Source organism: Hemicordylus capensis, chromosome 4, assembly GCF_027244095.1.
Source record: "Hemicordylus capensis ecotype Gifberg chromosome 4, rHemCap1.1.pri, whole genome shotgun sequence".
Taxonomy (NCBI): Eukaryota; Metazoa; Chordata; class Lepidosauria; order Squamata; family Cordylidae; genus Hemicordylus; species Hemicordylus capensis.
In genome coordinates, this window is record NC_069660.1 from 279,778,634 (window position 1) to 279,848,675 (window position 70,042).

The 70,042-nt window shown below is 44.9% G+C and overlaps 1 protein-coding gene across 1 annotated transcript; it reads left to right on the forward strand.

Annotated features, from left to right (window-relative positions):
* The first annotated feature begins 15,062 nt into the window (after positions 1–15,062).
* RIPK2 (receptor interacting serine/threonine kinase 2) lies at positions 15,063–59,443 on the forward strand. The gene is made up of 11 exons (XM_053246879.1): positions 15,063–15,733; positions 30,671–30,824; positions 33,997–34,152; positions 35,124–35,281; positions 36,939–36,988; positions 37,958–38,119; positions 48,875–48,960; positions 49,126–49,221; positions 51,087–51,177; positions 56,623–56,787; positions 58,829–59,443. The coding sequence occupies exons 1-11, from the start codon at positions 15,519–15,521 to the stop codon at positions 59,155–59,157; spliced, it is 1,662 nt and encodes a 553-aa protein (XP_053102854.1). The 5' UTR covers positions 15,063–15,518; the 3' UTR covers positions 59,158–59,443.
* The last annotated feature ends 10,599 nt before the right edge of the window (positions 59,444–70,042 follow it).

Here is a 70,042-nt window from a genome sequence, read left to right on the forward strand (position 1 = left end):
TATTTATTTACTTACTTACTGTATTTCTATACCATCCCAAACTTGCATCTCTGGGTGGTTTACAATAAATACAACATAATAAACACAGCATAATAAAACAGTAATACAATTTTAAAATCACAACTAAAATCTACTTAAAAACTTGAGTGTATTAATAGGTTTGAAGTAACTCCTTAAAAACTCCAAAAGATGGGGAAGCTTCTTCTTATTTTATTAGTTCCCCAGTTGGGCTTAGGAGGGCCTTAGGGGCACTGGCAGTCTATTGTAAGACTGAACGGCTGAGTATCAACTACCAGAAAACAAAGGTGCTCTCCTTTGCTAGGAGACCCAAGAGACGGGTCTGGAAAATTGATGGACAAAGGATAGAGCAGGTCCCAAACTTTGTATATTTGGGGGTAGCTGTTCACTCATCTGGTTCAAGACGAGCCCATGCCTTGCACATGGCCCAGGCCGCTCAAAACAGCGCCCGAGCTATTCTGCAGTTCTATAGATCTAGGGGTGGGCATCTTATCCCCGCGGCCATAAAACTTTTTCAGGCGAAACCATTGGCACAGTTATTATACGGTGCCCAACTGGGTCCCTATAGAGATCTGTTCCCCTTAGAAGTGGTGCAGTCCAAGTTTCTGAGAGCATTATTTCAAACCCCCAAATGCACCTCCAATGCGAGGCTCAGACTGGAGGCGGGCCTCGTTAGAGTTGAGGCCAGATGTTGGCAAATGGCGCTGTTTTATTGGCTGAGAGTCCTTTCCTCAGATAGGGCTGAGCCGCCTAGTATTAGCGGACTCATACCAGTCGACTTGGAAGCGTTCACTGAACCAAAAGATGACTTCTCTGGGCCTCGATCAGTCCGCCCTGCTCATGCAAAGTTTGGAGACAGCTAGGAAGTCCATCAAACAGAGAATTGAGGATATTGAGAGACAGACAGACATGGCAAGGGTACCTGATTTTCAGTGCCAGGAATCAGTTAGGTATTGCTTGGCCCCAGCACCCTATCTTACTGCCCTGGAGGTGCCCCCTCTTAGAAAAGCTTTCACCTTGGCAAGATGTAATGCCCTGCCTTCAGCCCTTTTAGAGGGAAGATATAGAGGGATCCCCTATGGGGAGAGGCTTTGCCCATGCGGCGAGGGTGAAGTTGAAACAGTTACCCATGTACTATTGGAATGCCTGTTCTACAGAGACCTGTGCCGGGATTTCATTCACCCTCTGACAGTCAAATGCCCAGGTCTCGATCTACCTCAGATGACTGCCAGGCTCCTGGAAGGAAGTAATTCCTTTTCCACTAGACAGGTAGCCAAATTTTGCAGTGCAGCCCTTCACTTTCGGAAGAGCCTAAAAACGGACAAATAAACGACACAATGCCAGAGCGGTTTGTACTTATATCTCGGCCAGTTGCAGCTGGGCATGTGGGGATAGGTATTGCCAGCTTAAAAGTAGCTAATTCAATACTAACACTTTATAGAGCCCCTGAATTGTATATCTCCTCCCAGATTGGGAGTTGAGCTGTGTTTGGAGTTGTAATTGTTCAATAAGCAGGAATAAGCTGCCCTTTGTTTTAATCTATTTCACTAGTATTTTACTAGCATTTTCAGTGACTCTGTGTTGAGCAGGACCCCATAGAATGCTGATTATCCTCTCTTTTAAATTTGTTCTGACTTTATACTGCTTTTTGACTGAAACAAAGTGTTTGGCTGAGTCCTTTTTAGCTTACATGCATTTTACCTATTCTGTTTGTGCTTTATATCATGTTTTAAAATTTTGTATTTTTAGATTCCCTCCCCCTCAGTCTTATTGCTATATCAATTTTAATCTCCGTAATACTGCAACACTTTCTTTATATTGCATTTATTGTATAGTATTACTGTTTTACAACTTGTGCTGGTCAACGACCGTAATAAAGATTATATTATTATTATTATTTTATTAGTATCTCACTTTGCACTGGTTTTTTGTTTGTTTGTTTGTTTGTTTTTTAGCAGCAGCAGCATTGCCACCATACTTTTTTTTTTTAAGCAGATGTGGGAGGATTACTACTTTTTGGGTGGGGGGACCTTACCGACATCCTTCTCCTGGGCTGCCGCTGCTGCTTCTGCCACCACCCCTTCCATTGAGCTCATCAGCTGTGTTGCTGCGAGGTTCAAGGCCAAAGCCTGCATGGTCCAAAAGAGCCAGCTGCCCCCCACAACCGCCTCTCCCTGATATGGGAAGAAGACATCTTGCTTCATCCCTCCCACTTTCCATTACAAGCACATGGAAGGGGAAGGGAACGATCAGTCAAAGAGGTGATAGTGGTGATGGGGTGTACCTGCTGGGCTAGAACTGTCAAGCCTAGTGAATCTCCCCTCACCATCTATTAGTCAGTGGAGGAGAAGAGAGTTGGAAGAGAGAGGATGAAGCTCAATGATACTTTGATCATGTACTTACCCTAAGAAACACTATATGGTTTCTGAGACACAGTAAGGGCCGAGTGGCTCAAGCAGCCTGAACAACTGCTTCCTGCTTCATCCAAACAGGTTTGGTGGTTGGGGGGTCTGAGGGGGCAGGCAGGCAAGAGATCTGGGGCACCTGGCCAAACATTTGGGGCCTGTGCCCCTTGTGCCCAGTGCTAGCAATACCAATGGTAGGAATAATCAGTGGCAAAAGGTGAAATCAGGCATGGTAGGATAAGCATGCAGCACATGCTCCAGGGGGAGAGGGGTCAGTGATGGGAGGTGGATACACAGGACAGTTCAGAGGCTTAGCAAGGTTGGAGTGGGCCCAGAGACAAGATTTTAAAATGGCGCCCGCCCCCCCACTCACTGAAGCTCAGCTCATGAAGTAAAGAAATCTCCAATGAGGCTGAATAGTGGTAACAAAAAGCATATAACCTATATGCCACAATAGAACATCATCCTATCGTCCTCAATTATTTTTTTAAAGGTTTTGTAAATTGTGGACGATGCAAGTCATTTAAGGGTACTAGAGAAAGACATGCTGTTCTGGTAGCTCCAGGTCTTAACACTCACTTAGGTTTCAGAGGATGAACACAACTGAAGGAAGCCTGGGCGGGTGCGTGGTTGGGGGAGTCAGTCATGTGATTTGCCTCTGCCCCCCCCCAAGGCAATTGGCCCCCAGACAACTGTCTCCCCTTGCTCCATTATAGTTACGCCCCTGGGACAGACAACTGTCTCCCCTTGCCCCATTATAGTTACGCCCCTGGGACAGACAACTGTCTCCCCTTGCCCCATTAAAGTTACGCCCCTGGGACAGACAACTGTCTCCCCTTGCCCCATTATAGTTACGCCCCTGGGACAGGAAAACAGCTCATCACACCTGTCCCATGGGGGGGCACAGGCCAGGCCTGCCCAAAAGGAAATAAAGCAGGCCCAGGCCAGGCTTGTCAAGCTAATCCAAATGTGAATGTTTTGATACTATCTGAAAATTATCAGAAACTAAAAGGCCAAGTAGTAGTGATGCGCAGGTTGACTCATGAGAAATGGAAGCAACTCCAGCCCAATGAAGACATACAAATTGACAGAGGCTCATGTGCAACTCAAGCAACTTAACACAGTATATTATTAATTCTGTGTGGCACTAATAAAATAGTTACCATTGCTCAGCTTGCACATGCATGTCTAACTGGTATTGCCATCATCCTGTTACAACTTCAGTATATAAAGCTCTTTTCAGACATTCTTTGTGTATACAATGAACATCTGTGTGAGGGGTGCAGAACCAAGGTGGCAGCATCTGTCTCACTGTGAGATCTGAAAGGACCCCTGCAGAATCCCCAAATCCTTCATGCATACAGCTGTGCATGCTCTGAAGGTAAAGTGTGCCGTCGAGTCGGTGTCGACTCCTGGTGCCCACAGAGCCCTGTGGTTGTCTTTGGTAGAATACAGAAGGGGTTTACCATTGCCATCTCCCATGCAGTATGAGATGATGCCTTTCAGCATCTTTCTATATCGCTGCTGCCCAATATCAGTGTTTCCCACCAGCAGGGATTCGAACCGGCAACCTCTGGCTTGCTAGTCAAGTCATTTCCCCGCTGCGTCATTAGGTGGCTTTCAGACCTTAAAATGAATGTACGTAGGCGAAGGATGGCATTACTGCTACAATGCCACACATTCACACATGCACATGCACATGACAACTTTATATACAAGAAACATATGAAAAGATATCCCAACCATTACAAAAAGTGTTTAGGTCACATCACAAAAAGTGGTTAGGTCACATATTGCAAAATATTTGCAATACATATTTGTTATATGATGCTACGTCTAGATGACATTAATGCCCTATGGAAATCAGAGGGCTGTTTATGTAGGTGGGGCAGGGAGATTTCAGTTTCAGTTTTCACATCCTTTCACTATGGAGATATAAAAACATTGCATCATTTTAAAAAGTGGAGTTTATATCTGACTACTTAAAATAGAGTCAATAACAGGGAAGTTGCCTTTCTAGTTACTTGTTAGAATGCCAAATAAAATACCAGCCATGACTTGGACTTTCCCATATCAGCTGTGGGAATCATTCAAAGTTTCCCTGCAAAGGATATCCGCTGGTTGCTAGTGCCTTTGGGAATTCCCACTTTTGTCCTAAATCTTTTACCATTTCACCAACTTTTTTCTCTATGTGTACCCAGCTGCATAAATTAAAGAATTTGCAGACCATGACTGTTGCCAGAGAATTGTGACTGAATTGAGAAGTCACTTCTCTTTTGATCTTATTCTGAATGTTTGATACATTTTAAGGGCTTTTTCACATGTTACATGGCAACAAAGCCAGGATTTTCACTAAGTGGACACTCAACAAGAAACTGCAGTCAATTCCGATGAGCACACCTGTGAAGTACTCCCCATATTCATGGATGTAGCTATAGACTAGTAGTGCCTGGTAATGCACATGCACTACCAACCTCAGACTTTTCGTTACTGTGTGCACTGCCCTCTCTTCTTTTTTATTTAGGGTCTATATAGGCGAGGAACAAAGTCAAGAAAGAAAATAAATTGCTTCAAAAGAGCAGAAACGTGTAGATGTCTTTTTCAGAAATAAGAGGAGGAAAATAATTCCTATCATGATAATGATACAACATCAGACCATCAGAGTTCTCTAGCTGAAGAAAAGGAAAGAATTGCAGGTTCCAAGTGTGTAAAGCATTTCAGAATTATTATTTTTGAGCCACATGGCAGAAAATGTTCTTGTGCACCAGCAACAACCTGTCGCCCTATGCTCTTGACCACATCCCTGAGAAGTTCAAAAGGCAGTTGTTTGGTTTACTTTGATGAAAGAGCACTGGAGACTATTCTAGTGCTTTTAAAAATATTTGCTTTCTTTCTGAATATATAGATAGAGCACAGTGGAAGCAAATGTGCTCTTTCAGTATGTATCACAGCACACTACTGTATGTATCACCAACTGCACCACACTCCCAGAGAACAATGTGTACAGTTCCCAGTTTCAACTGACTCAGACTAAAAATTCCCAGCTCTCTAGCCTTATTCAGGCTTCATGTACCCAGGGTGCCGTGCTCTGGGGTACAGGGCTAAAGAGAGTGTGGTGGCCGGAGGTGTGGAACTAGTTGCCTCTGTTAGCCCACAGGTTTGGCAGCCTATCTCATTACCTGCACAATTAGCAAATGGGCAGTGGGGGCAGTATCCAGCTCTCCTACTACAGAGAGGAGAAGTGACTCCCCAGCTATACAGAGGAGGACAGAAACAGTTTGGGGGGTAGTTCTGCAATTTAAATTGGAGAAAGAAAAAAGTCTGAGCCTAAGTTAGGTACCTGGGCACAGCAGGACTCACATGATGAACAGACCAACTAGCCCTGCTCTACCCAATCTTCCATCTTGGTGTATTCAGATATCACGCCCTCATGCTCTCCAAGGGCGGTTTTTGTCTGTAACTGCAAATGCTGGACCAGGGAACTGGCTGTGCTTTCTCCACATAATTTAGAATGGTGGGCTCCAGACTCTTAAGTACAGCAGCTGAAAACAACTGCAGTATGTCAGGACTCCACCTGGGGCCACCCCCAATTCCAGGATATGTTTTATTTTATGTTATGTTTTATACCAGTTGAGTCACCACATTCATGGTGATCATTAGGTTTTTACTTCCTTAGCTACCACCATATGATAATGTTCATTACACTGCTCTCAGTGAATATCTCTCGTTGGTTATGTAGCTTTGCAAGTGCAGGATAGGGGTAAATGTTCAGTGCATAAAAAGAAACAAAGCTTAAAGTGTAAAAACTAATAACAAGAAGTGTATTATTTACATAAGATGACATAAGAAACAGAGGGGCTCTTCACACGATCAGTGTGAAGAGCCGTAGGGGGGTCTGCGGGGAGAGCGGGCTTTTACCACTCTCCCCACAGGCGATCAAACGTCAAGCCAGATCGGCCATCCACATGACTGCCGGCTCCGTCACGGAATCGGTGGAGGTTGTTGGGATTGGGATCAGGGGTTACAGGGACTGGGGTGAGCACGTGGGGCATCCTGGAGAAACCCTGAGCCCAGGAGGCTGCTTGCAGCCTCCCAATGGGGGATCTACTAATGTGTCGCCGTGCGCCGCAGCAACACACGGTCGAAAAGAGGAGGTTAATGGGGTGCTCGCTCCGTTAGCCTTGTCTAAGGGGAGGGGTACTTTGGGAGGTTTGCTGCCGGGAGCCACACAGCTCCCGTTGTAGCACACGATTGCCCAAAAGCAGGCTAGGCTCCCTTAGCCCGCTTTTGGCCGATCGTGAGAATAGCCTCAGAATCTCTACTAGGCAGGGCACATAGACTTCATTACAATGTTGCTGTTTCAGCCAGCTGTTCAGTACAGCACAGAGAGTTTTATCCTTCTGTTTATATGTATGCCAAATAACTTGGGTGTGTTTTACTTTGTTTGTGGAACTTGGTGTAACGACCCAGACTTCATATCCATTTAAACGTGGAGTTTTGCCCCCAGACACCTTTCTCTCAAATGAATCCCACTTAGGCTTTAAATTGTACATTCAGAGAACTGCTCCAGTTCACTACCGGCCTCTTACAGTCTCTGAAGAATAAACTACTAAGATTTCTCACAAAAACACCCTGAACCAACTCCCTTGTTCAGTCTCACACAGGAGCTCTTGCTCTCAGATCCTTCTTCTGTCTCATCCAGTCCTGCCTCTCTAACTCCTAACTGCCCCAACTGTTAACACCTGTCATTATTTGAATCACTGCCCTGAACATTCCATACATGGTTTCCATGGTTTCTCTGCTCTCTCACTCTCCTAAGCACTCTGCTTGCATATATCTCCTTACACTGTGCTTGGAAAGAGTGGGGATGTGGTTACTGAATGCACCAAGATGGAAGATGGGGTGGGGCAATGCTAGATGGCATGAGCATGTTAGTCCTGTACTCAGTACATAACTCAGGTTCTGTTTCTCCCTCCGCCCCCCCCCTCTCCAATTTAAATTGCAGAATCAGTTCCAAAGTGTTTCTGTCCTCCTCTCTGTGGTTGGAGAGTCACTCTCCCAAACTCTGATGAATATTACTGCATTCCAGAAGCTGGAGTCAGGTTCCAGCTATCATCTCCTGTCATTGGCTCCTGCTGATGAAGCATGAGTCAGTCATCCTGATTTGCAAGCCATTAGCCTTGAAGAAGATGATCTGCTCACATTTGTCAGGATCTGTTTGTTTTCAGATATGGCATTGCTGCGCAGAGCAGCCTGCTGTCCCACTGACATGCCATGTGTTGGAAGTGAAGGACTATGGGCTGTCTCTTGTCTCAAAGACAGTGGAGGACAGACTAGTGAGTCAGAGGGCTAGAGGGTCAAGACATTGGTCATCTCTTCTCTACTGCTCTGACACTATCCCTTTGGAATATAGATTGCTACTCTCAGGGTACTTCCTTCCTTCCTCTCTTCTCTTCCTGGTCCTTCTGCCTTGCAACATGCAAGCTCCTCTCCCCTGCACCGTAAGTGCAGAGATGCAGCATCCATCTGCATCCAGCTAGCTAGCTAGATTAGAGTTCCTAACTCCTCACTTTCCTATCTAGAATGGAGTTCTCTAATAAATATCATTTATATTGATTTGAAACTATGAACTGGCTCCAAGTTACTTTACTCTCAGCATACGCGCATGCCAAACTAAATTCCGCTTTTTTGTGCCTCTGTGCACTCTGCTATAATGAGAAAGGGTTTCTCTACTAGAGAGAATTCCCAACACCATGCTTGCTTGCAAATCTCCCCACCCCATCTGGACCCCACCTCATGTTTGCTTGGCAGCAGCTGCTGCTCTTTCCCCATCCCCATCCCCCCCACTCTCCCTGTCTTTTCAAAAGGCAGGAGGGAGGACATGGAGCGGAAGAAACGTTGTGGAGGACCACACTTTTTCTCCTGCTCTGCTCCCCACCACTTGCCTTCCAGGGAGAAGGGCAGGATGGGTGGAGATCAGGAGAGCTGATCTTGTGGTAGCAGGCATGGATTTCCCCCTCCGCTAAGCAGGGTCCACCCTGGTTTGTACCTGAATGGGAGATTATATGTGAGCACTGTAAGATGTTTCCTGCCAACTGAGCAGAGGCACCTTTCTGAAGTGGTGATTTCCTTTCTTTAGCAGGGGAAAAGAAATTGGCCCTATCTATCCCTAGCACACAGCATCCCTTGAGTGGCTGTTGCTGGTGTCTGTCTTACGTTTCTTTCTTGGACTGTGAGCCCTTTGGGGACAGGGAGTCATTTTATTTATATATGCATGTATTTATCATATAGATAGATAGATAGATAGATAGATAGATAGATAGATAGATAGATAGATCCACTTTGGGAGCATTTGTTGAAAAGTGGTATATAAATGTTCTTCATATTCGTACATGTGAGCAATATAAGATATTTCCCTTAGGGGTTGGGGCTGCTCTAGGAAGAGCATCTGCATGCAGGGCCATCCCTTAGGGGGTGCGGAGCTGGGGGCAAATCAGCATGTGTGGGGCCTCGCTGCCTCGGCCACCACTCGCTGCTTGCCCCCCACCGTGGATGGCCACCACCACTGCCCCCAGCACGTATGACAGCGGGCCGGCTGCCATGCCACTGGGAGCCGAGGCGGGCACGTGGGCAGCCTCACCAAGTGGAGCAGGCTGCTTGCCGCTCGACGCCTTGTCCGCTGCTCACCCCATGGATGGCCCCCACTGCTTCCCCCCCAGCACACATGGTGGCCGGGCCAGCTAGCACACCGCCAGGAGCCTGGGATGGGGGTGCACTATATACAGTGCAGTATAAGTGCGGGGGAGCCAGAATGGTTAGAGCAGGCAGCTTGCCACTCGTTGCCTTGGCTACTGCTTGCTCCCCCCCATAGATGGCACAGCCGGAGAGAGGCTGGAGAGTTGAGGGAGTAGAGATGCAGGCTGCTCCTCGCTCACTCTCGGCCACTGCTGGTGATATCACTGATGTGCACTGGTGTGCCTCCCCCCCCGCCCCTGCCCAGCCCCTTGCACACATCATGGGGGCTGGTTCCGAGGTGTGAGCGAGGCTGCTGAGTGAGCAGCTACTCACTGCTTCCGCCAGCACCACTTCGGCACCGTCACTGTGGGATCCCTCCAAACGTGGGGCACACTGGTCACCCCGCCCTAAGGACAGGCCTGTCTGCATGCTTGCATGCAGAAGGTTCCAACTTCCTTCCATGGCATCTCCAGATAGGGGTGGGAGAGACTCCTGCCTGCCTGTAACCTTGGAGAAGCGGCTGCCAGTCTGTGTAAAGAATACTGAGCTTGATGGACCAATGGTCTGACTTTGTACAAGGTGGCTTCCAATGTTTGTTCTTAGGAGGAGGAAGAGCAGCACGGCGGCAGCAGGGGCACTGCCACTGCTACCACTGTCCACTTGCTAAGGGGGCAGCCTGTGTGGTAGGCTGACAGAGATTGCAGGCCAGCAGAGACTCAGGCAGCCAATTCACCACTTCTGCCAATCTGTCATCTGAGGCAGCTGCCTCACCAGGCCTCATTAGAAAGCCAGCCCTCGGAGGGGTAGAAGAGAGGAGGTGAAAGAAGACACTGCATAACCCGCAAACATGTTTGTCATGTCTGAAGTTTCTATTGTTTAGGTATACTTCTAAAAAATAGACTTCACATATTATGTATATTACATATATAATAAAAATTATAAAGTGTAATGTGTATATACAGTGTGAAGTGTCCCTATATTCTCAAATTATATTGCAAAGAATTGTCAAGTACAGAACTTAGAAATGTTCACTTGGGCATTTAATAGTCAAGCCTTCTTTTTCAGTGCAGTATAAAATCTACGTATATAGGCCAGAATGGTAGAATGAAAAGAATTCTTCACAAAAGAATTATTGTGGTCTGTGGCTCTCTGACTGAGTCACATTTCATTTTAAGAGATATTACTATAATATGGAAGTGTTTGGGTTTGACCCAAAACCTGCACCACAAAAACCACCATTCGGAATTTTACAGATATTTGCATCCGCTCTGCTGACAAAAGATGGCTTAGGGGGAAAGTAATGGACAGTAAGAAGGAACCCTCTCCTACCAGCTGTGCTTCTCCTTCCGCCTGATACCATCAGAACCGCAGATAAACAGGAGGAAGTGATGAAACATAACACTTCCTCACCCCCTTGTGGAAAGTCGCAGGGCAGTTTAAGCATTTTCATACTAAAGACCATCCTGCTCAGGTGCATATGGATAATGGAGCAGGAGGGGACGACAAATGTCCTGGGCCACCCACAGGGGTCCAGGGGGCTCTACAGCACCCCCTCATCCCCACCACTGCATTACCCCTCCCTCCACCACGCTTCCCACTGCCCCCCTTCTGAGGCCAGGCACGTTATCCCCTGCTGACCACACCCCTCCCTCCCATGTCAGCATGCCGATAGAGGGGGCGTGGTCAGTGCCCTGGGCATGAACACGGGGCCCCTCACCCTCTCCAGCTGGTGGGCACTTTGTTTGCTGGCTGGAGAGGGCAAGGGGCCATGAGCTCATGCCCAATGTCTATCATGCCCCCTGCATCAGTGTGCCTTCATTAGGGGAAGCGGTCTAGCCAGCACAGGGTAGTGGTGAGTTCAGTGGTGGAGGCCTCGGTAGCTTGTTTTGAAGCTGCCAGCAACTTCCCTATGCCTCTCATGATGTCCCTAATTTATTGGAGAGCAGGGTTAAAACAAGAACATATACCAGCGGTTCTTAACCATTTCACACCTATGAACCCCGCCAGATCCTCAATTATTTACCCATGGGCCCTTGCCATATTTTCATAATATATTTTCATAAGGCTTCAGTTAAAACTGGAGAGAGAAAATAAGTACTCAGGATAGTTATTTTCAACAACTTTATTCTGGCTCACCAGGAAGCAAATTAAATTCAGTGCAGCATAGATTTTCCATGGACCACCTGGACTTACCCATTGGACCCCAGGTAGGTCTACAGACCCCAGGTTAAGAACCACTGACATCGAAATTGAGAGTGGGAGGCAACATCTTAGAAGCAATATTTCAAGGCAAATAGCAGTTTGGGGAGGGGGCAGTCCAGATTAGGATAATAAGAGGACCAAAAGGTTTAAACTCCTCCCACCACACCACAGTCCCACCTTTACTCAGGATCCCCACAGCTGCTATTTGCATGCAGGGCCAAATAACACAATTAATGTCTAGTTTGGCTCTAAATCTTTTAATCAAGTTGCAGTTCTAATTTCCTTGTCATTGTCTGTCAACAAGTGTCATGTATGAACAGCTGCACATTTTGACAATGGCAGCAGGAAACATCATGGGTATTCCAAGGATATTGAAGCAGCTCATATATTTCTAAGACGGACAATGACTGTATAGTCTGGAAGATTCCTCATGTTATATGGTAACGGCCAAGATCTGACCTGGAACTGGCAGCATGTAGTGTGGCGGCTACTGGATGGTATTGCACACTTTGTCTTACATAACGGTCATTCTGTTTAGGCTGGAACCTGGGATTTTACTGTCTGCACAAAGCCAAGCTCCCTCCTGCCAATACAATAAGTAATTTGCCATTGTTTATAACGCACAAAACACAATTCCTCCATGACTTCTTCGTTCCCAGGAATTTAAGTGGTAGCCATAGACTTTTAGAGACCTATTCTATATAATACTTAGTTGATAAGCCAGCTTCATGATTCCCTTCAACTGAAACTCATATCTTCTGCATCTCTAATCTTGCCCCATTCTCATTCTGGTACCCCCTTGCTTCTTCAGGCAACACATTTAGCTTTTCAAAAAAGAATAGATTTATATATGATCCATGTCATAAAATAGCTTCAGAGTAGCCTCTGTAATGTTTTCATCCATGACAAATAATAAGGAACTAGATGGCTTGTAGTCAGACATGGCCACTTGCAGAGTCTGGGATAATTCCCATATGGGCAGAGAAGGCCATATAATATCCACCCACTCTTTCAACCCCATGATTTTGCTTTACAGGGAACATTGACATTATTAATAAATAAAATAATAATAATAATAATTCAATTTCTATACTGCCCTTCCAAAAATGGCTCAGGGCGGTTTACAAAGACAAATAACAAACAAATAAGATGGCTCCCTGTCCCCAAAGGGCTCACATTCTAAAAAGAAACATAAGACACATACCAGCAACAGTCACTGGAAGTACTGTGCTGGGGGTGGATAGGGCCAGTTACTCTCCCGCTGCTAAATAAAGAGAATCACCATGGTAAAAAGTGCCTCTTTGTCCAGTCAGCAGGGGCAGACTGACCCCCACACATCATTTCCTTCCACGTATCCTGACAGCTTATTCAAGTCTATCTAGGCTAGGATCAGGAATGTAATGTACTCTCCAGGAGAGCTGCTCAACCATGGAAGGGCAAGTGAGCATTCACATATCATCCAGCATTAATTCGAAGTCACTGTGAGCTATCAGAAAGCTCTCCATACATTATTTGGGTTTTTCATTGTGCGTTGGAGCTTAGCCTAATTTATGTCCAGGGTTTAAAGAAACCCCACTTTTTGCATTGGTTTTTTAAGCAAATTTGAAACATCCGTAACTCATAGTACTTCATTGTATTTTGAAGGGAATAATTCTAATCAAATTTTATTTTTAAAGTGCCTCAACTGCCTCCCCTCAAATGCAGAGTGCAGACAGGAAGTGTACTTGTTTGTGTGTTGAACACAGCATGTGAATAATTGTCTAGATCTGTGTGTGTATTCAGCATAATGGGTGAATAGGGCTAGTCAGTTGGCAGCATTGTTTTTTATAGACCCTTCTCTATGGCTCTGTGGTTGCCAGGAGTCAACACAGACTTGAGGGCACAACTTTTCACTTTCTCCCCTCTACCCCAGTATGTATATCCCACTATCCCTCCAAGGAGCATAGAGGCTCCTGGTTATGTTTGTTCTCACAACAACTCTGTGAGGTAGGTTAGACTGAGAGATATGCAACTGGCCCAGAATGATTTTCATGGCTGAATGGGGATTTGAACTTAGGACTCCCTGGTCCTATTCCACAGAAGTTTGTGCGGCATTGTTTTAAGGGGAAAGTGTTCCATATATATTAAAAAAACTCTCCAGGCAAATGCTTCCTTTACCAGGAAATACTCTGTCCAAAATGATTAACCCCATAATATTGACAGCGGGGGGCCTTATTCAAGACAAACAAAGAGGACTATGGCTTTTTTCTGTCTCTTCTTCCCCTAGAGAACCGAGTCTGAACTGGATGGGTTTCCTGGTAGCCGAGCGGGCCCTCCTGCCTAGTTTGGTATGCGCACGCGATAAAAACCGGTCGCAGCGAGAAACAAAAACGCCATTCACACTTGCAGGTGGCTTTCCCAAAACTTTCCTGTGATCCTTTTGCATTATGGGTAAGAACAGGTATTCATCTCAGTAAGTCTAAGTAGGATTAAAAAATAAAAATAAAAAAGGATTAGGAATAGGATTCGATAAGGATTCGAAAACCAACCTCGAGACAAAGTCCTTTACTACTTTTGCAACCGAATTCTATGCACGTTTACATAGTTCTACTGAATTCAGTGAGGCTTACTCTCAAGTAAGCATACCTAGAATTGCCTCCTTAAACTCGTATCCATCATTACTGTTGCCAGCTCCTCTGACTGAAGCTATTCCTCGAGATTTTTTCTTCTCCAACTATTCTTCACAATGTCAAACCATTAAAATCTCCAGGATTGCTCTGAATAGTTCTCAGAGACTTCCCACCCTCAACCCGGGAGGAAGGGCAGGGCAACCCTGCTCACCGTTCCGGAGAGACCATGCGATCCCTAACCAGTCAGTGTTTAGGAGCAAGTCCCACTGAGTTTCATGTCCTTTGCTTAGGATCGCGGCCTTAGAGAGCAGTAAAAAAGCGGATAGGATTTTCCCCTTTTCCATGTGAGTTCTTCTAATATCCACCAGCGAATCGAAAGAGCACACAGGGGGCTGACTTATCCTGAGTTCAATACGGCGGAGTAGAAGAAGGAGGATCCTCTTGAGGAAACAGCGTGCAACTCGCCATTCAAAACAGCGCAAGGAGATGTTCACCTGCTTCCGCCCACGTGCATCCATGAAACACTTCATTCACTATATCACAGGACGGGCCTGACTTTCCGGATTGAGCTCTTCTGCGTTCCCGGAGCGGGTAGGCGGAGCCCTGGGCTTGAGCCATCGCTGCCACCGCCCGCTCCTCTCACTGGTGGTATCTGGGTGGAGGCGAAGATTCGGAGTTGTTCGCTCCTCGCAATAAGGCGGGGCGCTCCTTCCCTTAAAAGCTCAAGCTTTTAAGTCGCCATTATCGCTTGGAGCGGATATAGAGACGATTGACCGCCTGCGATTACAACGCATCGTTTCCCTTCTCTAAATCTGAAGGATTTCCAAGCGGTGACAAGCAACACATCGCTGGGCCTCTGTTTGTGCCCGTGGATTGTTTGGGGCACCCATGGCGATCTGGGACGGGCTCTCTCCCCAGATGGAAACTTGTCTTGGATTTTAGTGCATCGGAACAGAGAGTATCTGGGGGCGGGGGCTGGCCACTGTTCGGTCTTTCTTGTGAGGGATTTGGCGGGGGAGGTGAAGGGACGCTGGAAGAAACCTTATGCGGACTGGGAGAGGGAGGGGGTGCAGGTAAGAGGTTGATAGGTGGGGGGGGGGGGGCGCTTGAGCAAAAAAGTAGGAGGGCTGGTGGGCTAGGCAGGCGCCGGCGTCAAAGTTGTTGGGTATGACGGCCAGGGCTGCTGGGGAATAAATGGAGAAGATGGAGGTTAGAGCAAAGGGATGGTTGGAAACTGCTCCGCTCAGAAAGGTGACTGAAGGCCCTGAAGCATCCTGGTAGTACCAAGACTCGGAGAGAGACGGGGAATGAGTCCGTGCCTCTTGGAGTCGGAGAGCAGGATGTGATGCACAGAGGGATTTGGGAGGACACCGACGACTGTCCTTGGGGGGCGTTCCTTGCCCTTCTCAGTGGGCATCCGAGCCTCTGTGCAAGACAGACGAGGCCTGCTCAGGGGCGCTGAGTCTGGTGCAAAAGAAGAGACTTCACTCGACGCGCCCAGGGATTAAGCGAGCGCACTTTTGGCGTCTGCTGGAGCTGCCCTGGCTTCATGGCTGCTGGCGCCGGCATGAGGATGAACGGCGGGAGGAACAGCCGCAGTTTGCCCTGCAACATCAGCTACACGCTGCCCACTATCTCCTCCAACAAACTCCCGGACCTGCGCTTCATCAGCCGGGGCGCTTATGGCACGGTGTCCTCTGCGCGGCATGCGGACTGGAGGGTCCAGGTGGCTGTCAAGTGCCTGCAGGGGCCTCTTCTGGACAGGTAACAGTTGGGCTGGGGCGGCGGGGTTTTCTGCTAGGAAACTGCAAGACTGCTTCGTGTTGAGCATGCACTTCAAAATCTGCACTGTCCTAAAATGTATCACAGTTTGTGGTGGTGGTGGTGTTTTGTTCCCTTCTGCAGCTCTGAAACCTAATTTCCTCATTTCTATCCTGCCTTTTCTCAAAGGGTGGTGAGCATGGTTAGACTGAGAGAGAGTGACTAGTCCAAAGTCACCCAGTAAACGTTTGTGGTTGCCCAAGGATGATAAACTGTTATACCACACAAGCTCTCACTATTGTGGGTTGCCTTCTTTCACTATAGTATCCCTGAATCTCAGGGGCGTAACAAGGCTGGAGTGGGCCCAGAGACAAAATTTTAAAATGGGCCCCTCGCTGATACACGCACACTTCACATGTGACTTGCCTCTGGTGGGGGCCTTGAGGCGTGGGGGCCCCCAGGCAGCCGCCTCCCCTTACCTAATAGTAGTCACACCCCTGCTGAATCTTTTCTCTTTTAATGTTTATTCCCCCACCCCACCCCCACTGTAATATTGTGAATATTGTCGATGTCCAAATAGTGTGATCAGGATGAAAAAGATCTTCAGGGTTGCTGTTGGTAATAGGCTGTTTTAAAAAAAATATAATATTGGATTTTTCAGACATTATTTTTAAAACTTGCTCCTCTGCCCCTTCCTAGAACAGCACAATCCTATTTGTGTTTATGCCGAAGTATAAACTTTCAATGCGATTTACTCCTTAGTAAGTGTATGTATAAGCACTACACAGCTTTAAGAGTGTTGTGCCTTGAAGGGTTGCTTCCGGGTAAACATGGGTAGGATCTAACTGCAATCCCAGGGGTGCAGCAAAGTTGAAGTGGGCCCTGAGATGGGCTCCTTCTCCCTTGCCTTTGTTTTCAGAAAGGCATAAGAGGGAGAGCTAAGAACAAGCTGTCACCCAGCCAGTGGGCTCCCCACCTAAGGGGCCCAGGAGCACTGATCTTTTCCCCCACCCCACACCTTGTTCAATTGTAGCTATGTCCCTGCTAAAAATGCTTATCTAAAAGTAAATCACATAATGTTCAGTGGGGCTGATATTTCATCAGGCATGCTTAGGATGAGGATATAATACTTATTAGCAGTGTTCCCTCTAAGGCATGCGTGTGTGTGTGCGCGCGCGCTCACATGTTTTTTAATGTCCGCTCAGTTCATTTTAGATCCCGCTCAGGTTGAATCAGGACGGCCCCATTCTGAAGGCTGGTGCGCGCACACTGCCTTAATACTGCCACTCAGAACAAAACTCGTTCCGCACACAGATGAAAAAAATAGAGAATACTGCTTATTAGTAATTTTTTTAAAAAGTTAAAATGTGTGTTTCTTTCATTGGATGTTGTGTTGCATTCTTGCATTTTTAATCTCTGGCCTATTGAGGATTACATACTGTACATATTGGCAGTCAGGTTGACAAGGAATTTGGTTCTCTGCTGGAACATAAGAACAACTCTGCTGGATCAGGCCCAAGGCCCATCTAGTCCAGCATCCTGTTTCACAGAGTGGCCCACCAGATGCCTCTGGGAAGCCCACAGGCAATTGCTGAGGCATGCCCTCTCTCCTGGGTGCTTTCCAGATTAGCTCCTCGAAAGCAGCAAAATGCTTCCATTCAGGCAAATCGTGTTTGAAATGTAAACAGCAGGGGAAGCAGTCTTGCGGAAACGAACAACCCGAAGAAGGGCAACCTTTTTACGCCAGATACGCAACATCATAGCATTATATTGCAGTGATTAAATTCGAAACAAGGCATCGGAAATGTGAATGGCACCCTGCTGTCAGCGTAGGGACTGTGGTATCACAACACAGGAAGTGTGGAAGCACACTTCAGGGATCCCTCGTGACTCTATTGCAGGGTGTAATCTGGAAAGTGCCCTGCTGTTACTGCCCTGCAACTGTTATTTAGAGGCATCTTGCTTCTAAGGTTGGAGGTGGCCTATAGTCCCCAGAATAATAGAAGAGCTAGACTAGAAGAGAGCTTGCAGCTGACACCACACGTTTGCTGGAACACTCTGCTTCACAAGCCTTTGAATGTGTTCAGATGATAACTGTTGTTCTAACGTTTGATAGGCCTGTTCTCAGAATCTTCCATGAACCGGCTGATCAGTCCAGACAGTTTTTGAGCACACAGCACTCGGACAACAACAGACCATTAAATGAAAGCTGAGAAAAAACAATACAAGGGATATAATCCAGCAAAAGCTAGTTGTGACAGTCCCAGTGAAAACAGTGCAATTGGACTTGAATTTCATTGGCTCCCATGGGGACCTAGTGGCAACTAACTTTTGCTGAATTGTGCCACCGCAGTATAGGAAGCTGCCATCTACTGAGTCAGACCATTGCTCCGTCTCAGCTCTGACTGGCAGTAGCTCTCCAAGGCTTCAGGCAGGAATTTTTCCTGCCGGGGATTGACCCTGGGACCTTTTGCATGTTAAGCAGATGCTCTGCTGCTCCATTCCCATTGCAGCTTGTTGCTAGTTGCTGCCTGAGGTGAGTTGCAGTGCTGCCTGGTCCCACCTTACTGGCCCACCTGCCAAGCCAGAGGCCAGCACTGATGCTCTCCCTTTTAACTTCTTCCTTTCCGGAAGCATGCTGTGTTCTGAGGCCAGCCAGCACATACTATTGCTTGCTTTATCAGGCAGCATCTGTGCATCCAATTTAACCAGCCTCTGTCTCTCCTGACAAATGCACTCTCCCTTCCAGCAACAAGTGTATCAGCTTTTGGTGCTGGAGGGAAGAGACAGTGGGAGAGAGCAAGCCGGTCACTGGTGCTGGTGCAGTGGCCACAGTGGCTGTGCCAGCACTAATGATTACGAATGGCCCACCGTTTCTCTTCTCCAGCACCAAAACTGGGCAACCCCAGCTTGGGGCCGGAAGGGAGATCAGGATGGCGACGGCTGGGAATTATGGGAGTTGTAGTCAACAACATCTGGGGATCCCTGTTAGAGGGAACCAGGTGCATAATCTGTACAAATCTCCCTGGACTATTGGGTCTGTAGCACCTAATGGAACTAGACTCCCAAGCAGTGGCTCTCAATTTATCCTACTGTGAAACTCATGCAACTTATTCCCTTGAATGACATCACTTGAGATGATGAAGGCAAGAATCAGGAAAGTCATGTGAGCATATGGGTGTTGGCACTTTGTTTCTCACCGACACTTTGTAAAGCCCAACGCAGATTAAAATCAAATTTAGAATATGAGTGCACATACCATTTCAGTTCTGCACCAAGTAGTATTTAGTCTGCAACAGCCAAGACATTTCTGTTCTTCAAGATCACTTCTATTCAGAGGGCCCTTTCAGAAACCAGTACTTTCAAGGACTGTTTTGGCACACATTTACAACTGGATATATGCCAAGTCTGGAGGAGAATCACACAGACTAGTGAACTAAAACTCAATACACCCCAGAACCAAACTTAAAACACTGTGTTGTTGAGGTTAAGACCAGAAGTGAACTGAGAGAGGAAGCTAGTAGTTTTCTGTGCAGGGTTTAGGGCTGAACATGTTCATAAGCCAGGCCCTGTAAAGAGTTGCTAAATATTGCAGTGATTTAGCATCAGCACTGTATTTTTCAGTGACAAAGTCCAGGGCCAGGTAAGGGAACAACCTCAAGGTGAGGCAGCAACCTAAGGCGCCATGTGGTGGTGAGTACAGCAACACCCCCCACACACACACACCCCTCATCTCTAGGGATGTGCAAAGAATCATTTCCGCGCACTCCCGGGAAGGGTGTGTGTGTTGCTTTAAGGGACAGGGAAGGTTCTTCCTACCTGTCCCAACACTTTCCCCCCTCCGGCACTTGCTTAAACCACATGGGCGCGGGACTTATTGATACTCTGAATTGCTAGATCCTTCTCCTTTAATTGATTAGTTATCAATATTAACGGAGGAGACCCAAGTTCAAATTCCCATTTAGCTATGAAACCCACTGGGTGACTCTGGGCCAGTCATGTATTTTTCAGCCTAAACAGGATTGTTTTGAGAATAAACCTGCCCATGAGCACTGCTCTGGAAGAATTCTGCAGAAGAGCAGAATATATATATAACATATTCACTTCATTTATGTGGAAATTTTACTCTTCTGATTACTGCCTTGCTAGAGCACATTTTAAATAGTAAACATGTAATTTTATGTATGATTGTCTTTATTTAAATATTTGTACCCTGCTTTTCTCAAGCAGGGTAACTCAAGGAGCTAATAAAAATTAGAAGAATGCAACAATACAAATACCATAAAAGCAAAACTAACAGCAACAGTCATTAAAAAAATAATAAAAAGGAGAAGCATCATTAAACAATATAAAAACAATGTAAAAACCATAGGGGGAAGAAACCTCTAAAAAGAAACCAGCACAGCCAAATCTCGGAAGGCCCACCCAACTGGCACCGTCTTCAGATTATTTTTAAAAGTTGCAACACACACACACACCACAGGCCGAGGCGCCCAAGACTTCTGCAAAAACTCAGTTAAAGTAAAACTTTACTTATAGGAAGTGTAATCTAATTTGGCTGCAGTTGTAAAACTGCTTGTGGCTCATGTGACAAGGTACAAGGGGGAGGGGGCAGAATGCCTGCAAATTTAGTAATCCTGTGAAAGAGGAGCTCTTTTCAGATGTAAGCGTGAGTGCCACTAGTGAGGGGGAAAGCAGGGAGGAAGTCCTGCCTCCCCACTGTCACTCATCCCCACACACACATACACACCACGCCTAACAACCATGCTTATGGTGTTGTTTGTCTGAATGGGGCACTGCCCTAAGCATGATGGCTAGCGATTCCATAACCGGCAACTTTGATCAGTCGAAGATCACTGGCCAACTTTGATCTGTTATGGGATCACTGGTCATCATGCTTACAGAGCTGCCTAGACAAACAGCACTGTAAGTGGGGGTGAGTGACAGTGGGGCGGGACTTCCTCTCTGCTTTCCCCCTTGCAAGCGGCACTTGCACTTTGTTTCATAACATCTGAACGGGGCTTGGGATTTTTGGGTATTCCAGGGAATTCTGTCAAATACAACTTGTCATGCAGGGATGAGAAAAGCTGTGCCTGCTGAAATTTTCTTTTCTCCTCAGCAACAGGAGCTCTCACCACCTATGCACCTGGACACTATACTCATGACCCCAAAGCTATGTACCACTGTGGCCCAGTTCAGATGTAGTGCAGAGCTATGGCACTTTGTTTTCTAAACCAAGGGTTCCCAACCTGGCAGCCTCCGGATGTTGCTGAACTACAACTCCCATCAGCCCCAACTACAATTTATTGTGGCTGGGGGTGATAGAAGCTGTAGTTCAGCAACATCTGGAGGCCCATAGGTTGGGAACCCCTGCTCTAAACTGTAATCTGTATTGCAGATGGTTAGCCATATCTTTGTTTCTGTTTTTGCCCCTCAGTGTTGCTCAATTCCTGGAAGTTTTTGAAGCCCTTTAACTCGCATGCAGGCGCGCTCACTACTTCCAGTCACATTCGGACAATGGCGCAAACAGGGCAGCAGGGAGGTACACTGCCGCCCTGAAGGACTTGTGGAAAACCAAGTGCTGGTGGGGGAAATGTGGTGGGGGGCAGGGTAGTGCACCCTTCCTTGTCCTTAAATTTAGACACCCACCGTCGAACCGGCGGAACTGCTGGTCTGTCGAACCGGTCCGGAGGCCCATAAATTTACTTATTATTATTAATTATTACATATTATATCCCGCTCTTCCTCCAAAGAGCCCAGAGCGGTGTACTACATACTTAAGTTTCTCCTCACAACAACCCTGTGAAGTAGGTTAGGCTGAAAGAGAAGTGACTGGCCCAGAGTCACCCAGCAAGTATCATGGCTGAATGGGGGTTTGAACTCGGGTCTCCCCGGTCCTAGTCCAGCACTCTAACCACTACACCACACTGGCTCTCCGAACTGGTTCTGTGCACATCCCTACCCACTTGCCCTCTCTCTGTGTGTAGCATCATAGCTGGGCGAAATGAAGTTAGCAGGGCTGCCCCATGGTTGGTGTGTGAACCAGAGAAGACAGCAGCCGTTGGCAGCTGCCTCCTTGCTTTGCTCACCCTCTCTCTTGGTGGTATGATAGAGAGGACTAAAATCTCCACAATACGTTTATTCAGTTAATGCACAGAGGAGAGACTGAAAGACGTATGAGCTGCAGTGAGTAAAAACTTTGGCTTGTTAACTACTTTGTGGTTTGGGGTGAGATTGGGCAAGACAGTACAGAAACAGAAATGAAACAGAAAGCAGTGTAAATCTAGTGGTAAATTAACATGTTTTAGTAGTTAGATCAGAACTGCAGAACTTTGGCCCACCAGCTGTTTTTGGACTACAACTCCCATCATCCCTGACTATTGGTCATGGAGGCTGAGGATGATGGGAGTTGTAGTCCAATAACAGCTGGAGGGTTGATGTTGTACAGCCATGAGTTAGATTAACTCATTAAACTTAAAGTGTGCCATCGAATCGGTGTCAGCTCCTGACGACCACAGAGCCCTGTCTTTAATAGAATACAGGAGAGGTTTCTTAAATAATGCAGCATTATTTAGGAAATATGAGGTACTACCAATGGAAAGCTTGATTTAAATCATGGTTTAGATTACCTTAATCTAAATCAGTCCACTCTCAGTAGATAATTTACCCAGGTGACATGTTCATTGTTCAGTCAACACTGCTGTGGCATTTTGCCATCAAGGATGTTTTTGTTTATTGGAATGGAGACGGAGCCAGAATCTACCAAGATGGAGTTGTTAGTGGTTACCGAACAGAAAGCCAGGAAGATTTTCAGGTGTTCTGGTGGGGAGAGGCTGTATGCTATGAGGTATATCCAAACAGAATGGCAAAACTGCATGGAATATAATGTATGTTTGTTTATGGATGGTATTCCTTTCTTTTTAGAATTTAATTGCTGTATTTTTAGAATACTCAAGACATTAAAACAATAAAGGATATTAAAATATCTAATAAAAATAGAGCACAATTTAAAAAAAAACAGCTGTAGAAGTTTTTCGGTTTGAAAATCAATCTTGTCTTATCTTAAAAAGAGAGAGAGCAACATTCAGACTAACACTACCCTCACATCAGAACACATTAGTATTGTGTGCAACCATTTTTCCTGATCTCCTTTTCCCTTTGCTCCCCTTGCTGCCCTCGGGGACATACACTGGGAGCAGCAGAGGGAAGGAGAGGTTGGGGAAACCATTGTGCATGGACAGTGTACTAACATGAGGGCAGCATTAGTCTGGATGTTGTTCATTGTCGTAGTAAAAAGCAAATTTGAGGGACCCCTTCAGAATTTGTGCTGTGCGAGAATATTATCAGTTCAGGATAGACTACGGGAGATAAGTGGCTTGTAAAGTCTAGCACATTTATTGATAGTTATATACCAGCCTTCCTAAAATGGCTCAGGGTGGTTTACACTAGGTTTTATATTTGCATTATAGATAGATTTAAGCATTAGATGTTACACTACCTGTAACAGCATAACGAGGGCTGTGCAACTCCCTGTCCGATATTCTCTGCCACATTATGAGGGATGCACAACCCTCAGGGACATATTTTGGAAGTAAAAAGGGCTTTTGAAGGCAGGGGGGAGAAGTGAAAAATCTCTTTGCCATCCCCTTTCCCACACACTGGCTGCACAGCTAATCTCCGGGCTCTCTGCGAATGTGGAAGTAGTTTGTCCTGCCCTTGTAAGTTTGTGGAGAATGTCGACCCCTGGAAATATAATGGCCTGACTGCATTGGTTTGGGGGGTTCCCTGCAAGTTATAAAGAATGGCAACTCCATGGGCAGTTTCACACGGCTGCCAACAAGTCCCAGAGCTGGGAAGCTGTAGGTAGAATTCTGGAAACCATGAGTACACACTCCTGGTGGGTGTGTCATGCCAACCCATGCAAGTCCAGTTCCCATGCCATCAGTGTTCTCTCTAATTTTTTTCATCTGTGCGTGGAATGTGTTTTGCTCTGGGCGGCAGTATCAAGACTGTGTGTGTGTGCGCGCGCGCATGTGCACTCAGTGTGGGGCCTTCCTGATTCAACCTGAGTGGGATCGAAAATGAACTGAGTGGTCATTTTAAAAAAGTGTGTGTTCACACATGTGTACACCTTAGAGCAGGCCTGCTCAACTTTGGCCCTCCTGCAGATGTTGGCCTACAACTCCCATAATCCCTGGTATTACTATGGTCCACTGTGGCTGGGGATTATGGGTGCTGTAGTCCAAAAACAACGGGGGGGGGCAGAGTTGAGCAGAGGGAACACTGCATACTATTCATCTGACATTATACTGACTTCCTCTGACCAACTTCATATCTTGGTTTCAAGTGGGGCAGAGGAAGGTGTTAGACTGTGAGGCAGATGTTGGGTCCATGTGTGGGTGGGTTCAGACGACATGCACTCCAGGAGCATGTGCTCACGGTCCCATAAGTTCTACTGACATTTTCACAGCTTTGCCAGTGGTTGTGTGAAGCTGCCCTAAGTGTTATTTAGCAGTATCATCTGCTGAACATCTGGTAGTGTGGAAGGAGAGCTGGTCTTGTAGCAGCGAATTGTCCCCTTTGCTAAGCAAGATCTGCCTTGGTTTGCATTTGGATAGGTGACTACATGTGAGCACTGTAAGATATTCCCCTTAAGGGTTGGGGCCATAGCTCAGTGGAGGAGCATCTGCATGCTTGCAAGCAGAAGGTTCCAGGTTCACTCCCTGACATCTCCAGGTAGGGCTGGGAGAGACTCATGCTTGAAGCCTTGGAAAGCTTCTGCCATCCAGTGTAGACCAGGGGTTGCCAATCTGTGCAACTCCAGCTGTTGCTGAACTACAACTTCCCTCATCCCCAGCGACAATATATTGACTGAGCTAGATGGACCAATGGTCTGACTTGGTGTAAGGCAGCCTCCTCCATACCTATGTGACCAGAGCTCAAAAGACATGCTGTGCATGCAGAAAACCCCAGTCTTGGTTCCCTTGCATCCCCAGACAGAACTGGGAAAGATTCTTGTTTGAAACACTGGAGAACCATAGGGACATAGAACGCTGCCCCACTGTAGACAGTGCTGAGCTAGATGAACCAATGGGGTCTGACTTGGTATAAGGCAGCTTCCTATGTTCCTAGATAATAGTTGGCATACCTTACAGGATTATTGTAAGATGCTATTAGGAAGGATGTTATTAATCATGTTAAACTTAAATGTTGTTTTGTTCACAAAGATTTAGGGGATTTTTGCAACCTCCATATAGCTGGACTCTGTGGGCAGGTTTACTCAGTGCTGTGTTTCCTTCCTCTTTGGGCATCACTCTGTGCCGTGACTTTACACTTAGCCCTTGGCTGCCCAAAGTGTGAGTCAAAATGATGACAGGTGATGAAATAAGAGAGTTGCATTCATAACTGTAGTGATGAGTTGCATAAAGCAAGTTGATGGGGCTGTAGCTCAGTGATAGAGTTTATGCTTTGTGTGCTGAAGGTTCCAGGTTCAATCCCTGGCATCTCCAGGTAGGGGTGGGAGAGACCTCTGCCTGAAACATTGGAAAGCCACTGCCAATCAGTGTAGACAATACTGAGCTAGATGGACCAGTGGTCTGACTTAGTATAAGGCAGCGTTCTATGTTCCTAGTGGCCCAACATGAAAATACATATCCTATCAAGACATGTCAAAGGGGCTTAGATGAGGGTTGTGATGCACACCCGTACATCTGCATGCACATTTGAATCCACTTCAGACATGTGTGTGCACGGAAGGCAGCTTCTGCCCTGCAGATCTCCTTAGTGGGTCAGGGCAATGGTATTCAGCTGCTGGATGAGTGCACCCCAGACTGAGCATGTTCAGTTCACATTTGCTGCTTATGGGTTCGCTTTTTGAAAAATCACTGTGGCTCTGGATAAATCCCTCTCTAGAACCTAATTTCTGCTCTACTTGTGCATTTCTTTTTATATTTCATTCATTCTTTGAAGTTGCAAGACCTTTCTATTTTCCAAAACCTTGTTGTGGTATTTTGATTCCCTATCTTGACTGCCTTGTGCCTAAAAACTCTTATTACTCACTGGCACTCCCAAGTTCTCTAGTAAGAACATGTAGTTCTTAGTACAGGTAGGCCTCGGCATCTGCGGGGGTTCTATTCACTACTACTGCAGATACCAAAACCACAGATACTGAGGCGTTAACTCAATGGGAATGGGGGGCTGAAGTTCCAGGAAGCTGGAGAAAAGGGCAAAAAAAAAAAGGAAGGGGAGAAAGTGCTCCACGGGTTTTCAGCTGTCCAGGAATGCGCCCTCCCCCTTCCCCACAAGTTTCAATTCCCCAATTTTTTTGCAAAAAATCACGGGAAAAACATATTTTATTTTTTTTAATGAACCACAAAATAGCTCCTTTTCTTTAAAAGCACCCCCCCACCCAGCAACGCCTGCACCAGCTGCTGCTGGGAGAGCAAACAGGGTAGTTTCCTAAGGCTGCCCTCCCAGTTTCAGCTGACTTCAGCTAACTTTCTCACTTCAGAACTGCCAAGTGCTGTTTCTCAGACACCTCTTCTCTGGAGGAGGAGTATCACTTCCTCCAAACTCTGGTGGGTCTCTCTCTCAAAACTGTAAAGATTTCCAGTTATCAAAAGGCCCCTCTCTTAACCCAAGGTGTCTCAGACTTGGGCCCCCAGACACAGGGACATAGGAAACTGCCATATACTGAGTCAGACCATTGGTCTATCTAGCTCAGTATTGTCTTCACAGACTGGCAGCGGCTTCTCCAAGGTTGCAGGCAGGAATCTCTCTCAGCCTTATCTTGGAGAAGCCAGGGAGGGAACTTGAAACCTGCTCTTCCCAGAGCAGCTTCATCCCCTAAGGGGAATATCTTGCAGTGCTCACACATCAAGTCTCCCATTCATATGCAACCAGGGCAGACCCTGCTTAGCTATGGGGACAAGTCATGCTTGCTACCACAAGACCAGCTCTCCTCTCCTTACGTTGTCTGTAACTCTTATTATCCCCAGCCACAATGGACAAAGCTGGGAATAATGGGAGCTGTAGCCAAACATGTGGGGTTCCAAGTCTGAGAGGGCTACAAAGATGATTAGGGGCCTAGGGCACCTTCCTTATGAGGCAAGGCTACATCACCTGGGGATTTTCATTTAGAAAAAAGACGACCAAGGGGACACATGATAGAAGGCTATTAAATCATGCATGGTGCGGAGAGAGAGGTTTTCCTCCTTCTCTCTTAACTCTAGAACCAGGGGTCATCCCATGAAACTGATTGCCACGAAATTTAGGAGCGACAAAAGGAGGTTCTTTTTCATACAATGCATAATTTCCCTATGGAATTTTCTACCACAAGATGTGGTGACAGCCACCATCCTGGATAGCTTTAAGAGGTGTTTAGATAAATTCATGGAGGACAGGTCTGTCAATGGCGACTAGTCTGAGGGCTATAGGCCAGCCTATGGCCACCTTGCCTAAGGCCTATAGGCCATTTTAGGCAAGGTGGCCTTTAAATACCAGTTGCAGGGGAGCAACAGCAGGAGAGACGGTATGCCCTCACCTCTTTCCTGTTGGCTTCCCAGAAGCATCTGGTGGGGCCACTGTGTGAAACAAGATGCTGGACTAGATAAGTCTTGGGCCTGATCCAGCAGGCTGATCTTATGTTCTTGTGTTCCCCTGGCCTAACTATTCATGAAATCTCCAGCAACTGTCCTGGACTGTTAACCAGCAATCTTTCAAACAAACAAATGAAAAAAGGTTGGCCAGTAGCCCTGTTATATGCTGAATCAACAGTCTGACAGAAGGAAAAGAACTGAGAGTTAAGTACATACACACCCTTCTTCTGGGAGCAACCTCTTTGAGCCCCAAGCCAGAGAATGTTAGTCATGCTATAGAACTTGCATCCCATTCCTTTCAATGCGTGTTGTAATCTATCTATGTATTTTAGTGGCCTGCACAAAAATATGATTAGCGTCACCAATCTTTATATTCTAATATAATTAGTTCAGCATTATCTATCTATCTAACCACTACACCACGCTGGCTCCTTTAGAGTGCTGGACTAGGACCAGGGAGACCCGAGTTCAAAGCCCCATTCAGCCATGATACTAGCTGGGTGACTCTGGGCCAGTCACTTCTCTTTCAGCCTAACCTACTTCACAAGGTTGTTGTGAAAGAAACTCAAGTATGTAGTACACTGCTCTGGGTTCCTTGGAGGAAGAGCGGGATATAAAATGTAAATAAAATAAATACCTATCTATCTATCAATCATATTTTTATACCACCTGATATGCATTTCTCTAGGCAGAGTACAAAATTTAAAATATTTAGAAGTAACAAATTAAAATACATGTCAATAAAAACAATAAAATTATTAAAACAAGTTTTTAAAATTATTAAAATTAATAATTCTAATTAAAAGCCTGAGAGAACAGGAGGGTCTTGAGGTTCTTCCTGAAAACAAACAGAGAAGGAGATGTTCTTATTTCAGCAGGAAACTTATTCCAAAGCCCTGGGGCAGCCGCAGAGAAAGCCCAGTCCCAGGTCGCCACTAAACGAGCCAGTGGCAACCGTAACCAGACCTCTCCAGAAGATCGTAACAGGCGGCAGGGATTATGACAAAGGAGGCGCTCTCTCAGATAGCCTGGACACAAGCCATTAAGGGCTTTATAGGTAATAACCAGCACTTTGTATTTCACCCGGAAACATAGCAGCAACCAATGCAGTTCTTTTAGAACCGGTGTTATGTAGTCCCTTCGTGTTGTCCCATAGACCAATCTGGCTGCCACATTCTGTACCAATTGTAGTTTCCGGACTGCATACAAAGGCAGCCCCACATAGAGCACATTACAGTAAAGCCTGGAGGTTACCAGCAGATGTACCACTGTTTTAAGGTCATTCACCTCTAGAAATGGATGCAGCTGACGTATTGGCTGAAACTGATAAAAAGCGCTCCTGGCTACTGCCTTAACTGAGAAACCAGGGAGAGCTTTGGGTCCAGGAGCACTCCCAAGCTACGTAACTGATCTTTCAGGGGGAGTGTAACCCCATCCAGAACAGGCAGATCTAAACCATCTCTTAATTATAATTATTTCCTTGAATACGAGAGATGCCAATTAAAGCATTCTTAGTAATAAAATACTTCAAATCTTTTTAAAAACCATTTTAACTATTTCCCTATTTAAATCAAAAATATAAACAATGTAGCACATAAAACTAGTGCATGCAAACAAAATTCAGCGCTATTCATATAAAAAGGGCACACAAAATATTCATATCATTTTAAAGTCAAATATTTCACATAATATCTTTTTTTCTCATGAAGAAAATTTCCTGGGGACCAGTACAGAGCATTCTTCATTGTGACCCTATAGCTTTGGAATCTGCTTCCAGGGGAAGCCCATCGAGCCCCATCATTATTAGTATTTAGGAGCAGAATAATCATTCTTAAAATTAATTAATTAATCTTGTTTTGCTTGTTCCTGTTAATTGGGTCTAATTTTTATGTTGCTGACTCTTGTTTTTATACCACTGTTTTATTATATGTTGTTTGGTCTTATTAGTTACAAACCACCCTCAGGTGATTTAAAATATTTTATAAAAAATTGATACTGGGGGGGGATTGCTTTTTGCTTCTATTTTCTAGCTTCACTCACAGTGTATACATCTTGGTTTGCTACTTGGAAGTGCATTTTAAAGTGTTTGATAATTTTCCTATTACACTGCAGCTGACATCTAGACCAACAAAGTATTTGCACAAATATGTTGTGCTATTTTTGTGTGGTTCCCACCCCACTGTATAAATAGCTTTGATAACTTTTTTGTTGAAAAGTGGTATATAGCAATAGTAATCTATATAATTAATTCTCTTAGCTGGTGCGTGTCCAGGATTTGGCGGCAGAACTCTCGCGACACACTGCGAGAGTTCCGGCGGAGTGAGGAGGAGAGGGGCAAGAAAGTGCCAGCTGTCACCATATGCCCGACCAGCGGGTGGAGGAGGTGGGGAGAGAAAAGCGGCGGGCGGTAAAGGGGGAGAGAAAAGCCGTGGCAGGAGGATGGGAGGGAGAAAATGGCAGCGGCAGGGCCCTTCTTCGCCGCCCGTCGAGGCTCTGTGCGGGGGGAGGGCTGGAGAGCGCGGGGCGGAGGGAAGGGGAAGAGAGGAGAGACGGAGCAGGAAGAAGAGGGAGGAGGAAACAGCAGGCCCCAAAGCGCCGCACAGATGCTCTGTGTGGGGTCGGCTACTAATAATTAATAGTGCAAAGCTGTTGTGCAAGCCAGTTGTACTAAGCTTGTGTTCCAGTCTAGTGTTAGGAACACAGGAAGCTGCCTTATACTGAGTCCAACCAATGGTCCATCTAACCCGGTATTGTCTACACAGACTGGCATTGGCTTCTCCACGGTTACAGGCAGGAGCCTCTCTCAGTCCTGTCTTGGAGATGCTAGGGAGGGAACTTGGAACCTTCTGCATGCGAGCTTACACATGTAGTCTCCCATTCAAATGCAAGCCAGGGCAGACTCTGCTTAGCAAAGAGGACAAGTCATGCTTGCTACCAAAAGACCAGCTCTCCTCCCACTCTAAAGTCCTGGTTCCTTCCAAATAACCATGGAATGCATTTAATTTCCGAATAGTTGTTTGGAAAATCCATGCCTTCCTATGGCCCTTTGGAAGGATGTGTTCTTTGCTTGTGCAGAAAAGGTGCACAGCCTCTGGCACGCCTCATGTTTTGCTAGGAACCTTTGCACAAAAGTGCAGTTCTAAATATCCCTGTAACTTTGCACAGTTACACAATCTTCTTGCACTGGCACAACTTTGTTCGTCATACAAGCACTTCATTAATCTGAATATCAGCCCAAGAGTCCTACATTTCTTAGAACTGTGATGGAGTTTAACTTAGCAATTGCATATTTCTAGGTTCTAATGTCGTAAACTAGCTCCTGTTTTCTGTTTTGTTCTTATAGTGATAGAGACAATCTCTTGAAAGAAGCTGAAATCTTACACCAGGCCAGATTCAGTTACATTCTGCCGATTTTGGGAATTTGCATTGAACCTGAATTTCTTGGAATAGTGACAGAGTATATGCCAAATGGGTCGCTGAACCAACTTTTACATGGAGTAAGTAAGAACAGTGTTTGTAGTAGCATGATTATTGAGACTCTGAGCAGTATTATTTTTTTCTTTTAAATGAAGGCTTTTTAAAGGGAGTGAGGGAATTAAAGGAAAGAAAACATTTTTTAAAAATTGGAAGTAAATTGCTTCTGTTACAGTATGCTGCATGTATTAAAATATACCCAAACACATTTCAGCAGTTTTTAGCCATTTGTCATAATATTTTAATTTGGACTCTCTTAGCTTGGGGCCATCTCTGTTGTCTTTAAGGTGTCAGTAAATGTCTGTGCTAGGAAAAGCTACTATGTTTTTGATAGTATTTGAGATCATTTAATGGTTTGTAGCAGCATCTGTTGTTTTTATTTTGTGTTTTTACTGCTATTTGATATTTGCATTTTAATTGCATTACTGTTTTTACTGTTGTAAGCCTCCTTGAAGCTGCTTGTGGCATATAAATTATATAAATAAATGCAGTATGCAACTATAATTCCATATCATCCTCCCTTTTAAATACATTTTATCTAAAATGTTCTACTATTAGGCTAGAATTACTGGTAGTGTGGAAGATGCTATTTATTATTGTCGGACTGTTGCCTCCTGAGGTCATTGTTCTTTGTCCTCCTGAACTCTCATGAGGGTGATTGATAACGTTATAATAAACACATGGTTTGGATGTTATAATAAAGATACTCGACATGATTAGAGTGTTGAAAATGGGTCTGGAAGCCTCACCCAGGTGCATCGCTCACCCCTTCACTGCGCTCTGTGCAGTTACAGTGGCGTTTGTCTGAAGAGTCTAACCATAACAGTGAACGTTTCTGTGATGGGCAGGTTTGGGTGACTGGGCTGCCGATCATAGAAACACATGCTAGCATTGCTATGGTGTTTGCCTCTTCAGATGAACACTGCTGTATCTGTGAAGAGCGTGTGGGCGTGAGGGATGGACTTCTGGACCTTCTTTTGACTCTCTAATTGTGTACAGCATCTTTATCATAATGTCCAAATAGGGCTCAGGACGATTAGGTGCAAATGGGTTTTCTTCCTCCAAGATCCTTAGACTCTACTCAGTTTCAGAATTTCTTAAGTGAGACACTTACTGAACTCGGGCAGCAGCTCATTCTGTGGGAAATAGCAAGTGTGCCAGTTGTCTGCTCTTGAATATTCCTACTTTTCTCAGATGGCCCAGTAACCTGGTGACTGTCATCTGAATAGTGAGGATGCACTGGCTAACATTCAGAATAACATTGTGTGTGCTGAATAACATTTCACACGCACAGTGGGAAAGAGTTATTTTCACCAATCCCTTCCCTTCACAGCCCACTTTGTTTCCTGAAAATATGTCCCTGAGGGTTGCAGAATCCTTGGGGAATATTTGCGGGATGCACAGGGGGCTGCCCCACTTTCCTCCCCCTTTTCACTTTTTCTTCCTCCATTGCACATGTGAAATGTTTTATGGGTACATTCAGTGTTAATCTGGATATCAGCCACTGGCATTGTTCCCTGTAACCGGGACTCCCAGATGTTGCTGAACTATAATTCCCAGCATCCTCTTCTGCAGTGGCCTTTGGCTGGGGATGCTCGGAGTTGTAGTCAACAACATCTGACATTCCCTGTGGCCACTGGGTTGATACAACCCCCCTTTGACCAAATGGTAACTTATCACCAAGTGGGTCACATCTAGAGTACCACTGATGCAACATGCAGTAGCACAAGGCACCTTCCCCACCTCCTTGTAAGGTACAGTGGAGCTCAGGCACCTTACGCCTTGGCCTTGGCCTTCCAGACCTAGGCAGCTACCAGCCTTAGCTCTGGTGCACTGCAGCACTGTCCCCTGTAGTGGCTAAAGCCAGTACTGTGAGCCTTCTGCTCAGTTGACCTGAGGAGCCAATAGGGACCAGGCTAGCTCTATATAACATTTGCTCCAGGCCCACATTCCTCAGTCTGAACGACGTCACTCAGCTGGAGTAGCAACACGGACTACCTCGTCTACTCCATCTGCCCAGTCTTCCCTCTGGTTTGGTACCTCACTCCAGCCTGACTTTCTGCCTCTGGCCCTTCTGGTCTTCATCTATCCAATCCCACACTTGACCCCAGGCTGTCTTGACCATATTTCCTGCTTTCGGCCCCTTGGACTCCCCTGCTAACTGAGCAAAGAGGCACCTTTTAAAAGTGGTGATTCTCTTTATTGAGCAGGGGGAGAGCAACCGGCCCTATCCAACCCCAGCACAGCATCCCTGCAGCAGCTGTTGCTGGTGTCTATTTTATGTTTATTTTCCGATTGTGAGCCCTTTTGGGACAGGGATCCATCTTTTTTTTTTTTTTTTTAAATTTCTCTATGTAAACCACTTTGGGAACTTTTGTTGAAAAGCAGTGTAGTAGTGGTAGTAGTAGTAGTATTTATTTTTTTAATTATTATTATTTTTACATTTTATATCCCGCTCTTCCTCCAAGGAGCCCAGAGTGGTGTACTACATACTTAGGTTTCTCCTCACAACAGCCCTGTGAAGTAGGTTAGGCTGAGAGAGAAGTGACAGGCCCAGAGTCACCCAGCAAGCCTCATGGCTGAATGGGGATTTGAACTCGGGTCTCCCTGGTCCTGTAGTTGGACCTGCTGAGCTATGGCCTGGCAGGAAGGTAGGCCAAAGCCTGTCACTCCTTCTCCCTACTGAAGCTCTCCGAGCCCCCTGAAAAACTATTGCTGAGGGTCATTGCTTCAGAAATGGCATGGGATGGGGTGGAGGGGGAGGGAATAACTGGAAACTGTGATCAGGGCAGTACCTTCACCTCATGGTTCCCATTATGGTTTCCAGGTATCCCTCCCCCACCGCATCTCATATTGTATCTCATGACATTGCTGGAAGTCCCTCAACCCTTGGCACCAGTTTCAAGAAGTTTTTCATTGCTTCTGAAAGTGGCCCTGGAAAATGAATTCCCTGCTTGCTCTTTAATGGAACCATAGCTCAGTGGGAGATCTTTACATCTTAAGAGTAAGCGGGGAGGTCACTTTCCCTGATCACTTTCAGAAGTAATGAAAGACTTCTTATTTATTTAAGCAAGCATTTTGTTGCTGGGGTGACATTTGGAATAGATTTAGCAGCATCGACTTGTATGTTCTTGCCCATACATTCAGATAGATGCATCATATAATTTATGCTTTAATTTTCTTTCACTTGAACAGAAAAATCTATATCCTGAAATTGCTTGGTCACTAAGGTTTCGTATTCTGTATGAAATCGCCTTGGGAGTAAACTATTTGCACAACATGAGTCCTCCACTCTTGCACCATGATTTGAAGACCCAGAATATTTTACTTGACAGTGACTTTCATGTTAAGGTACAGTCCCCCTCTCTCTTTGGTCTCTGCTTCTCTGCAGTGTTTAGATGTTTGCGGAAAGGGGGGCATGTTCCATGGAAGGGAATGAGGCTACTGAAGATTGCACGTGTTGCTGTATAAAGCCGATGCTGTTTATAACATGGGCTCATTTCTAAAATATTGTTCAGGGCAAGCCAATTGCCACTAATATCACTGAGGTGTGATAAGTCAGTCACAATCACTCTGATGATTTCTCTTTGGGCCCACTACTGTGTTAAACAGCAATCTGGCTTTTCCTTAAGCAGATTTCACAACTTCAGGAAAGACTGTTGTAGACTCTATGAAGATTCTTGAGGATAACTTTGTTGGACTACAAACCTTCTTGCAGAACAACTGAAGAATGGTCTAAGAGTTGCACACTATCCTAAATGAGGTTTGGATGAAAAGCAATAGTCTTGAATTAAAAGAAGATAGATTTAGATAACCATTACAAAAAAAACCCCCTTAACTTTAGGAACTGTTCAACAGTGGAATGCTTAGGGAGGTTATGGAATCTTTGTGAAAAACATCTCTTCAATGTCATGTCAATAAAATACCCTGTCTTCGAGCAAGGAATTGACCTAAATGACAAATTGATCTTTCCATATCAGAATTCATGTTCTTTAAATTTGTATTCTTTGTTAGAAAGTCCAGGTAAGATGTAGCATAACTTAATGCAATTTTTTTTTGCACATAAACCTGCAGTGGCAGGTACTGCTTGTGGTTATGGCAGGCAGTGGAGGTCCTCAGCATGGCCACCTCCTGTTGGCTGCCATTTTATTTTTCAGTGGGTGGTGCACTGGATTTTGTTGTTTGGTAACAAAGGGAAGCTCAAATCCATGTCTGTAGCTCCTGGATTTTTTCTACCACATATATTTCTTTCTGCCCTGTTTCTTAATAGGCATTATACACTTCTTATGTTCAGATTGACATGATTTTTCCATCCTTTCCAGATTGCAGATTTTGGTTTGTCAAAATGGCGCATGGTGTCCATGTCACTATCGCGAGGTGAGAAATCAATGCCTGAGGGAGGGACTATTATCTACATGCCACCTGAAGATTATGACTTCTCTCAAAAATCACGGGCTGGTATTAAGCATGATATATACAGGTATTATACTTTATTTTTGTTATGGGTTAATAAAAGAACACACTGGTGTATGGGTGGTGCTAAACAAATTCTTCCCCATTGGGCATTATAAATAATGGCCAAGATGCTCTCTAACCATGCACCTGTGCATTGAGAAGAAATGTCCCCACCACAAAGAGCTTCCAGAGCTCTGTAACACTTGTCATCCAGGGAAGCAGATTTTTGACAATTTCTCTTTCCCCCAGAAGTGCTCTGTACCACCCAAAAATATATTCCTGAAGGCTGCATGACATTCAGGATCATATTTTCAGGTGGCACCGTACACTTCTGGGGGAAAGAAATATCCAGTCCCCCTCCTCTCTGGGTAAAAAGCATTCCCACTCTGGAGGCTCTCTGCAGCAGGGACCCTTCTTTCCAGTGTGCAGGGACATGGTTAGTGGGGATGTTGGCCAACGTGGCTAGTGGGGATGTTGGCCACAGCATTTTAGCAACAGTGGAATCTGAAGTCCTGAGCACTTACCACTTCAGAGAGCCTCAAATATGCACAGAATTCCTTTAGATTCCCACCTGAAGTACAAAGTCATAATATCTGTATATTGGATTTTGCTGTTTTTATTGTACCTTATTATTGTGAGTTGCAGTGCGTATAGGGGTTTTTTTTCCTGTAGAAAAGTTATCGACAAACTCAATAAAAAATAATTTTGCACCTCTTTCTGCTGTATGTATGTTTGGACAGTTTATCTTTGAGTTGCAGTGAAAACAGGTAGAGGGGTGTGTGTGTGTATGATGCTTTGAGAAATTAACTTGTAAGCACATGAACGCCATAGTTACAACTGAATGACTTCTCTGCAGGAATCTGAAGCATTGAAATGTTAGGTGGATTATGTGTTCTTTCCCATATATGTATATTCTTTATACAACCCATAAGCTATCATACCCTTATGCAAACTCTTGCTTTGAAACTGGCCCTGAGAGGCTCTAAGAATATAAGTGCGATTTTTTTAATGTGCCACAGACAGAAAAGCCAACCAGTATTAGAAAGAAATTTACAGGAGTACAGCATTATCCACTTCATTTCCATTCCACAGATTACCGCAGGTAATGAAACAGCATATAATAAGTCATTGAGTCAGTGGGAATGCAGGGGTTAGGTTCCCAGACACTTTTTAAAAAACCCAAAATCACCCCGAAAATGGGCCAAATAAAGTGCCCTACTGTGCTCCATGGGCCATCAGAAGTCCAAGGATTCCCCCCCGCAAGTGCAAACGTCCCTTGAAATCCAGTGGAAAAGTGAAGGTGTGTTTGGTTTTTTCCCCTTTTACAAATGAACCATAAAATGGCTCTCCTTCACAAAATGGTGGCCAGAAATGACCTCCGAGATCATTTCCAGCCACCCGCGGATACATGAAATTTACCCCTTTTTGGCCAGATATTTTTTGCATATGCCAAGGCCAGGTGTCCATTACCTGACTATGGATACATGAAACTGTGGATGAGGATTCAACGGATAGTGAGGTAGCCTGTATACAATATCGTCCTTGATAATTGCACTAACGTGCTCTGTGCTCATTTAGGTAGAGATTCATATAAAATAATGATAGTTCGATTATCTATATGTTGTAAAGGTTATTTATCAGCAAAAAAAATTGTTAATGTACTTTATTTTAACTTTCAACAGTTATGCCATTATTATGTGGGAAGTGATGTCAAGAAAGCAGCCCTTTGAAGGTTAGATTATTTTTCCTCTATATAATTATGGTATAATTTTATTTTGGATGCTTTGTAATTAAACAGAAAAAATTTCCTTGACTCAAAAAGGTTTTACTTACCTGCTTTCCCCAATTGTTCGTGATAGGGTTGTGCACAGAACTGGCTGGTTCAGTTCGAGGCCAAACTGGAACCAGACCAGGCCAGTTGGGTCTAGCACCCCCTTGAACCACCACCCCGTTTGGTTTGGTCTGGGGTGGGGTGAGGGTTTGCTAGCTTTTTCGGTGGGGGGTGTCCATGGAGGTTTCCCCCTCTCCCTGCTGGCCTCCCTTAGGGGTCATGCCAGGCCACGCAGAGGCCCATTGCGTAGGCGCAGCAGCCTCCAAAATGATCTGTCTTGGACAACTCCCCCAGAGGGGGTAAATTGGGGGGGGGTTAATTTTTTTTTAAAGGTTGCAAACCCCTGAACTGGCCAGGGGGGTTCAATCCGGGGTCAGGCCGAATAGGGAGTAGTTAGGTTTGACCCCAAACAGTCAAACCTGTTTGCACATCCCTAGTTGGTGATAGTGGTGGGCTTATTTCTTAAACTTTTTGACACACCTCTCGGGACAGCGGCAGATTCAGGAGCACTTGAAATGACCACGTGGGGTCATTTCCTGGCACATCCTAGAACATGGTTTCTGGAAGCCGCCAATGTCTCCAGAAACGTGGCCAGAAAAAGAAATAAGCCTACCACCGTCATTTGCTTGGACATCATTCTTGGTCTTTCCCTTCTTTTTCATTGTCTTGCTGTTAAATAAATGTTGCCTTGAAAGGTTGGGAAGTAAGAGAGCTGGGTTTTTGTTTTGACATATTATTTATTGCTATTCTTTGGGTAGCAATGTATTTTAATTACAAAATGCCAAGAACTGTCTTTGGGTTCACCTGTGATTTGCTGCTGAATAAGAAATATATGTATTTCTAATAAGTGCATAATATCTATTTTGACAGAAGTTATAAACCCCTTGCAGATTATGTATAGCGTGTCTCAAGGAAAGCGTCCGGACACTAGTGAAGAATGTTTGCCGCTTGACATTCCTCACCGTACACTGATGATATCCTTAATTGAAGGTTGCTGGGCACAAAATCCAGATGAAAGGCCTTCTTTTTCAAGTGAGTTTCATATTTTACATAAGGGGCTAAGTAGCTTGGCAAGCATCCATGAAGCCTGCTGCTGCATAATGCCTGTTCCTTTCATTTGAAGCATTCCTGTTGGCCAAGATAGACCCTCTGTTGAAATGATTGGAAGTTGTGCATTGGCAATGTGCTAAGTGGATTGTTTATCCTGGAAAGCAATTCTGGGAAGGATATGAAGGACTGGTGGGCCACACTTTTTCTGCATATATGTGTCTCCCCAGGGCTCCATACTGTCTTCAGTGCTTTTTAACATGAAACTGCTGGGAGAGATCATCAGAAGACTTGGTGCAGGGTGTTATCAGTATGCTGATGACACCCAAATCTAATTCTCCACGTCAATATCAGGAGAAGGCATGACCTCCCTAAATACCTTCCTGGAGACAGTGTTGGGCTGGATGAGGGATAAGAAACTGAGGTGCTTATTCTGCGGGGTCAGAACTCTCAAGACAACTTTGATCTTCTGGTTATGGATGGGGTCACACTTCCCCAGAAGGAACAGGTATGCAGTCTGGGTATACTTCTGGATCCAAACCTCTCCCTGGTGTCTCAGGTTGAGGCAGTGGCTAGAGGTGCTTTCTATTGGCTTTGTTTGATAGCCAGTTGCATCCAGTTCTTGAGATAAATGACCTCTGAACAGTGGTACATATGCTGGTGTTGCGAGCAGGCTGCAACGCCCTCCCAGCAAGGGGGAGAGGGAGCACACAGCCCCTCCCACCTTAGCCCCTGGTTCGGCTCTGAGGTCATAGAGTAATCGGGGGTGAGGAGGGGAAGAGATGTCACACATAACAGTAGTTTTATAAGTTTAATTAAGGCAAATGGCTACATCTAAGCACTTAAGCACGCAAGAAAAATCAATCAATTGGTTTTCTTCCCAACATAGTGTAATTTTTTCAATTGCAGTTAAAATCATTTTCCCTCACTAGATAGCAGTTGAAATAATTTTTCTCTCACTAGCAATGAACCCTGTGTGTGTGTTCTCACAGCTGTTCTTTAGCTAAGACACAACATTTACAGTTTTGATTTTAAGCAGAGAGAGGGAGAAAAGAGAGCAAAAATCCAAGTGTGAGAAAAAGGAGGGGGGAAATGGGTGAAGAGGAAAGAGCAGAGAAGGGAGGAGGTGCCCATTCTGGTCTCGGGCTGACAGTCCAGAGTGAATGAGATGAGAACAGAGAAAGGGGAGGAGGAACCGGGGAGAGCAGGCTGAAGTGAGTACGTTGACTCGCTGACAGCTGACAAACACAGGCGAAGGAAGAGACAGAGACTTTTCTGGGAAGCAGAAGGGGGAGAAAAAGAGATCCATAGGACAAGGTGCGGGGGGTGGAGAGTTGGGCAGGGATATTAGTTTAGAAGATGCTGAGCTGAAGGCAATGTCTGCAAATATATTTACCGGATCCTGAAGGCCAGCGTCGGCTGTGAGATTCAGGAATGGAGGTCTTGAGTGCTCAGAGAGGCTTCCACCTGTCCAGGTGGCTTGGCAAAGTAATTGAATATGCAGGAATGGAAGTCTCTCCAATCTTAAAGACCAGAGCAACTTCAGCAATCTGTTAGCCATGAGTTGCCTTCACAGGATAGGGGCTACATGCTACTCCTCCCATGGAGTGAGAGCATGCCTTCCCTTGTTCTCCCTTACCGGGTGCTGGCAGGTGGGTTGGGTGGAGAGACCCCCCTACCTTGTCTCTTCATCCCTGACCAACCCCTTCTGTGTGTCCTCTTTTATACCTTTTTCTAGGCCCGTTATCCATATCTCATATCATTTCTCTCTGTGTCTCCAGTCTGGTATCAGCAACTCCGGTTCCCCACAGAACTCTCTTACCATATTTGGTGAAGGAGTCTACCATTCTTGGGGCTTGTATCCGGCACTTGTTTACTGAATCAGATGGAGCTGTTTCCCTTTTGATGTTCTCGAAACATTCCTGTCTCTGTCCAGATTAACAGGTTTGCAGTCATCTCGAAGCAGAGTTGGCGCCTTTTAGTCCCAAGAAGTGTGTTAGGAGATAACATGTGAAGAGTTTCAGCAATTAATTGTGTGAATATATTGTACCCCTAAAATATGTAGGTACTAATATCTATGTGTTGCTTCCTAAGACCTTCTAAATATGATTCACTCAACATTAGCAAATATCAAGCTGGGTCCTATGATTACCCTTGGCATAGCGCAATGCATAAATACGTTTCAGAGCAGGGAGGGGCGAGTCTTTTCCCCTCTTGTCAGGCCTTGACTATAGAATAAACAATTTCATTCAGTTACTTTGGCTCAGCAGGCCTAAGCGTAGCCTTTTGAGCCCTCACTGCTGGTCCCAATTTAACCAGTGTGTTCACCACACTGGTAACCTCCAGGCTTGACTATTGTAATGCGCTCTATGTGGGGCTGTCTTTGTATGTAGTCCAGAAACTGCAGTTGGTACAGAGTGCAGCACCAAGGTTGGTCTCTTGAGACTGAAGAGACCATATTACTCCTATATTAAAAGAACTACACTGGCTACCAATAAGTTTCTGGGCAAAATGCAAGGTGATGATTATTATAACCTATAAAGCCCTAAATAGCTTAGGCCCTGGGTATTTAAGAAAACATCTTCTTTGCCAGGAGCCAGACCACCCACTGAGATCATCTGGAGAGGTTTGTCTGCAGTTGCCACCAGATCGTCTGGTGGCTACACAGTGACAGGTCTTCTCTATTGCTTCCCCGAGACTCTAGAATGTGCTCGCTGCTGAAATAAGAGCCTCTCTATCTCTGGCAACTTTTTAAGTCTTTAAAAACTTATTTTTTCACCCAAGCTTTTTAACCTTTTTTTTTTTTTTTGGTTTTTCATTTTTGTCTTTATGGGTTTTATGTTGTTGCAAACCACCCAGGTTTGGGGCAGTCTACAAATTTGATAGATAGATAAATAAATGTCGCCACTGGAGAAGAAGGAAACCAGCCAGTGCGCTGGCAGATAAGACATTGCTGCCTCTTCGGCGCCTGGCAGGGGAAGAAAAGTGGTGCAGGCAGTTGGTCCTGGGTCAGCATCATGTGGGCCAGTCAGCTGAGCTCAGCGGGCCTGATCCGGCCCACAGGCCAGCAGTTTGACATCTTGGGTTTATACCCTGATGAAATAAGAGCCTTCCCATCTCTGACAACTTTTTAAAAGTCTCTAAAAACACATTTATTCACCCAAGCTTTTTTACTAGATTTGTGGTTTCAAATTGTTTTAAGGTTTTAATTTGTTTATGTTGTTGTAAACCACCCAGAGATGGAAGTTTGGGGTGGTGCACAAATATAATAAATAAATAATAAACTGTATTACAATTAAGCTATATGACTTGACGGCACACTTTACCTTTATATGACTTGCAGAGTTGCATGAATGGCAGGTGGACCTGTTACTTTTTTTGTGATTCCATTCTTGCTGTGGCAGGTAGAATGTTATCAATCAAGGTGATCTATTAATTGAGGCTTCACTAAATGAAGCACCTGATCTCCTAACACTCACCTGGAAAGAGCATTGCTATTCCCATTTTACTAATGGGAAATTGAAACCACTTCTGGGAAGGGTGAAAATCATAGAAACTGAGTAAGATAAAGAACAATAGGAGAGAAACAGGGAAACTCCTGGAAGAAGACCTGTCGGCTTTTTATAAAATTCTTTTTAGCTTTTATTGTTAAGTTAGATCTTCATTCAGTATATTGAGGCAGAATAGAACTATCTCATTGGGCAGACTACGTTAGCTATGACTAAGCCCCACTGAAATTAACAGGACTTGAATGAATCATGACTAACTTGTCCGATGTATTTCAACCATGATTAAGCACTGCTAAGGAAGCCTGGATCCTGCCCACTCTTAATAATAGTAGTACAAATACAACTAATATAATATACCGCTTTTCAACCAAAGTTCCCAAAGCGGTTTACATAGAAATAAATAAATAAAGGAAATGGCTCCCTGTCCCCAAAGGGCTCACAATCTAAAAAAGAAACACAAGACAGACACCAGCAACTGCCACTGGAGGAATGCTTTTCTGGGGATGGATAGGGCCAATGGCTCTCCCCCTGCTAAATAAAGAGATCGCCACTTTAAAAAGATGCCTCTTTGCTCAGTTAGCAGGGGAATATTAGTAGTACAGATATTCACATGTATATAATGCTTTAGTGGTCAACACACTTCATGCAATGTAATAAGGTTGGTTAGTATTATTACCCCCATCTTGCAGCCTCTAATACCCTGGCTTGACTAAGGTCATCTAGTGGCTTCATGGAAGAGGTGAGAATGGAACTAGGGACTTCCTGGTTGACAGCCAGTTTTTTAGATGCTGTGCTACAGTAAATAATTTGCAGTGAAATATTTCTGAAAGCACAGAAGTATCGAATAATATTTTTACTAGAGCCTTTATATTGAAATGTATTTGACATCACAGACCCCATTGTTATCAAGGTCATCTAAAAAGAGTTGACCATGGCTTGGTTGACAGCCACTCGGAATCGGGCCTTTTCAGCAGCCATTCCTGAGCTTGAATGCATTCCCTGCCAGAATGCAGGGTTTGACTTCAATGCTCTCCTAAAGGCAAGCAGGGAAGGTGCATTTGTTTATGTAGGCATTTGGTTGTGTTTAACTGGTTAAATAATTTCAATTTTAAGTATGTTTAACGTTCATTTTAAATTTAAATTCTGTATTGTTTAAATTATTAAATTATTATTATTATTTATAATTTATAGTATATAATTTATATTATAACTACATATATATAATTTAAATTATTATTTAATTTAAATTATTGTATTTGTGCTGCACCTGGAGACCAAGCATTTAAGCGATATGAAAATGTAATACATAATATAATAAATCACATCAGATATTATGTAGAGCTAAGTTCTGTGCGTGTTCACATATGCTGTATTTATTTTCATTATGAAAGTAAAATGTGAGATTGCCCACACACTTGTACTTTTTAAGTCACTGTGGCAAAAAGGAAAAAAACCCTTCAGATCTTGTCTTAGTTCAGCTTAGGTTGGAAGGCGCTCTCATCATGACATGAGAAAGGTCAGTATGGTAAAGGCTGAGAATCTCTGGCTACTCTGCCCATTGTTTGGATTTGCAAGTATCAAAATGCTGCATGACAGGATTTCCTCCACCACCACCACCCCGCCCCCTTTAGTATTGTGCAACATTTTGCAATAGAAAACACTGTGGCAAAGGCCAACATGCCATCTATGGAGTCGCTTTGTCCTGTTTGTAGAGTTCAGCAAGGCACTTGCAATTGCTTGTGTATGTTTAACTTACAATTTGAAACGGTCTCCTTTTTGTGTGGAAGTGGGTGTGTGGTGTATAGTTTTATAATGGAGTAGTAAACGCAAGTTAAATGATGAGCAAAGAAAATAATGTAAGGAAAAACTATATCAAGGAGATAAACAAAAAGCTGTGCAAGTAATCTAAATCTTTTAAATGTCTCTATTTAAGAATACCGGGTCTCCCCCCCACCCCCGCCGCCCCCTTAAAATTCCTAATATGTACTGTCTATTATTATTTTATTTTATTATTTTATGTAATTTATATATCGCCTGACTCCAAAGTCGGCTTACAAAACACAATAAAAACAGAATAAAACCAACTATTAAACAATGAAATTTTAAAACATTCAAAGATTACCACAATTAAAAAATTTAAACAACTTTAAAACATTCATTCTAACTAGGATATGCACCTTTTAAAACTTTCCAGGAATAGTTGCCTTTCCTCCCCTTTCTGTTTTCTTATTGTGTCTTGCTTGCAAACAAAAGTGTTGTCTGCTGTCTGATGTTCAGTGTGGAAATTAACAAACTCCAGGGCACTCTTACTTCCCTTCATTTTGCAATATGCGAAATGCTAGAAAAAATGCTGAAAAGTTTAATTTCCAACAGCTGACATCTTTTCTTTGAGTCATCTGTAGAATGATGACAATGATGAAAACACTTAGGGTTTTTCCCCTCCAGATTTAACAGTAGTGATGTGCACGGACCGGTCCAGAGGCCATTCTACAGGCTTCCGGACCGGTCCGATCATGGGGCGGTTCACGGTTTGAACACCGGGGACGGGGTTTCTTTAAGGGCGGGGGGAGGGTGTACTTATTCCTCCTGCCGCTTTTCCCCCGCCGGCGCGCGTGTTTTTTTGTAAGCATTTGGAGTGGCAGGATACCTCCCCTGCCACCCCTTCCCCCTCTCGGCAGCAAAGGGCTTCAGAAAGCCTTTTGCGTGTGCGCACACCGCGTGCGTCACATCTCTGCGATGTGCGCATGCGACATGTGCACATGCAAAAGGCTTTCTGAAGCCTTTTGCTGCCGAGAGGGGGAAGGGGCGGCAGGGGAGGTATCCTGCCACTCCAAATGCTTACAAAAAAACGCGCAGCGGGAGGGGTAAGTATACCCTCCCCCTGCCCTTAAAGGAACCCCCACCCCAGTGCCGGACCGCAGCTCCGCAGTTCCGTGTGCATCCCTATTTAACAGTACTGTAAAGTTTTAGCATCATGATTCTAGATTAGTTTTGATACTTTTAGAGAGAAACCAATTTTTCTAAAATCATTCGTTTGTGTCCTTGTATCATCCAGCTATCTTTCTTTAGTGGATTAAAGATGTTTCCATTTTTTCTCTTTGGTTGAAGATGTACAACAGATCATCTTTTCATGCTGTTTTTTCCCCTAAGTATTGTACACCCGTCAGTCACCATATATATTTGTCATGGAAATGTTACTACTATATTCTGTTACTAAATCAGAATGCTACTTACACCCTGTCAGGGATGGGGGAGTTTTAACTGGGAACCACCAGGGTCTGAGTCTGGGGCCAAGTCTAATCATGAACTGCGGGCTCTTAGTCCGCAGGGCCCTTCTTAGGTACAGAAAGGACTACATCGTACAACATGGTTCCCGGCTAATGATGGACAGCATGGAGCCTCTGGATTGGTCAGGCCTGGTATAAACACCAGGGCTGGCCTTTTGGCCTTTGCCTGGTCACCAGTGCAGTACTTCTTTGCTGGACCTGAGGCTCTAGCTTCCAGATCAACCCACTGATCTTGTGGACCCTAAATCAGAGAAGCTAGGTTTGGGTGCAGACAGCCCCAGACTATCCCAGACATTCCCATCATGAGGGACTGGGACATGTAACAGTAAATAAGTAAAATATCCAGTTAATATCTGTCTGGTCAGTATTTAGTTTATGGACAAGAACTGTTGGCCCATGGTGCCATTCTTCTCCTCAGTGGATGAGGGATGCGTAGGAAGCTGTTCCAACTTCTGACCAGTTGCAGCAACCCTGGTGGTTGCTGCCCTATGCCCTAGTAGCCGTTGATTTTGGATGTTATTCCTGCTATTTGTGTAGGGCAGGGATGGGCATAAGAATATAAGAACAGCCTTGCTGAATTAGGCCCAAGGCCTGTCTAGTCCAGCATCTTGTTTCCCACAGTAGCCCACCAGTTGCCTCTGGGAAGCTCACAGACAAGAAATGAAGGCACGCCCTCTCTCCTTCTGTTGCTCCCCTGCAACTGGTATTTAGAGGCATCCTGCCTCTGAACCTGATGGGCCTCTATCCATCAAGATTAGTAACCATTGATAGAGCTGTCCTCAGTGAATTTTGTCTAAGCTATCCAAGCTGGTGGCTGTTTCCACATCCTGTGGCAGAGATTAAATTATGTGCTGTGTAAAAAAGTGCTTCTTTTTGTTTGTCCTGAATTTCCTGGCAATTGGTTTCATGGGATGAACCCATGGTTCTAGAGAGAGAGAGAGAGAGAGAGAGAGTGTGTGTGTGTGTGTGTGTGTGTGTGTGTGTGTGTGAGAGAGAGAGAGAGAGAGAGAGAGAGAGAGAGAGAGAGAGAGAGAGTTCTCTCTATCCACTCTTTTCACACTGTGCATAATTGTATAGACCTCTATCATGTCTCCATGTTATGACATTATCCATGACATTTGGTAGCTCCCGGAGGTATCTGAAGTAGCTCTCCAAGCCTTTAAGCTTGCTTCTCCCTCCTTATCTTCAAGCCACTACTGCAAATCTGATAGGTTGACTGAATCGGGCATGACCATTCCATTTTTAATCTATCTATCTTTGGGCACTCAGGGTTGCTTTTATTTTATTGTCCATTAATTTCTCTCCTGTTTTTCCCCTCTCAAAGCAGCCTCTTGACCAGTTCAGATGAACCTTAGCCCACCGCCCCCTCCCCCATTTAAACAGGGTTTTGCAGCACATGTAGAGAGGACATTCATATGATTACCCCTTAAACTTGAGTAAAAGACATTCCAAGAACTTGTCGGCACATCTGTGAGTGACAGAGGGATGGGCACGTTCACAATGAGGCTCCCACCTTACCATGTATAAAAGGGGTGGAAGGCTGAGGTTCATCTGAACTGGCTCCTACTTGCTCCCCTCCTGTCCTGTAGCAAAATTCTCCTTAAATTCAGTAGTTTTTATGTTAGAATCTCTTATTCTGTCAATGTACCTGTAATGAATGGAGACTTGGCGAATGGCAGAGTTAAGCCCAGCCTTTGTCTCAAAGCAAGCCCATGTGGGGGGAAGAAAAATGCTGATTCATTCCCTCAATGTCTGCTCAACAAAGGCTTTAAAACTTAACCGTTTCTTGGTAATCACTGCCACCACGCCCTAATTACAGAGTTTAACTCCTCCCTGGATTTGTGAGAGTGTCCAGGGAGACTCCCTTCCTCTTTACCAAATGGAAAAATACGAAAAATACACTCCACATGTAGCTTATACGTGAGGAGAAAAACTTGGTAAGTTGCTGAACAATTAACCTTGAGGCGTGTGTGCACCAGAGTAAAACCCCTTTTTCCGGAGTTAAAAATCCATTCAGAGGCAGGTGAAATTACAAAGCATAAAAAGAGAAAACTTTATTCAAAAGACTACAGACTGCTTTGGTCAGAGGCTCTAGCAGCTTCAGGTACAGATTTAAAAAACCAAGGAACACTTGGTACTTTCAAGAATAATTCAAAAGGAGCACTCCAGTTGATAGTTGGAGTGGTACACTTTAAAATCTTGATTACCCAGTTGCAAAGATAATTCAAAAAGCACCCCCAATTGTAAGGAACCTTTAGAAGCACCATTAAAGGTTACAGAGACTTTTGCGGTGCCCTGGATGGATAAAAAGGGCACAGGTACAACATTCTTATGTTATAGATAAAACACAATAGACCAGTTGTAAGGATCTGCAAAGCACTAAAACAAAATCTGACACCAGCTACCTAACACACAGTTCCCTGGCTAAACCTTTCTCCGAAGCCAAGCCCTGGCTTCTTCCCTGAACTCACCATAACTATGGTAGAGATTTGAGGCCCCTGCAGAGTTCCTGGTTGCTGCCATGGCTTGGCCAACCAACCTGTTGCTTCCCCTGCTGGCTCCAACTGCGAGAACAAAGAACCCCTAAGTCCGAGTCACCGTGTGCTGAGTGGCTGATCCCTAGAGGTCACTGCCTGACAGACAGGACAGGGTTCCCTTCCGGTTCACTGCTTAGGGTAATGGTGAGGCCGATTGCTACAGTAAGTTTTTGTACAAGCTGCCATTTTATGACTGGCTCCACCTCCTCAGGCTGCTGTTTCATGGTGGCCAAAAAAAAGTAGCTCCTGGAAGCCTTAAGGCTATATGAGCTAGAAGGAATTGTGTGCTTAAGCTGTTTGTGTGGATTGCACCCTTAATACTGAATAGTCAAAACTAGTGAAAAGGTTGGAAGATGTAAGAAACTTTTCAACTTTTGAACTGATTGTTGCAAAATGAAGGGAAGTAGGAGGAGTACAATGGAGATTGGTAGTTTCCACACTGATCATCTGACTCCAGACAAAAATTTTGCTTGCAAATAATATGCAATAAGAAAAGGGGCAGCTTATTTGAAGCGGGCGGGGGAGAAGAGCCAACAGTTATGGAAAACATACAAAGTTGTGCAGGGCTGGTTCTCATAATTGATCTAATGTTAGACAAGAATCAGAGATTCCCACCCCACAGAGCGTGTCATGAGAACGCAGACTTTTTTGAGAATCTGATAGATGCTACTTCAACTCAACATGAAATAGACATGAAGCCGAGACCTGTAATAAGGATCTGAAGTTAGCCTGACTATGTCGGTTCCATGTCAGTCTGATGCAGTGTCAATCTGAGATTCCAGAGAGGGAAACTGACTTTGCATGATATGCTCTGTGGGAGTGTGTGTGGCCGAAATCTCCAATTCTTTACTAACATTATTTATACATTTATAGCCTACTCTTCCTCCAAGGTTATGTTTCCCCTCACAACAACCCTGTGAGGCTGAAAGAGAAGCGATTAGTCCAGAATCGCCTAATGTGTTTCATGGCTGAATGGGGATTTGAACTTAGTCCATCATTCTAATCACTATAAGATAGATTGTGAGAGCCAGCCCATATTCCAGTTAAATTTTTACTTTTAAAACTTTTTTTCTTTTTAAATGAACCACTGACTTTGATGGTGATTGCATGGTCATTTTGTACCTTAAATTGTGAAGATCTAAGTACACCTAACATTTACTGAGGATTGGCTACCTGTGCTGATACAGGGGTTCTTGGCATCCTTACCACAGAGTTTATAGAGCATGCTATTCAATCTTTTTCATAAATGTGACTTGATAGCTCAGTAACAGCCTTGGGGTTGTAAACCACCTTGGGGTGGTTTTTAGTGAAAGGCGGTATATAAATCTAACAATAAATAAAAAATAAAATACTGTAATTACTTAGAGATCTGTTATTATAGTACTGAGTGTCCTTTTCCTTCTTTAGGATGCTTAATAGAGCTTGAACCAGTGTTGAGAACATTTGATGAGATACCTGTGCTTCAAGCTGTGATACAGTTAAAGAATGCCAAAGTAAGTAAGCATTCATTCTAACCTAATGTAAAAGTATACAAATGTAAGAATTAATCTGTCCATTAAAAGAAATATGATCATTGTGTAACTGAAGCTTGAAATTGTACGCCTAGAATATGCCTTGTCTCTGCAAGTGACTCACACAAGCTTGCTAATGTCTTTCAGTCTCAGTATGAGTGGCGATGTGTTCATTTATCTAGCAAGATGTCCAACCATGAGCCAGTATCTTTAAATATACCATTAAATCCTGCTTCACAACAGGTAAAGCAACTTTGTATTTACTTCTAGGATTACAGGAGAACCTTGTTAATCACTATCTGCGGTTTTGTGTATCCATGATTGGGTAATGGACACCTGACCTCAGTACACATAGAAAAAACAGCAAAAAAAATGGGTTAAACTCACGTATCCATGGGTTGGGAGTGGCCCGATATTACCTCGGAGGTAGTTTCCGGCCAATTTGTGTTCAGGAGCCATTTTATGGCTCTCTCTTTTTTTTAAGTGGCAAAAAAACCCCATGATTTTTGGCAAGTTTTTGCATCTTTGGGGGCATCCTTGGACTCCTAAAGCACAGTGGTGCATGGAAGGGCACTTTATTTGGCCTGTTTACTGGTTTGGGGGGGTGATTTTGGGGTGATTTTTTTTTGTAGTCCAAGAACCTAACCGCTCAATTCCCATACCTCTATGCCCTGTTATCTGTGGATTCACTATTCTTCCCGCCCCCCGCCGGTGGAATGGAACCCCTGTGAATAACGGCGTTCTCTTGTATGTATTTAGCATGTATCTAGTGCTTTGAACACTCTAAAGCACTCTACATGCATTATTGTTTGCCTTTTCATTTTGTTGAACTATTGAAGATTCTTTGGGTGAGTTCTCACAATCACTTGTAAGTACTTAAAAAGTAGATAAGAGAGGAACCAGAGCTGCCGGGGAATGCACAGTCCCAGCAGGCATGACGTCTGAACCCACTCATTAGTGTTCCCTGTAACAGAGGTACTCAGATGTTGTTGACTACCACTCCCATCTGCAATGGCCTATGTCTGGGGATGTTGGGAGTAGTCAACAACATCTGGAAATCCTTGTTACGGGGATCACTGCCAACCATCTCCTGTTCCCATCCCAATTATCCACTTCTACCTTCTATTTTACTGACTTTGTCAAGCCAGCTTCAACTCCTGGTTTCAAGTGGGCATGGAAAATCAGTAAACTCAAAGGTAGGAGTGGATAACCAGGACTGGGAACTGGAAGTGGGCGAGTTCAGACACCAAGACACACCAATCAGGAGTTTATGCTTCCTGGCACCTACAGTTCCTCTTGTACCTACTTTGTAAATACTTACAGGTGATTGTGTGAACTTGACCATATATTCAAGAACACTCGTATAATGGGTTAGTTATCCCTTCTATTGTCCTATAATGCACACATACAGAGAGTCCCCTTCTATATAATAATGCCAACACATTCAATGAGAGCTATATCCAAAGAATATTAGTCACAACTCAGCATCACTGAAATCAGTGAGGCGTTGGTCATGATGACCTACTTGTTCCATTCATATCAGTAGGACTTAATTGTGACTACTTTGTGTACTACCCCATGTAAGCTTACGAAATGAGGATTGAATCAGCACTTGGGATTAGGAGTGTAGAACATGGAACAGCCATTCTGAACTGATTCCACAAAAAAGGGTCTCCCCCTGGAGCATGCAAAGAACACAAAAGCACCAGGTACTAAAAACAGTTTCTTCTGCAGAACCATAAAGACCGGTGACAGATGACTGCTTTTTAAAAAGTAATTGTAAAAGAATGATGTTCTATATAATAATGCTGTTCATGATGAAAAGCTTCTAGTTTGAATTGTGTGTGTTTTGGACCATAAACAATGAGGCTGTTCTCACGTGGAGGCAAAACCAGGCTAACAAAATCAAGCCCAGTTCTGCCCGCACATGAGAGCCTCCAGGATCAAGCCCAATCCTGGCAGTGCCTCGGTGGCAAATCGTCCAAGCCAACCACCCTCCTAAATGAGGTTAAGAGAGCAAGGGCTCTCTTGTGTTAATTTCTATGTCAGTCATTATTTCTAAATATATATATATATCTGTGTTCCCTATATGATTATGTTCATTTCAGGAGGCACGTGACTCTTCATACTCCAGTGAAGTGCATCCTCTGAGAATCTCTCCCTCGGAACCATTCAAACCGCTCAATATCCTCTCCCCCGGTATGCCCTCTTGACATAGCACAGCTTTGATGGTAGTCAGTTCTGAATGAGGTTCCTTTGAGGTGTCAGCAACATGCTCAGTTCAGTATAAAGCACCAAGGTGGCACTTGCTTGGTTCAAGGGACTAAGGGGCTAGGCCAAAGTAAAGGGGAAAGGAGGGGCTGAATTGGTAGCATGCCATTCAGTACAGGTTGTTTAGATAGCTAGCAGCCAACCTGTAATCTTCGGTGGTCTTGGGCTATTCTCCAACCTAGCATATGCATGTTAAACAATAAATATTCACCTCATGCACACAACCATATATACCTGGGTACAGCCGCTGGCCTGGGTATGCATGGTTTTGAGAATGGGTGTGTGTCTACCTAGTTCAGAGGCTATACCCAGGAATATATGGTCATGTGAATGAGGTGATTGTCTATTGAACCAGAGTGGCAAAGCATGGCACAAGGGAGTATTAGTTTTGTTAGTCTGCATTGTTTGATTGCACAGAAAACAATGTAGAAACACATACAAATGGTTAAACAAGGAGTGGAATCTTAAGGGGAAATGTTTAGTGGCCATAAGGCTTGTCCTGTTTGTCTATCTCTGAAAAAGCAGGTCATTTTAGTTCTTTATATTGCATAGAGGATGGCTTTGTATCTGTGTGTGCGCAGACCTGTGTGTGTGTTCTTATTTACCTCTGAGTGAAAAGGATGGAATACAAGGGCTAGTCTGATTACACAAAAGGGACATTGACTGACATCCAGAATAACCTTGCACTGGTGCAGGGCTGTTGCACTGTCTAGTTGTGCTTGGTCTGCAGCTTGCATCCCAGACTTGTGTTGCACCAGCACAAACGTACTTTTGTTTGTGCAACAAGGTGTATGACGTGTCATGCCTCGTATGTTTTGCAGAGAATGTTTGCACCATAGCACAAGAGCACCATTTTGAGCATCCGTGTGACTTTTCACAGCTAGGCTGTGCCTTTTTGCACTGACACAACCTTGTTGCACAAGCATTTCATTAGCCTGGATGTCAGCTGCTGTTTCTAGAAGTACCACTGAAATAGCATGCAATCCAAGAGGTGCACCTCAAAGTAGTTCAGTGGTGCGGCATGTGCTTTGTACGGAGAAGGTCTCCAGGTTCAACTCCTGGCAGTGTTCCCTCTAACAGGGATTCCCAGATGTTGTTGACTACAACTCCCGTAATCCCTAGCCAAAGGCCACTGCAGCTGGGGATGCTGGGAATTGCAGTGAACAACACCTGGGGATCCCTGTTAGAGGGAACCGTGATCCCTGGCATCTCCAGGTGGGGCTGGGAAAGACCCCTGTCTGAAATCCTGAACAGCTGCTGCCAGTCAGTGCAGACAGTACTGAGCTAGATGGACCAGTGGTCTGACTCAGTAGAAAGCAGCTTCTCACATTCCTATGTAATGTTTGAAATGATGCTGAGGTACAGTTCCTGCACACAATCCCAGGGTTGCACTCCAACCTTCTCTGCAGCATGGGAAGAGACTTTGGGCCACACCTCTTAGTACTTGCACCAGTGCAACATGTGGGCAGTAACATGTCTAAGGACCAGCCTGCATTATGGCCTGTAGTCACATGTGGACACCTGTGCCACTGTAGCTCCTTGAGTCTGCAAGAGGTGCAAGATTAGAGTGACCCACTACCTGTTCTCACATGGCCACCAAAAGCAATGCAGGGGTTTTGAGGGGTATTGTGAGGAGAAGGCCCATTGAGAGTGGGGGATGTACTCACCCTCAAGCTCTGTGTGTGTGTGTGTGTGTGTGTGTGTGTGTGTGTGTGTGTGTGGTTCTGGTGCACAAGCCCTCCCTCCGCTTATGCAGTCCTGGCCCCGGCCCCAAGAGTTGTGGTTGCGCCCACAGATTAAACTACTATTTCCCTAAGGGAAGCATTTTGTGGCTCTTTTTTGTTCTCTCCCCGGGTCTCCTGCCAGTCACCAGAAGGCAAATAGTGATGGATAGATATGGGTGTGCCAAGGGTGTCCCAGAGCACTAGCACCACAGCCAAGAAAGCCCTGCTCCTGTGCCCGCTTTCTGAACTGCAGTCACTGGAAGTGGGGGTGGGGACTTGGAGGAGGAATTCAAATAGTGACCCTGATGACCAGGAGGGTGTATATGGGCCAGTGTGATGGGCTTTTAAGGTACCCAGCTTCCTGGGCTTTAATGGTAAGAACCAGCCCTTTGAATGGCTTGGAAATGAATAGGCAACTGGATGAAATAGGAGCAGAGTTATGTGATTCCTCTGGCCTGTCCCAGACAATGGCCTGGCAGCAGCATTTTGGAACCACTGAAGTTTGTGGCCACTTCTTAAGTTTTTGAGATTCTTCGATCTCACATTGAACTGAGGCCCACGATTCTTCTCCCCCGGCCCTTGTAAAAGTCTGTTTGTAGCCCAAGTACTACCTAGGCCAGCCCTGCACAACATAAGGCACGAGGGCCAGATCTGACCCACGGGGACACTTTTGATGGCCCAAGTAGCCAGCAACAGCAGGAGCCCCATGATTTGGCATTTGTGTGGGGCTAGAACAGTCAGGTGCCTACTGATTGAGCAAGGATAGGGCTTACTTTCTGGCCACTATCCTTGGTTAAAATTGAGGGCCCCTGGGGGGAAGGAAGGATCCACAACTAACCAGTAATTACTTTAATATTTATCTTTATAATTTAATTTTACTGCAATAGTCAGGGCACTGAAAATTGACTTCAGCCCCCACATACATCAACATGGTGGTTTTTGTCCCACTGGGACATTTGATTTGTGCACCACTTACCTAGGCCAGCATGAATAATCTGTTTAAAGATGCAATTGTGTTCATGCTATCTTAAGAAAACCTCTGGGGGAAGCCCTGCTGCCCTCAGAAACTGGGTGCATTCTTTCCCCATGTGCCCGTTGCTCCTTTGGCAGCCAGCATGAAGCCTGCAGAGCCTCTTCTACAAAGCCCACTTTGATTTTTCTCAGGCATTCATGCAGTCCTGTCCCTTTTGTACTTGTAACAGCCCCTTGGGCCCTGACCACTCCCGAGCTACGTGCCAGCATGCATCCTGAAGCAAGGGCAGGCAACAAGAAACTAGTGTGACCTTTGGAGTCTTCCCAGCCTGCATCACTCTTGGGCAGGCAGCCCTTCAGGAGCATTCCTGTGCAGCCTAATGTTTGCACAGAATGCAGTTACGCAATGACAGCTGCAGACATGATCCGTAAGGTTTCTTTTGTGAACTGAACACCAGAGGCTCCTACTCATGCCAGAAATGCCTTTTCCTCTCCCATGGCCCCAAAATGACTCAGCTCAGTTGCTCTCCCTCTGCTATTCAGTCTGCTCAATGAATTGTTTGTTCTGACAATTCAACGTTATCCTAAAGTTGGACATAGCTGCTCAAATGCCCATCAGTTTGCTCTGTGACGCTAACGGTGGCATTCCTCCCCCCCCCCCGCCACCATTTGTCCTTCAACAAAATTGGTCATCCTAGTCCTTGGCCTGCTAATAATTCACTGAGGCTATTCACACGCGCAGCAGAAAACGGGCTAAGGGAGCCCAGCCCGGTTTCTGCTGTGCGTGTGAACCACCGGGCCCGAGCCCGGTGGCTACAAGGTGGCAAACCCGCCTATGTAGCCTCCCCGTGAAACGAGGTTAGGAGAGTGAGCACTCTCCTACCCCCCCCCCCCCTTTTCTTGATCATGTGTCTGTCACGGCTGCTCACAACTGTGGCAGACACACTAGGGAGGGGAGGGCCTCCCAATAATGCACCACGCACTCACTTGGTGCATTACTGCGGCTCCGGGTGGGGGGGGGGCGCCACGTGGTGGCGCTTCCCTGAGCCTGACCCCCGGAGCAACCAAGCAAGGCGCGTCAAGGCGTGGGCAGCCCACAGGAGAGCAGCCACTCATCTGGGCGGGCGATCCGCCTGCCCAGGGACCTCACTGTGATTGTCAGGGGTGAAGGTAAGGTTAAGGTTAAACCCTCCTTCCCTGCAGTTAGCCCTGAAGCTCTTCTCACTGGTTGTGAGAAGAGCTTCACTTTGTGGGGGTTATTGTGCCTCCACAGGATTTAAACAGATCAAATAAAATACAAGTGACTTAATACTTCGAGGTGCTTGTGGGGCGGGGGAGGGTGTCACTTACTTTAAAAGCGAAGCTCACGACAAGTTCCAGGTAATTTGGACACCATTCTTGGAATTATATGCACCGTGAAAGATGTTTTTGTAGAAAATAGTGGTCAGAGTGATTCTGTGACTAGTGTCTTTTTGTGGGATTTGTTTGTTTTTTATGTTTATTTAAAGAACAGAGGGTTTTGAGGAATGTGATGGGTATTTATATAATACATAAATAAATATAACACATAAAGTTGAGAGAGCAATTTTTGTCTTAATTTATGATTGCTGAAAATGTTCATCCTGTCTGAAAAATTATTAATAAAAATAAAATACAAGTTATAGCTGGGCTTGACAAATCTCAGGCACCAGGGGACCAAGGTGCCTAGAGTAGGCTTTTCAGAGGTAGAGTGATTTAATAAAATCTTTGTCCCAGGCAGCCCTGTTGCTGTTCTAAGTGTGTCACTTGTAAAAGGCATAAAGAAGAACCAATTTACCCTCCCCCTCCACAATGTCTGTCACTCAGTCTAGTAATTTTGGCAAGAGTCCATTGTCTGGCTCCTAAATATTTAGGGCTGATTCCTAGAGCCCAAGAAAACTTGTCAGGACTTGAGTTTCAGCGAAAGCATGTGGTGTTGCTTCATTTGTTATCTTGTTCTCTGTCACCAGACGTTTCTTAGCATTAGAAGATAGAATAAATGATAGGATTGATCCTACCTGGCAAACTTTATAGAGAAAGCAGCTAAGATATAGACCACTGTCTTATAGTGTAGCAGCTTGAATGATGGCTTAGAGCCTAAGAACCATGAGCAGAGCTCCATGTGCAGAAGAGGGCTTTCCCGCCACCTCTTTCCCGCTGCAGGTCCCTCCAAGCTGCTTCTAAAGGTTATGGGACCACTGAAACGACATCCAGTGCAGCATTGGGGACTGCAGCTTTGGGGGATTGGGAGAAATCAGAGACAGGCACCTCCTGGTATCAGTTGAAATGCCTTCATTTGAGGAAAATACAGAGATACAGGGCACATAGTGGCCAAGATCCAAAGAGGCATGGAATAGTTCCCTGGGTTCAAGGGGCCTCTAGATGTAGTGGTCTCAAACAGTAGCATCCTTCCATCCACATAGCATGTAGTGGGTGGGGGAAACCAGCTTGTGATAAGGAATGAAGAGGTGCAGGAAAAAATGTCAACAATTTGACTGGGTGCATTCAAACTTTTGTGGGGAGTAAAAAAAATTTATTTGGAACCTTTCGCCAGTGTGTACAAAATATGTTGGCTGCAATGTTCTGAGTGAGCTTTGTGCTTTGTTTTTGGTTTGCTTTGAATACAAAATAACAGTGCTGTTTTTCTTCTTTATGCAAGATAATGATGACCCACACTCACTGATTAGCATACATAAAAGTTCCTTGCCGTCCCAAAGTACTAAATCTTGGACATCTCAACAAAGTTGTTCCTCTTCTGACACAAGTAATTCCAGTTCATCAAGTTCCATGCCATATGTGCCTATGCCACCAGGAGCCAACTCAGGTAACAGAGATGGAATTTTGTGCATCCCACTCATATGATCAGCTGGGTATTTATGAGTAAGGTATTGTAATACGGAATGATGTGAGATTTATCTAAGTTGGAGCTTTTGCATTTAGAATGTAATGTGCAGATCACACAAATGTACTGATTGATTGATTGATTGATTGATTTTATTTACATTTCTAGCCCGCTCTATACCCAAAGGTCTCAGAGCAGGTTACAATAAAACCAATATAAAACATAATTAAAATACAACATCATAAAATCAAAAATACAATAAAAATAAATAAATACAGTGCCTGAGAGGGGAAGAACCACTACATTAATAGTCAAAGGCCAGGGTAAAGAGATGCGTCTTCACCATTCTCCTGAATGTGCACAGTGTCGGAGCTTGGCACACCTCAGAGGGGAGGGCATTCCACAACCTAGGCGCCACCACAGAGAAAGCCCTATCCATTTTGCATATTGAATTATGCTTCCAAGAGTGAGTTTATGTGGTAATTTATGAAAGAAAATAGAACTATGTTCCCCGTAGTGAAGCTTTCTTGTCATTGTGACAAGAGAGAGATATTTAACCACATTATGTGAAGTTATATAAAAATAAAGCTACTTGCACTGTGGCACAGAGCTGGACTACTAATCCTTCTAAGGTTGCCATTCTAATGCACTTGGGCAGAAGTTGCATTAAACACAATGGGACCTCCTTTTGAAGAAGTGCATAGGATGAGATTACATACCACGGCGGAGTATTTCGTTTATGAAGCTTATTTTGTCTTCCCATTAATCATAATAATTCAATAACTTTACAATCAAATAACCGTTTACAAATATGGCACATTAATAATTCCATAAAGGAAATATAAAGCAAAATGGAGGAGTAAAAATGAAATGAAATGAAATGAAAACAGGGTGGGAATGTAATACAAGGTGGGAGAAGTGGCAAGAAAATAAAATGAGGCAGGCAGTTCATACCATCAAACTGGGGGCGCTCCCAATTTTTGGTTGTGTGGGAGCAAGCAACTAGGTAGGAGGAGAGAGAGGTGATTGTATGGGAGGCAGGAGCGGCGTAGGTCAGCTTTTCCTCTTACCTTGGTCAAATGCTGGGCATGAGAGCTAGGTAGGATGGTGGGTAGGATTGGTACTACAGTCATTCCCCCCTCCTCGTACCTAACTGTCTGTTCACACACAATCTAAAATCCAGAGTGTGCACAGCTCCCAGACCTGGGTTCAACACTTGTCCCGCCTAGTTTTCAATTGTGCGAATTGCCTTGATGTGCTTCATGTAAACAGATATGTTTGTGTATCTTTGGGAATCTGTAAGGTAAACAAATGGCAAGCTGTTAAGATGGAAAATGCTATTCATCTAAACATAAGGACCGGTAAATGAAGTTTAGTTGTACAGAGTTATAAAGATAAGCTTTACAACACTTGTTCCAGTTTAAGAATCCTGGCTGACATCCAGAGCAGTGGAATACCTGCAGGAGGACATTGCACTGCAACAAAACTGTTGCATTTGTTTTAATGGGAACTTCTGCGTAAGTGCTAGAGCACAGGAGTGCAATTCTGCAGATCCCCGGGCTTTAGCGCTGCTGGCATAAAGGTGCTTGTTCCGCAAGCACGCTGCTATTCTGGATGTCAACAGCAAAAAACCAGGAAGCATCCAGTGAAAAGGCAAAAGGGAAGACCAAGTCTTAGGGTGTTGGGAGTTATATGCAAGAGACTGGATTGAAGGAGCAGTCCTCTTTTTAAATAGAGATCTCTTATAAGATGATTGGATAAATGCCCCTGAAGAAAGCTTATGGCTGGAACATGCTGGGCACATTATTACTACATCTTGCATATGGTTTCCAGCATCCTAAGACTTGATGTTTCCTATTGCTATTCCGGATGTCAGCTGCTGAATAAATCCTGGTATTTTAATAAATGCTGGTGTTTGAAATCCAAATGAGCAGACAGTTGTCTCATATTTTTGATGCTATTTTTCATACTCCCAGAACTGTATGTCAATTCTTGTTTGTTTATTTACTTCTTGCTTCGTTAGATTTTTTACTGCCGAGTGTGCAACAGGATATTGCTCAGCAGTGGATCCAAAGCAAAAGGGAGGAAATTGTGTGCCAGATGACCGAAGCTTGTCTTAACCAGTGTCTGGATGCCCTCCTAGCAAAGGATTTAATCATGAAGGAGGATTATGAACTTATCACCACGAAACCTACAAGGACATCAAAAGTCAGGCAGCTGCTTGACACTTCTGATAGCCAAGGAGAAGAATTTGCAAAAGTTCTGGTACAAAAACTGAAAGACAATAAACAGTTGGGACTGCAGCCTTATCCAAATATATCTACTGTGTATAAACCCACATCTTTGAACTGATGAACATCAGTGTAAAGAACCCAAAGTGTTTTCCTGCTATTAGGATTCCTGTTTCTGAAATGTCACTTAATCTTTGCTATAGACTGAAGTTCATTTTCTTTTCTTTTTAAAAGTCTGGTAAGTGGAAATTTTATATAACATCCATCTTTGTTTTTAAATATAAAAACTATTTTTACACCAGAGTTTCCTCATTTGATACACATGTATCTTGTGGATCTAGGGGGAAAATAAGGAAAATACAAAATATTATGAAAATAAACATGGCTTTACCGTCTTTATACATATACATTCTTGCCAGTCCAAACTGTTTTTGAGAAGAGCAGGACTACTGGTTTAGAAAGTGGTCAGGGCTGCTCTAAAATTGTGTTTTTCAAATATTCTGCCTTAAGTGGGAACTTTGCTACATGCACTTGTCTGCTGAAGGAACACCTACCAGTCTGCTTTGGAATTCCTGTGTATTGCAGAAGATTCTAGGGCATATTCTAGAGAGTTCATGTAGTGTATTAAGCAGGCCTTAAATGAACCAAGAGTGCACATCCACATGCAAACTGCCCTCCCCTGCTCCTGTGCATTAGAGGAAAAGATGAGTAGAGGTCTGTCTTGTCTGCCATTAACGTGGCTCCTCACCCAGGCACATCCTGGATGCAGCGTCTTTGCCCTACCGTGGCTTCTTAATGAAGCACGAGTCATTGTGGGCAACCCAATTGGCTGAGGAACCCAGGTGCAGTGTTCCCCGTAACAGGGATTCCCAGCTGTTGCTGACTACAACTCCCAGCATCCCCAGCTGCAGTGGCCTTTGGCTGGGGATTATGGGAGTTGCAGCCAAAAGCAGCAGGGAATCCCTGTTAGAGGGAACAGTGCCCAGGTGGGTGGAGTTTGTTAGCCTTTGCGGCTCCCACCTGCTCAAAGCCTCATTTGGTGTCCGAGAGGCAATTCTTGCCCCCCACCCAGGACCATAGTGTGGGTTTCAGCTGGTTGCCCTTTGTGGGCCAAGTAGGAATACTTTGGTCTCTGCCAAACTGACACATGATGAGGGTCTCTTCTGCCTACCTTGCTTTCTTCTTTATAGTTAGGTTCCTTTCCTGGTCACAAGTGCAGGTACAGTGCAGGATTTGGGAATTTAAGATAGTGTCTTGGTGAGCCCCCAAAGTCATACATTTGGTGTGAGGAGTCCTTGGCCAGTTCCTAATGCTTGGCAGCCTGGAGAGTGCTGGCTGGGGCTTCCTCCAGCAAGCAGAGACACTACCAGCCTTGAAGGCTGCACAGTTTGGGAGTGGGGTGTTGATGATTCCTGCAGATTAGCTAAAAGGAGCAGTGTGTGGGGTATCTGACATGATATAGGTAAGGACTCCTTGGCAAGTCCTTTGTTCCTGCCCTGTAGGGGGTTGGAGAGTCAACCCCTTTGTTGTGAATTTGACTGTTAACTGAATAAAGTGGACCTTTCCTCCAGTTTAAGCCTTGTGCCTAAATTGGTATAGCTGTAGTTATTTTCTTGGGAAATGTCTGGTTAGTTTCCAGGTAACCCCAGGATTGCCTGATACATAATGTGATAAATAAATGCAAATAAATAATAATAAATAAATACACCATTCAAAAACCATTGCTCTAAATGAAAAACAAGTATGACATTGTGCAAGTTGTTTGTGTTGCTTGCAGGATTGTTCATTGCTAACGTTCTGGGGGAATGGCTTCCAGCATGGCTTCTGCAAAGGTAAATATTGTCTCACCAAACTTTTGGAGTTCTTTGAGAGTATCAACAAGTGTGTGGATCAAGGTGATTCAGTTGACATAGTATACTTGGACTTCCAAAAAGCTTTTGACAAAGTTCCTCATCAACGACTCTTGAGGAAACTTAGCAGTCATGGGATAAGGGGACAAGTACATGTGTGGATTGCTAACTGGTTGAAAGACAGGAAACAGAGGGTAGGGATAAATGGAGGGTTTTCACAATGGAGGGAAGTAAGAAGTGAGGTCCCCCAGGGATCCGTACTGGGACCGTTGCTTTTTAATTTATTCAATAAATGATCTAGAAGTAGGGGTAAGCAGCAAGGTGGCCAAATTTGCAGATGATACCAAACTCTTCCAGGTAGTGAAATCCAAAACGGATTGTGAGGAGTTCCAAAAGGATCTCTCCAAACTGGGGGAGTGGGCAGCAAAATGGCAAATGCGGTTCAATGTTGGCAAGTGTCAAGTGATGCACATTGGGACGAAAACCCCCGACTTCAAGTATATGTTGATGGGATCTTTGCTGTCGGTGGCTGACCAGGAGAAGGATCTTGGAGTCGTGGTGGACAGCTTGTTGAAAGTGTCAATTCAATGTGCGGCAGCTGTGAAAAAGGCCAATTCCATGCTACGAATCATTAGGAAGGGGACTGAAAATAAAACTGCTAATATTATAATGCCCTTATACAAAACTATGGTGCAGCAATTCTGGTCACCACATCTAAAAAAGGATGTTGTGGAACTGCAAAAGGTGCAGAAGAGGGCAACCAAGATGATCAGGGGCCTAGAGCACCTATCTTATGAGGCAAGGCAACAACACCTGGGGCTATTTAGTTTAGAAAAAAGAATGTGGAGAGACATGATAGAGGTCTATAAAATCATGTATGGTGTGGAGAAAGTGGACAGAGAAATTCTCCCTCTCACGTAACACTAGAACCAGGGGTCATCCCATGAAATTGATTGCCAGGAAATTTAGGACCAACAAACAGAGGTGGAACTTCAGCCAACAACCTGGATGGCTTTAAGAGGGGTTTGGATAACTTCATGGAGGAGAAGTCTATCAACAGCAGCTACTAGTCAGAGGGCTAAAGGCCACCTCCAGCCTCAAAGGCAGGATCCCTCTGAGTACCAGTAGAGGGGGAGTAACAGCAGGAGAGAGGGCATGCCCTCAACTCCTGCCTGTAGGCTTCCAGTGGCATCTGGTGGGCCACTGTGTGAAACAGGATGCTGGACTAGATGGGCTTTGGGCCTAATCCAGCAGGGCTGTTCTTAAATCCAACAGCATGCTCTTTTCTGAAGTCTCAAAGGCCACTTTGACTTGAGTTTTACAAGATATGATGAACTAATTGTGTTAATTCTCTCACTATGTAGAGGAGAGGAATTCCTTGTTCAAGCCCAGTGATCATAACAATCAAATTCCAATGCAAAGTCAAAGCTGAAGGTGAGGGGGGTGGAGAAGCATTTCAAATCAGTAACAAAAGAAACTTCAATGCAGAAGAGGTTAAGAGAGGAATGGCAGCAAGGACAAAAGAGCACGAATAGGGACCAGGGCCCCCCAGCTCCACCCTTCCCTGTTGTCTTCATTATCTCCCTCACTCAGAGGGGCTGCCGGGGAGAGGGCAAGCATAGCCCCCTCTTGCCTAGCTAAGCCCCTGACAGGGCCTCAGAGAGGTTCTGTGTTTGCTATTCCTGGTTTCTTCATCGTGAGTAGGACTCCATTTCCACCCCTTCCCAGGAAGATCTTGTTTACTGCAGAGGAGGTGCGGGTGGGGGGAATTCCTTTTTCGGCGGAGCAGAGGAATGCATATGTCTTGTGTGCCTTGAAGCAATGAATCTGCTCCTCCTTGTGGAGAGAAAGTGAAATGTGCAATCCAAAGGGACTGCAAGAAAACAGAGAAAATCTAGTGTGCAAATGCCACTTTATCAGGTGACACCTAAATTGGCTTCCCTCCATAGCTGTAATTTAAACATAACTCTACATTGGCTAAACCAATTCATAACCAGTTCATTTTGGGATTCTTTCACGTATTAATTAACATATAGAAATAATGGTTCCTAGACCAAACTGCTCTTTGCATTATTTCTCTGGCTGGCATGAACAAAAAGTACTCAAAGTAGTCCTGATGATATTAAAATCTCCTTTCAATATCAGTGGGATTACTTTGAGTAATGTTTATCAAACCAGCCTCTTCCAATAACTCATGCTGAAAAGAGTGGTGTAAATGATCCAAGCAATCAAATCATAAAACCCTTGATCAACACTTAGGATTAAGTTACAGTCACAGTTGTAAATGTGTTTTTAATAGGCTGTCATTAAGAAATATTTTATTACTTCTATGGCACCACCAGAGTACTTGAAAAGCTCATAAATATAACTCCAAAGTGAATTCAGAAGAGGATCAAAGTGGAGGTTTCCCCCTATTCACGGAAAAACAATCCGTAAAACTAGAACTTCTCATTTTGAGTGCATCTGCTCAAAATGCACTAGAAACATTTTCACGTACATCATCTAGCTCAGTATTGTCTACACTGACTAGCAGCAGGTCTCCAAGGTTTCAGCCAGGAGTCTTTCCCAGCCCTATCTAAAGATGCCAGGAATCAAACCTGGGACCTTCTGCAATCAAGCATGTGGATACTCTCCCTCTGAGTTATGGCCCCATCTCCTAAGGGGAATATCTTAACCATGCTCACATGTAGTCTCTCATCCAATTGTAAACCAAGGCACTCTGCTTAGCAAAGGAGACAATTCATGCTTGTTACCTCATTACTCCCCTTCTTCATACAAACACATGAAGTTGCCTCTTTCTACCACATCCCATTGGTCCATCCAGCCCAATATTTTTTCCCTGACTGGAAGAGGCTTTTCAAGTTCTCAGGCAGGGGATTTCCCTAGCCCAGTTACCCAGGATCCTTTGAAGATGCCAGGGATTTTTCAACCTAGTACTTGATACATGCAAACCATGCAGCTGAGCTACAGGTCCTCTCCCTGTCGTCACTTGGGTAAAGTGGGTCATTCTCTTGGCTCCCAGCCTATTAGAGAAACCTCCTGGTGCTTTCTTGCGTTCTCATCACCATGAAGGATTCTGACACTTGTTACAGGATCTGGATCCCAGATCTGCCAGTACAATCCCCCCCCCCTGGTTTAATTTGATTTACACCCCTACTGGAGTGTTTGACAGGGTTGACGTGTGTCTATGAGGAAATAGTCCAGGAATAAACAGCGTTTTAGCACCGGAGTTTGGAATAACTTAGGAAGCCCTAAAGAGCGTGAAGCAGGGCAAATGAGTTTGACTCCCAGGAGAGTCCAATACAGACTCTCTGATCCATTAAAATCAGGCTGACTGCACGGTTAATTCCCTGCAGCCTGGGACTTCCCTCAGAAGCAGTCTCCTTTGCTCAGATTCCTCCAGAGCAAGTTTGCAACATTCCTGACATTCAAGTATCGAAATGGCCCAGTCTCCTCTTGGGTCCATTCTATTGCCCCAGAGAGATTGGCTCTTTTGTCCGTCTCCATCTCCTGCATGGGTTTTCTGGCACCCATTGGAAGCTCTTTTTGTCCATGCCTGGCCCTCATTGTTTTCCTACTGGATTGCCCATTAACCATGGTGGTGAAGCCATTTACCCCTTCTTAGAAGATAACTGCCCAACACCAGTATTTTGCATTTTCGGCCACCAAGGTAAGGCCGTTTTCTGTCTGGCGACTTGTAGTCCTATTCCTTCTACTCCCTGACACAAGAAAGATATCGAAGTGTTGAGTGACTCACATGGGCACTGAGCACATGACTTGGGCCTTATTTTTTAAAAAGGACTTCCAAGCCCTACACACGCTCTCTGATCCTGGGAGCGCACTCCATTTGTACTCTGTTGGATGCCTTCAGTACATCTCACCTGGATAGGTAACTCTGATTTTTTTACTTCCCTTTCCTCTCCCAAGCATGTATGTGTGCGAGTGCTTAAGGACCAGCCAGCCTAGCAGCTTTTAGATCTTTTACTAGAATAATGGGGGGAGCCCTTATCCTTTGGGGAAGACAGCCAGCTCTTCCCCAGGACGAGAGAAGAGTCTGTATGGGAACTCTCAATCCAAAGGGCTGCCGCAGGAGGCAGTTTAGAGGCTTTGGGGCTTTCTCTGCCCAGCCCTAGGTAGATCCCAGCCAGATCTCCTGGGAAGGATTCAGATCCTGTGTCTCGGTTTTAGGCAACCCCAGTCACCAGAACCCCCCTAAAATGGATCCCAGCAGTTTAAACCACCACCCCATAACTTTGCTCCAGTTGCCCATTTCCTTGCTGGTGCCCCCCTGGCAATCCAAGGACAGTCACCTCCTCAGATTTTGCTTCCAGCTCTTTAGCCAATTGCCTCATGCTAGAACAGCTCAGCAGTTCTCCTGTTTCTCCTCAATCTTTCCTTGCTTGTTAGCTTGCTTGCTTCAGCTCCTGCCCTCTAGACTGAGTACTCTTAATGTCTCTTGTCTCTTCTCTGACACAGAGTGCTCTTTGGCTTTGGTTGCTTCTCCCCACTTCTTCCCTTTTGCTTTCCATGTCTTTCTGTCCCCTTTTAACCAGAGATTTCCTTGGCCTCCGTCTCTGCTATTCACTTAATTCTTGTCGCCGTCCCTTCTTCTCTGACACTATTTTGCATCTAGTCCTTGTCACTGTTTCTTTGCCTCAATGGTTAATCATTATTCACAGGTTTCATTAAATTCATCTACAGTTATGATCTCTTGCTTTCTGTGTTGGGGTGAAGGTTCACCTCGCCCCACTTTTCCCCTGCTCCCTTCTCTGATTATTCTTGGGCCCTGGTTACTGCTCTAAATCTTATCTCTTTGATTCGTTCTTACTCTATCCTCAGTAGGACTAAGTCTGTTAGTGATTTAGATACATTTACCTAGTTGTTCGCTGAATGCTTAGTTAACTGTTTAGTTATTCATCACCCAGCTAATTACCTACATATTAGAGAATCCACTCTAGTTATACAATAAAGATTGTTTTAGTGCCTAGACACCATTACCATCTAGTGCAGGGTTTCTTAACCTTGGGCCCCCAGATGTTGTTGGACTACAACTCCCAGAATCTCCAGACATGGCCTTTGAGGCTGGGGATTCTGGGAGTTGTAGTCCAACAACATCCGGGGGCCCAAGGTTAAGAAACCCTGATCTAGTGTGTTCTATGTAATGTGAGAATGCTCACATGTGTTCCTAAATGTCATGCCTTGTCATTCTAATCAAAAAAACAGATTTTATTTAGACCACTACATCTCTGGTTATCTTTTCTCCAGGGGACTGCTTAACCAAGCCTTGTGATCTGAATTTAGGTGTACCAGGATACCCCAGCTTTACATACTTCCCTTCAACTGGATGGCCACAGAGCACTTGGGTTGCCATTGGCTGGAGGAACAGGAAGTTATGCTTCTCTTAGCAGCTGGCTGGGCCAAGAGAGCCACTATATGAGCCAAACCACACACAGCACGTTAACAGCATGCTTGGGTCTGATGTGCTTAGTCTGTCCTTGCTAAGTAGCAGCCGCTGGGGGACCAGTCTGGACTGAGACCATGGCATGGAGCAAGTGCAGCTTTAACCCTTTTGTCTCTGCCATGATTAGGCTCTCTTGTGGCTGCTATTCCCATGAGCAGGGAAGCTGCCATTAGTGCCAGTGAGAGCTTCTTTCCTGGGGCAAATAGCACTCATGGGGAGGGAGGGAGGGAGGGAGGGATGATCCAGATTGGGATGGTAGGAGGGGCAAAGCATTAAAGCACTACACACACACACCCATGAAGTTCCAGATTGGACTCCCCTGTAGTTCCTCTTAAGCAAGGAAACACTATACACATGAGGGCCACGCACGTTAAGAGCATCATGTTAGTTTGAAAAGCAACGAGATGAGTAACTAGTGCCAGCACCGCATTATTCTTGAGTAGAGCTGCCCATCTACAGCCATCTAAATTTCAGGCAAGTCTATCAAAATCCTTTACATACAGATGAGGTCACGAGATTGGGTCAAAGAAGGTTGATGAAAAGCAGGTGGACTGCTAAGTAAGGCGGCCTGCTGCTCTCTCAAACAATTCTACCTCTTCACCCTTGCTGCCCCTTATGCCCAGAACTGCCTCCCAGAACAGCTCCATGATGCAACCTCTCCCTCCCTCCCTTCTTCCCTGCTAACTGAGCAAAGAGGCACCTTTTAAGTGGTGATTCTTTTATGTTTATCAGGGGGAGAGCAATTGGCCCTATCTAACCCCTCCAGTGGCTGTTGTGTGTTTTTACCTTATGTTTCGTTTGGGATTATGAGCCCTTTGGGACGAAAGTTTGGCGTGGTGTACAAATATGATAAATAAATAGATATCCATATTTATTTGTTTGTTTGTTATTAAACTGCTCTTAGAACTTTTGTCGAATATGGTATATAAATATTTGTAGTAATTTATAGTAAAACAAACGAATTCCATGAGGACTTTTGACCTATCCTACCACAGGGATTTTCAGCCTTTTTAAAAACAAGACTTCAGATTAAGTACCTCCTAGACTCATGCACACAGGTCAGGTACCCCTAGACACAAGCACCCCCTACATACATATACAGGCACACAAATTTAAATATTACAATTATGAGACAGGTTCTTACTGCCTTGCATCCAGGCTAAGTTACTGATGAGTTACTCCTGTTGAAATCAGTGGGACAAGTATACTTGTCCTATTAATTTCAATAGCCAAAAAGAGAAGGAAGGCACTCTCCTGAGTACCCCTTACGAGCCTTAAATGTACCCATAGGAGTTGGTACGTACCTCTGGTCTCATCTTTCCCTGTTTATCCCCATTTGCACACATACCAGCCACTTCTGGTCTGATGCTGACAGGGGCAGCAAGAGGGTATGCTGCCACCCCACGCCAGTGATTTTGGTGAGAGTGCTGGCTAAATGCATCAGGGGGTGGAGAAATCACCCTCCCTGCTCCTTAATGGTAACCCCCACTGCCGAACCGCCAGACCTCCGAACCAGTTCAGCAGTCCAGAAAAGGACCGCCGATCTGGTTTGTGCACATCTCTAGACTACATCTCCCATAATCTTCAGCCACAGTGGCCAATAGCCAGGGATTATGGGAGTTGTAGGCCAACATCTGCAGGAGGAGCCCTGTTGTATGGCAAATCCAGGTGCACAAAATGATACCCATGTGTTTAAAAGTACCTCTGGATCTGGATGAATTGCATATTAATTTTTATTATTTTATTATTTTACATTTTATATTCCGCTCTTCTTCCAAGCAGCCCAGAGTGGTGTACTGCATACTTAGGTTTCTCCTCACAACAACCCTGTGAAGTAGGTTAGGCTGAGAGAGAAGTGACTGGCCCAGAGTCACCCAGCTAGTATCATGGCTGAATGGGGATTTGAACTCAGGTCTCCCCGGTCCTAATCCAGCACTAACCACTACACCACACTGGTTCTCCATACCTAAGTTTCTCCTCACAACAACCCTGTGAGGTAGGTTAGGCTGAGAGAGAAGTGACTGGCCCAGAGTCACCCAGCAAGTCTCATGGCTGAATGGGGATTTGAACTCGGGTCTCCCCAGTCCTAGTCCAGCACTTTAACCACTACTAGTTATGAGCCAGTTTAATATTTTAGAAAAATGTAAGCTGCAGCCAGCTAATGGTGAAAACGATAATGCATCAGTAGTAGAAGGGAACCCAAGATGCATTGCTAAAAAGGGACCTGATATGCATATTGGAGCATTACACATCTAATTGTGCATGTTTTCATTATGTTAAAGAGCAAGCTGGTGTTTGGGGTTATCTGTGGTCATTCCTCAGACATCTTTTTCAGTTTTCTGAAGCTGGCCCGCCCTGACCAGTTGTATTGGTAAATGCAAAGGGTTCAGGTCTTGCAGCAAGTTGAGAATGGCTATTGAGCCATTTATGGAAGGGCGGTATATAAATCAAATGAATAAATAAGTAAATATTGTAAAGTTTATTGGTTGCTGCGTTTTGTTATGGGGTCTATAGGAACCAGGGGATGTAGCAAGACTGGAGTGGGCTCTGGGACAAGAAGCAAAGGTGGGCCCCCAGGCCCCCTCCCTCTTCACTCCCCACCCAATGTCTTTGCTGCAGAAGAAGTGTAAGGACATGGGGGGGGGAGACATGCTCAGCACACCTTTCTCTCTCCCTCTCCTATGCAAATAATACCACACACTCCCACATACTCAGATGCTTTCACACACACACACACACACACACACACACTTGAGTTCCCACATTCCGCTGGCTCGGAAATATTTTTAACATAATAAATACTGACTACAATAATCTCGTACACTCATACACCATCAACAGTGAACCACCAAGAGTGAGCTGTCCCCCACCCCACCCCCCGCTGGCAAATTCCCCTCCCTCAGGGGTCCAGGGACATTTGTCTTCCTCCTGCACCTTGTTCAATTATAGCTATGCCTGTAATAGGAGCTAAACTATTATTAGTCTGAATCGTTGAGCTAGGATTTGCAAGCCTTGCTGCCAACCTATAATTCTCATTAGCTGCAATCATAAGTGGGCTTTTTCTTCCCTGCTGGGATGACTATTGGAAAAGAAAGGTCTTGAGCCACCTTTGTCGTTTCTGCCAATTAAAGTAATAAACCAGCAGGTTTTTCTGTTCATGCTGAAATCACTATTGGAAAAGGGAGGTCTTGAATCTTCTTATGGAATAGGATCCTGACATGCAGTTCTTAATGGGTGGAATTAATTGAGCAGGCCATCCCTATTGGTTGAAGTCCTGAAGGCCAGATTGACTATAGGGACCTGCTTGCCACCACTGGCTGGACTCGCCTCATGACAACACTCCCAATGTTTTTATTGGTGGCAAAGTATCCAGTCCCATCCGCACAGAGCCTACAAGGTCTGAAAGCTAAGGAGGCAAGGCAGGATAGGCCAGGCCCAGGACAGCACCACAAACAGGTCCATGAGACACATTGATCCAACCACAGCCAGCAGGAGACAGACCCCTTAAATAACTCGGAGTGAGTCTACCCTTGCTGGACTCCACCTCCTTGCCTGGAGAGGAGCAAGGGGCAGTCTTCTGACCTGGAGTCTCACACTTCTCCTTCTCAATGGGAAATAATTGTGGTAGTCAAGGCAAGGCAGTGGAGTAGAATCAGGAATGCTAATAGCTTAATGAAATGGATATTATGTACGAA

What these genes read in the sequence shown, in the direction of transcription:
- RIPK2 (XM_053246879.1), top strand. Translation starts at nt 15,519, where the DNA reads ATGGCTGCTGGCGCCGGCATGAGGATGAACGGCGGGAGGAACAGCCGC. An exon ending in CAGGGGCCTCTTCTGGACAG is followed by an intron (nt 15,734 to 30,670) that starts GTAACAGTTGGG and finishes TTGTTCTTATAG; the next exon opens with TGATAGAGACAATCTCTTGA. An exon ending in TGAACCAACTTTTACATGGA is followed by an intron (nt 30,825 to 33,996) that starts GTAAGTAAGAAC and finishes TCACTTGAACAG; the next exon opens with AAAAATCTATATCCTGAAAT.